Source organism: Coregonus clupeaformis, chromosome 37, assembly GCF_020615455.1.
Source record: "Coregonus clupeaformis isolate EN_2021a chromosome 37, ASM2061545v1, whole genome shotgun sequence".
Classification (NCBI taxonomy): Eukaryota; Metazoa; Chordata; class Actinopteri; order Salmoniformes; family Salmonidae; genus Coregonus; species Coregonus clupeaformis.
This window is the reverse complement of record NC_059228.1, coordinates 19946125-20018213: the sequence shown is the minus strand read 5'-3', so window position 1 is coordinate 20018213 and position 72089 is coordinate 19946125. Positions and strand designations below refer to the sequence as shown.

Below are 72089 nucleotides of genomic sequence, written 5' to 3'. Positions count from 1 at the left end.
TGAAGCGTGTAAAAATAATCTGTCCTCGGTTGCAACACTCACTACTGTGACGTCCCTCCCACTCTGTCTGCTGGGAGCTCCTGTTTGGTAGTCCGCTTGTTACAGGAGCCCAGTGGGCAGAGCTGGGAGGATCGTCAGCTGATGTGGCACACCTGGGCAGGCTTGGCCTGCAGGCTATAAATGGTGGCCACATCAGCCAACACTCTATCTTTTCCTTGATTGGTGTCCACCACCTTTTTTTTTCCCTCCTCCCATTCCCGTCGTACAACACCTGCTGCACACACTACTGGTCCTATAGCTGTATGTTACATTTTTATATTTAGTTTAATAAATGTATTCCTTTTTACATTTAAATCATGCGTGGTCTCCCTTTGTTGTTATGAACTGTGAGCCAGGTCGTAACACAGTGGGAGCTCGTCCAATTGGAGAGTTTGGTTATATGGTAGTTTTGGTATGCTATTTGTAAATTTGGCTGTTTTGTTTGGTTGGCATTTGGTTTGGACTCCCTGTTTTGTGCATGGTTAGCTTGGAGCACCGTGTAGGGGTAGTAATTGGTGCCAAATTGGGTTCAGTTGTGTTGCTACAGTTCTTAGAGTGCAATGTAGTATTATTTGTTTGGCAGTCTTTGTTAAAGCCAAAGTTTGGGAGTATTGCGCATTATTTTTTTCAGGGTTTTTCCTTAATTGTGTAAGCTTGAGGTTTTTTGGGGGGGTGGATTCTGGAAGGGAAGCAGCTTTTGTCTCCTGTGTGTTGGTCTACAAAGCCATTTGTTTGTGCCTATTTCCTAATCATTAGGGGTTTAGGTGCTGGTACATGTTACATTGATTTGGTAAGGATAGCCACTTCAGTTGGTAGGAACCACATATCCCCTTGTAGGTTTCAGTGACCAATTTGTTTTCTCTCTGGTGTGGTGGAGACCGAGGGTAGAGCCAATTTGTGATAAATTGCCTCGGGAGCACTTCCTTGGATTCAGATCAGTCACTGGATTTCCGGTTGCCTTTCTGTTTCTGATGGAACCACTGCATAAATACCCGCTGCCAGTATCTGCACAAAGACTAGGGTTGAGATTAGATAGGTGTATTAGTTAGAGTAGGGCTGAGGTTCCATTTTGAGTTGGTTGTCCTTCACATTATCAGTGTACACTATATACCAACACTTGTGTAGGCTTTTGTCTCAGTCTAAATTGGTAATGAGTGCCCGTCTGAAGCACTTTTGGAGCAGTGCGCTAAAGAGCAGATTGCACAGATTGCTGAGTACTACAATATTGAATTGGATCGTAAGCAATTGAAAGACATGAAGGCCAGTCTAAAGGCCGAACTAGTTGAGGGAATCCTAACTGTTTGAGAGCCACATTTTGTTACTCCAGTTGCGTCACTAGGTGTTGCTGGTTTGCGTTTTGCGCAACAGAGTTGTTAATGCTACAACTAGAAAAAGAGCAGATTAAACCAACTGAGTTGGCAAAATTACAGATGGAACAGTATAAATTAGACTAATCAGAGAGGGTAAGTTTAGACGAGTTTCACCAGTAACAACCTGTCCACCTGAGGACATTGATAGAAATCTGCGTTTACTTTCTAAGTTTAATGAAAAGGGACGAGAAATGTTTCTCTTTGTTTGACGAGTAGCAGAATCTGGTCTGATGCAGATAGTAATTTACTGCTACAGTGTGTTAACTGGTAATGCTGAATAAGCCTCTTGAGCTTAAGTTTAGCTGAGAGTCAGGTGTATGAAACAGTGAAAATGGCAGTGTTAAAAGCCTACAAATTGGGAAAAGGCTTATAGGCAGCGTTTAGTGTCTGTTTAATCATTGGTGCTCTGCCTCAGAGGTAGGTAGATTTGGAGGAATTGTCTGATCTGGTGGTACTTGAGCAATTTAAGTATTCAGTACCAGGGCGTGTTGCAACTTTTTTATATTAGTGAGCACAAGGTGAAAACTCCTAGTGAGGCAGCAGTTCTATCAGATGAGTATGTCCTGAGCCATAAACGCTTTGTTATGGATCTTGGTAGTCATACTGAAACTGCCGGTAAAGAGTACTTCTCCCCTCGCCAAAAGTTACGGTTGGGAACAGATCAATGTCTTCCTAAGGTTGATCGTGGCGTACTAGGTAGAAATAATCTGAACAGAGTTTGTAACTCCTGTCAAGGTAAGGGACACTGGAAAAGGAATGTCCTGTCCTTAAAGCAAAAGCAAAACATTCTGGTGACAACTCAAAAGTACAGTTTTCTGGCCTAGCTATGTCACTTAGTGTGTACTTTATTTAAGCTTGAGAAGAATGCAGAACCTTTTGAAAAAGCCAGTGCTTCTGACTATGCTGCGTACATTTGAGGGTTATATCTCCCTGGTAGGATGGGATGAGAAAGTGCCAGTCAAAATCTTGCGAGACACAGGCTCTGTGGAATAATTTGTTTGTGAATCTGTATTGCCTTTCTCTTCTGAGTCAGATACAGGTGATTCTATACTCATTTGTGGGATGGGGTTGTTCATTTTTCCTGTTCCTGTGCATACATTGCAACTTGACTCAGATCTTGTGAAAGGTTTGTTTTGTGGTGCGTCCTCATCTACCAGTTGAGGGTATTGATCTCATTCTGGGTAACCAGTTAGCCGGTGTACAGGGCTGGGGTGCCACCACCTTGTGGTTACACAGCAAACCCCTGTTCTCCCTGCTCCTGAGGAGTCAAACCCCTGTTCTCCCTGCTCCTGAGGAGTCATAACTCCCCAGATGGTCCAGTTATCTGTGCAGTGCCATGAGCCGGGAGGTGTCAGTAACTGAACAAAATTCTGTCTGTTACAGAACCACTTGACTCCTTTGCCTGAGCATCTGTCTGTTTCTCGTGATGACTTGGTGAAGGAACAGCAGGATGACCCCTCTTTTGAAGGAGCTGTTTGACAGCGTTGCCAGCTGATGGGATAGAAAGCTCTGCACAAGGTTACTCTCTTCAAAACAGTATGCTAGTTCGCAGGTGGGTGCCTCATGGGGAAAACTTTGCAGGTGATCCTATCATGCAGATTGTAGTGCCCTCTAAGTTTTGCCAGATAGTGCTTCAAACCGGCCATGATAATGTGACTGGTAAGCCAAATCAGTCAATTAAACCTGCTCCTCTGTATCCTATTCCTGCTGTTGGTCAGCCTTTTGAACATTTGATCATTGACTGTGTTGGTCCTTTTCCCAGCTCTAAGTCTGGCAGTAGCTATTTGCTTACAGTGATGTGCCAAGCAACCAGGTACCCTGCTGCTTATTTACATTTACATTTTAGTCATTTAGCAGATGCTCTTATCCAGAGCGACTTACAGTTAGTGAGTGCATACATTTTCATACAACCACTTCTCTACATTCATCATGTGATAATATCATAATTTAATACAATTATGAAACCATTCATATCTTTGTAACACTTTATACTAAACTCTGCTTCAAACTGTCTCAAAGAAAGTGGTATCTTAGTCAGTGGGTCAAGGAAGAAGTTAGCATTCACTGTTAGATGTGTAGTACATCTTTACAAATAAATGCAGCAACCAGAACCACTTCAGTCCATCTCCAAGTCCTTGAATCCATTGAGAGGTGTGCAATCTTCCAACTCTAAGCATCTCTGTCTCTAGATACAACTACTATGTTACGCAGTCCCACCAAGTCTTTGGGCACAAATGTCATACCCCACATCATACTGGACAGATAACTGTAGGTGAACAGTTCACAGGGAGTAAGCCAGTGTCAGAGTGGGGTCAGGTCAGAGGTTAGACTTAGGTCCACTGTTGACTGGGATGGCCCTGAGCTCAGTCTGCATGCACAGGTACTCTCCAATCACGGCCATCAGAGCCATGCAGGCCACGTTGACCAGCCACCAGGACAAGGCCGCCGGGAGGTGGGCGTTGTAGATCCAACAGCCTATCATGTGGAAGAAGTGCACAGTGATGGTGAAGTCCAGACACTGCTTCCCTCGACGGATGAAGAACCACAGGCCCAGGGCACTGGTAAGCGAGTTCAAGATGAATGCCATCATTGAGAGTCTGCCCTGCATTGTTGCAAAACCAAGAACCTCATAACTGAAGATCTGGTCCAGCGATCTGTTGGTTTGTACGAGACTGTCGACTCCAGCCAGCCACAGACCCAGAAAGCTGTAGTAAATGCATTGCATCAACACAATCTGGGACAAGATGAGGACCGGGTCCCAGATGTAGCTGCGGAAATGACTTCCCATTCCAAAGCTTAAGGTGGGGACACGGGGAACCCCGAACAGCTGAAAATGAGTGCAAGGCTACTCCTCTGATGTATAGGGAGTGTCAGTGATTCAAGACCTGCATCCAAAAGAAAATACAAAGTATGTTCTGCCAATCATCGCCTCTTTCTCGCATCAATAACTAAGTCTGTTGTGAAGGCTTTCTCAGTTCATCTCTGTATTTGGTCATTCAGAGTGACCAAGGCTCTAATTTTACCTCGCACAAGTGCTACAGCAGCTTCGTGTTAAGCATAACCAGTCCTCTGCCTATCATGCACAGTCTCAGGGTGAGTTAGAGCGCTTTCATCAAACCCAGAAGTCTCTCCTGCGTGCAAACTGTACAGAGCTAGATCGTGATTGGGAAGAAGATTTGCCATGGTTACTGTTGGTAGCTAGAGAAGTTGTCCAGGAGAGTGTAGAATTTAGTCCAAATGATCTGGTTTTTGGACATTCAGTGCGTGGACCTCTGGCTGTGTTGCCGGACAGCTGGGGAACAGTAGAGCCACCACTAAATGTACTTATGTCAATGGTTTTCGTAATAGACTGTTCTCAGCTGGTGAAATGGCAATCGAGAAACTGGAAAGTGCACAAGTAAAGATGAAGCGTATTTATGACCGTCAGACTGAACGTTGACAATTTAACCCTGGTGATCAGGTTTTAGCTCTGTTTATCAATTGTAGGTTCTCCTTTTCAGGCTAAGTTCACTGGTCCTTTCACGGTGGTGTGCAAAGTGTCTGAACAGAACTGATTGCAACTCCTAAGCGCAGGAATGCCACTCAATGTTTTCATGTGAATTTGTTGAAACCTTACTACTCTCGTTCATCAGCATCAACTCCTGTTAAATCAGGTGATAGTTCACTTAGTTAGTTCTGCCCTTTCTGCATTCTCAGTTGCCCTAGACTCCTTTTCTCCTCATACTTTGTATGATGGTGTTTTGCAAGGTCGTTTGAAAAATTCAGAAGTGTTGGGGATTCCTTTTCTCTTCCTCGTATGGAGGATTGTGTTGATCAAGTGGGTTCTTCAAAAATTGTGAGCAAGTTCGATCTTAAAGGGTATTGGCAGGTCTTTGTCTCCTAGAGCAAGGGAGATTTGTGCTTTCATCACAACTTCTGGACTGTATTCTTATACCATTATGACTTTTGGTTTGCGTAACGCACCTGCAACATTCCAGCGCCTCATGAACAGTGTTGTCTGGACGGATGTGCGGTGTACTTGGATGACGTGGTCATTTATAGTGACACCTGATCTCAGTATGTCCAACGTATACAAGCACTGTTTGATAGGTTGGCTTGGGTGCGTTTGACAGTTAATCTGGCCAAATGTGGGTTTGCTAGGGCAGTGGTCACTTATCTGGGCAAAGTGATCGGTCAGGGTGTGGTTCGCCCAGTGCATGCCAAAGTTGAAGCTGTTGCACAAAGTCCTTGTCCCGCGCCCCCATGTTTTTGTTATTGTTTTGGATAACTTGCTTGTCCTCTACTGTCTCCCTCTTGCTTACCCGGTTCTGTCGCTCTTTCTTTCCCTCTTCCCTCTAAGTGCTCCTAAGGATCCGTGGTTGCTGAGGTGGGAGAGTGAGGGGCAGCCTGGACGGCAGAGGTGGGAGAGTGAGGGGCAGCCTGGACGGCAGAGGTGGGTCAGGGGGTATAGGTGTTTTATTTTGTATTTATTTCTGTTTAGTAAAAAGTGGCGCAATAAGGCATTTGTTCTTTTGTGTTTTGGTTTCTGTTTTGTTTTTAATTTCAGGGTTGTGGTTGAAACCTGTTCTTAACCTCTACGGGATCGGTGTCCCGTATACAGGACAGTTGAGCTAATGTGATTAGCATGACTTGTAAGTAACAGAACTTCCAGGACATAGACATGTCTTATATGGGCAGAAAGCTTAAATGCTTGTTAATCTAACTGCACTGTCCAATTTACAGTAGCTATTACAGTGAAAACATACCATGCTATTGTTTGAGGAGAGTGCACACCAACAAATGTATCACAGCAACTGGTTTGATACATTCACCTCTGAAGTTAAATAATGTACTTACATTCAGTAATCTTGCTCTGATTTGTCATCCTAAGGGTCTCAGAGATAAAATGTAGCATAGTTTTGTTTGATAAAATCCATTTTTATATTCAAATGTAGGAACTGGGTTCTACAGTTTGAACCCCTGCTGTCTCTGGCTCCACACCCGCCCAGCCATCTAAATTAGATGTGAGAAAGTTAGTGTATAAGCTAATGATTCATCATGTATGACATTCCTGGGAGTGTGTAAACATACATTTTGCATTACCAAATCATATAGTTATGTACTTGAAAATGTATCAATTGACTAATTCGGCACATTTGGCCAGACTTGATACAAAATAGTCCAGTATTGCAATGCTTCACTGGATCAATCTGAAACTTTGCACACGAACTACTCCCATCTAGTGGCCAAAATCTAAATTGCAATATTATATTGTGGCCTTTCTCTTGCATTTCAAAGATTATGGAGAAAAAAGAAAATGCATTTTTTGTTTGTATTATCTCGTACCGGATCTAATGTGTTATTTTCTCCTACATTAATTTAACATTTCCACAAACTTCAAAGTGTTTCCTTTCAAATGGTATCAAGAATATGCATATCCTTGATTCAGGTCCTGAGCTACATGCAGTTAGATTTGGGTATGTCATTTTAGGTGAAAATTGAAAAAAAGGGTCTGATCCTTAAGAGGTTTTTAAGGGACCGGGGTGGGGGGAGGGGTGACGTCTCTCCCACTCTGTCTGCTGGGATCTCCTGTTTGGTACTGCTTGTTGCAGGAGGCCAGTGGGAAGAGCTGGGAGGATCGTCAGCTGATGTGGCGCACCTGGGCAGGCTATAAAGGGTGGCCACATCAGCAAACACTCTCGCTCTTCCCTGACTGGCAGGCTGGCTTCCCCCACCTTTTGTTTTTTGGGTTTGATTTCACCATACAACACCGTCTCCACTCAGCCACACACTGCATACACTACTGATCCTACAGACGTCTACAACTTATGTTACATTTTTGTTTTTATTATCATTTAGTTTAATAAATGTATTCCTTTATAAATTTAGATCATGCGTGGTCTTCCTTTGTTACGAACTATGAGCCAGGGTTCCAAACTGCCTCTGGAAGCAACATGGTCGGGAGCTTCATGAAATGGGTTTCCAGGGCCGAGCAGCCACACAAGCCTAAGATCACCATGCACAATGCCAAGTGTTGGCTGGAGTGGTGTAAAGCACTCCGCCATTGGACTCTGGAGCCAGGCCTAATCGCCCAACATCAGTGCCCGACCTCACTAATGCTCTTGTGGCTGAATGGAAGCAAGTCCCCGCAGCAATGTGCCAACATCTAGTGGAAAGCCTTCCCAGAGGAGTGGATGCTGTTATAGCAGTAAAGGGGGGGACCAACTCCATATTAATGGCCATGATTTTGGAATGAGATGTTCGATGAGCAGGTGTCCACACACTTTTGATCTAACTAACTCCCTTTTCTTCGCTCTCTCTTCAATCTCACTTTTCAGGACACACTTTTGGTTCAGGGCTCGCTCTGACATGTGGACTGTCCATATGGACCTCTTGGCACCCGGGGGCAGCAGGTAGCTTAGTGGTTAAGAGCGTTGTGCCAGTAACCGAAAGTTCGCTGGTTCTAATCCCCGAGCCGACTAGGTGAAAAATCTGTCTGTGCCCTTGAGCAAGGCACTTAACCCTAATTGCTCCTGTAAGTCGCTCTGGATAAGAGCGTCTGCTAAATGACTAAAATGTAAATGTGTTGCATAACTACAGATGTTAGGTCATGAGTTGTGCCTGTTGACTCTGCTGTGTGGGCATGGAGAGACGGGAGGGGCCGCCGGAAGGCGCTTCCAAAACCACTGTCCAAACGGATGAGTCTGTGGCAGGGTTCCTACTCCATCCTTCCTCGTTCCATCCCTCCCAAAACCACTGGGTCACTGTTTGCGGACCAGATGTGAAAACAGTGCAGGCATAGAACCAATCAACGGCAGCCCTGGCCATACCTACAAATGTGTCACAGTTTTTGAGCATTTTCTGTCATACCTTTTTTTTTACTCCTCATTCAGCAGTATCTGAACAAGAGAGATTATGAGTACAGTGTATGTTTGTCAAGTACATTTAGCATTGATTTATTTGACGTGAACTAAGTTGATCACTGATTGGCCCTCCCAACTCTCATACATGGAAGTCAAGTACATAATAAACATTAATAGGATATGTGGCTTGAAAATAGATTAACTTCTGTGGAAATACTATAGTTATCCCAAATGTGAGTCGTACAGTAGTTACATTGTGGAGGAGTCAATGGACATCCACCCACTGCAGATGGAAGAGGTCCTCTACCTAGTTTAAATTGATCGTAAATGCTATACTTTCACCTCTACTCCTATTGTTTCAGCACAAACTAAAATACATATATATATATTTTTTTCTCTTGAATACTTTCACTGACATCAAGCTGATTTGTAGCTTACATCATTAGACATTGTCAAAGCATGATAGTGGTAAAGATAAAAGCAAGGCACAGGAATGTAATAGGTTTAGTTTTGTGGAGGAAAGTATTAGCTCTGAAGTTAAATCCATCATACTGTTATGAGAGTTATACCCTAGTCTCTGCAGTATTTTATTGATGGTTAGGAGGTGCACTCCACTCCTGGGTGGGTTGGTTGTTAGGAGTAATATTTAGTTTGATTCATAGCAACCCAAAAAGCGTGGGAGCGTAGTCTGTTCACAGAGCCTCCCGTGACTGTTTCTTACAGCACACTTCGTTCATTGTGTAGGGCAGAAGTGCACACAGAAGCACAAGATTACTCCAGTTCATAGCCTGATTGTGTTTGAGTAAATTAGGCTGGCATATTATGTAATGGATGTGGTAGTTTTTATTCTCACAGCACAAAGAAGCTTGTTGCCAACATAGCTCAAGAAAATGTGATGCATTACAGCCACCGTCATAAAGAAAACTGAACAGTTGCTTTCAATATTGGACAAATCTAGAAAAAGACAACTATTCTAACAAACCTCAACAATTTTAGTGACATTTCTGGGGAAACATTAAAAAAAGCAGACATTATTTTTTTAAATGGCAGTTATGTATTACCTGTCTTTTCCATAGGAGAGCGCTTCTTACTTGGACTCGCCCCATGCAAATCTGGTCCATGGCTCTTAGGAACAGCGCCAGAGCTAAGAGCCCAAAGGAGAGCATGTGGTACCATTCCTTTGTCAGTCACTATGGTCAGCAGCTCTTGTGATTCCTGGTCAACATGCACCTGAAGGTCTGACATGAATATATCTTGCCAAATGAATCCATTCATTGGATCACATCTACTTGGAACACTATAGATCCTGAACCCGACTCATTCCAGTCCCATTCTGCTATGCATTGTCCTCAGTAAATCAAATTTAAGAAAACAGCTACACCTGCTGAATTATTGCTGGCATTACCGATATAATGTAGGCTTTTGCTGAGACTCAAGTCTCAAAAAGGCACTTACCAAAATGTTGAGTCAAATCATAAAGAGTGTGTGATGCCATAGGGTAGGCTAAATCCATTTGAATTCAATCACTTTTTGACAGCATCCCTTTTGATTGTAAAACTATTTTATAATTTCTTGAAGAAAAAAAAAACGTTTTAAATAGAAATTATGAAATGTTTTAACCTTTTAAGGTCAATTATCTAAAAACGTGTGAACTCCATATTTTTTTCATATTCGCTTAGGCTATGTAGCTTAGACCCTACTTTACATCATCTGAGGTTTTTGTGTTGTGTCCGCCATCAGTTGAGACACCACGCTATTGGGAGAGGTGCAGGGGGCACATCCACCTTGCTGGCTCTGGGATTCGAACCAGCGAACTTTTGGTTACTGGCCCAAGGCTTTTAACCCTTGATTACAGGGTGGGTATCATTTCAATAATATAAATATAATTCATAGAATGGATCTATCTATCCCTTCAGACCACTTCAATTCTGTTACACCATTACAATTTTAATTGAATTGAAATGTTTACTTCGAATTACTACCACAAAGATGGTCATGTCAGTTATTTATATTTCTAGGATTTCAATAGGTTTCCTATGGAGGTGTCAGAGAGTGTGCTGATGTGGATGCGGTGGTGAGTCAATCGCAGGACACAGAGGATCAGTAAAGCGTCTCAAACACAGGAGGCGAACAAAATACGCGCAGTGCGTAAAACACTAAACTAAGACAAGGCACCGAACCTACAACACACGACATGTGGAACAATAACACACAACTACAAAACATAACACAGGGAAACGTATAGGTGACATAATCAGGACAGAATACGAAACAGGTGCACTAAACTAGACATGACCAAACAAACATCGAAAACATCAAACGGTGGCAGCTAGTACTCCGGGGACGACGAACGCCGAAGCCTGCCCGAACAAGGAGGAGGAGCAGCCTCGGCGGTATTCGTGACAGGAGGATTGACAGTATCATTTAATTCAACAGATATTCCCATTCAAGTCAGCATTCTCCTTTGTATGGACCTCCAACCATCTTTGTGGTAGCCTACCATTTGAACGTTCCTATTTTATTCCCATGTTATTACATTTATCAGACAAAACATGACACCAACCCTGTATTCAAGAGCATGTTGCGTGTTAGTGATGCGGGGGTTGACTCATAACCTGTGTGCGGGGCGGCAGGTTTAGGGTCATGAAATATTGTGTGGAAGAAGGGCGGGTGGCTGGCGGGCGGTTTGAATAAAGACAAAACAATACCTTAAACACATAAAGGTATAAATTGCAAAACATGGTTTTTCATTCATTATTTGAGGCTATCTGGCATTAATGCATAAGCCTAAGCTTTAGAGCCTAACTATATGAGGGCCAAATAGCTTACATGCCAATCACCAAATGCTGTTGGGAACGGGCAGAAAAAATTGTATATTGATCCATAGAGGCAAAAAGGACAATGTCGGAGTTTAAATAAGAGAAAAGAGTTGAAAATGAAGAGAAGGGACAGAATAGTAGTGTTTGGGAAAGATTTGGTGAAGTGGTAAAAGAGGATGATATGTGTGAATGAGGTGCTATACAAATTCCACAGTCACAGGATGGGGACATCAAAAAGGCCTATGGCAGGTGAAGAGCACTGTAGCCTACTATTTAGATGGGTTATATGGAAACTGAAATCTGGATACTGACTGAAGGTCTATAACCTCTCACATAGCCATAATATTAATTCCTGCAGAATTAACAATTTATTGCAGTAAAATTATACACTAAAATGTAGGCAACATTTTAACTCAGGATCGAGAACAAGAGTGGAGAAATAGGATTTATTTATTTCAGCATCTTGAGAGAATGTGAATGTGCAGTTAGATAGGCACACCATCTGAAGACATGCTGTCTTTATCAGCATCATAAAATATGCATCCAAACCGAACTGAAATCTTATCAGAAACATTTTGGGTCGTTTTAACAGCTTTCTATTTCCTTACAACCGGTCAAACTGATGTCATTTGGAAATTTTGCACAGAAACCACCACCCCTTTTTTCTTTTTTTTGTTATTGCATTTTATCCCTGGTCCGTAAACATCTTTGCTCTGTGAAAGAAGCAGAGATGACAGAACTTTACAGATGTCAACTAGATTGAAGCATTAATTCTATAGATTTATGACATTATTATTTTGAACAAGGGTTTACGTTTATTTAGTCTTCTAGGGCAATATATAATGACAGAAGAGAAGCTGCATGTATCTAATTATAGACAAGTTGACTAACAAATAGCCTACCAAAATGTCGGAAATTATAAGCAGAAACATGTATAAATCAGGCATCAACAAAAAAATCCTGCACCCCCGTCAAAAAAATGGTTCTGCTGTCTCTGACTGTTGCTAGCCTACAGCACATTCCTATATTAGCTTTAAAGCCAATTTAAGCTTGATCTGTAAATGTGGTCGGAGACTCCATATGGAGGGTGTGACGCAATTGCGGAGCCTCCAGAGGCATGACCTCTGTAGCTCAGCTGGTAGAGCACGGCGCTTGTAACGCCAAGGTAGTGGGTTCGATCCCCGGGACCACCCATACACAAAAATGTATGCACGCATGACTGTAAGTCGCTTTGGATAAAAGCGTCTGTTAAATGGCATATTATATTATATTATTATGACAAGGCCAAATTGAGCTCTGTACCGCATCTCTGTGCCCCTCCCAAATTATGTAACAATGTTGAGGGCTCCATATAGTTCCACATTGACATGATTGGTTGATGGTACTTGGGGGCTGTATAAACACAAACGCACTTCCTTGGCAACTTCCTTCACAACAGCTCTGCGCTGCTCTACAAAGCACATGAAGTATGAATTCCATGACTTCTAGAGTGGCCTTATCACTGTAAATGCTGCTATATCACTGTAAATGCTGCATGGCCAATGCAGACAGCGGATTGACCATGCAGTGCCTTTTAGGGTCTGGTGCAGGCCTCAGATTTTCACTTTATCACACGGTCAGGCAGTTGCAGATGGGTTATTAGCAATTGCAGGCAGGTGCTGGTAAAAGGCACTGCATGGTCAATCCGAAGTCTGCATTTGTCATGCAGCATTTACAGTGATAAGGCCTCTGCAGAAGTCAGGGCATTCATACTTCTTGCTTCACTGAGCAGCGCAGAGCAGTTGTGAAGGAAGTGAGTTTGTGTTCATACATGACCTCCTGCCCTCACCTACCATCAACCAATCATGTCAATGTAGAGCTATATGGAGCCCTCCGCATTGTTACAAAATTTGGGAGGCGCATGGTGATGCGGTACAGGGCTCAATTTGTCCTCTGCGTGCCTCCACGATTGCATCACACCCTCCATACTGCGCCTCCGACCACATTTTCAGATCAAGCATAAATTGACTTTAAACAAAAAGCTGACCTGTGCACCACTAGCTGGCACAACATAACCTCAGATGATGTAAAATAGGGTCTAAGTTGCAACGTATGCGAATATAAAAAATATCGGAGTTTACGCGTTTTTAGATAGGCCTAATTGACATTTTAAAAAAAGTACAATTTTTATTTAACCATTTTGTTTTCAAGAAGTTATAAATAGTTTGGCAACCCTGTTTTGTAAGCTTTTAAATTATATAAATCTCAAGAGTTTTTATATTTTACACTGATGAAGACATGGATGTCTCATGGTAAGGTGGGCTATGGAAAATAGGTCAACTTTGAGCACCTTCGTTTCTTGAATGTTTTGGCATTCAGGTCGAAAAAAATGTCACGTTCTGAGCACTTCTACAATGGGCAAACATGTATGGAAGATTTCGTTCAAATCAAAAGGTGTGCTGCAAAAGGGGTGCTTTTTTTTTTTGCATTAGACTCTTGCAGTGTGTGTGTAGGCAGAAACTCAAACAGGAAGTACCCATGCTAAGGACTATTCAACGCTGGTCTGATAAATCGGAATCCACGCTTCAAGATTGTTTTGATCACGCGGACTGGGATATGTTCTGGGTAGCTTCAGAAAATAATTTAGACGAATACACTGAAACGGTGACTGAGTTTATCAGGAAGTGTATAGGTGAGGTTGTGCCCACTGTGACCATTAAAACGTACCCTAACCAGAAACCGTGGATAGATGGTAGCATTCACGCAAATCTGAAAGCGCGAACCACCGCATTCAACCATGGCAAGGTGACTGGGAATATGGCAGAATACAAACAGTGTAGCTACTCACTCCATAAGGCAATTAATCTGGCAAAACATCAGTATAGAGACAAAGTGGAGTCGCAATTCAACGGCTCAGACACGAGACGAATGTGGCAGTGTCTACAGACAATCACGGACTACGAAAGGAAAACCAGCCACGTCGCCGACACCGAAGTCTCGCTTCCAGACAAGCTAAACACCTTCTTCGCCCGTTTTAAGGATAACACAGTGCCACTGACAAGGCCCACTACCAAGGACTGTGGCCTCTCCTTCTCCATGGCCAACGTGATTAAGACATTTAAGCATGTTAACCCCCGCAAGGCTGCCGGCCCAGACGGCATCCCTAGCCGTGTCCTCAGAGCATGCGCAGACCAGCTGGCTGGTGTGTTTATAGATATATTCAATATCTCCCTTTCCCAGTGTGCTGTTCCCACATGCTTCAAGATGGCCACCATTGTTCCTGTACCCAAGAAAGCAAAGATAACTGAACTAAATGACTATCGCCCTGTCGCACTCACCTCTGTCATCATGAAGTGCTTTGAGAGACTAGTCAAGGATCATATCACCTCTACCTTACCTGTCATCCTAGACCCACTTCAATTTGCTTACCGCCTCAATAGATCCACAGACGATGCAATCGCCATCACACTGCACACTGCCCTATCCCATCTGGACAAGAGGAATAGCTATGTAAGAATGCTGTTCATTGACTATAGCTCAGCATTCAACACCATAGTACCCTCCAAGCTCATCATTAAGCTCAAGGCCCTGGGTCTGAACCCTGCCCTGTGCAACTGGGTCCTGGACTTCCTGACGCGCCGCCCCCAGGTGATGAAGGTAGGAAACAACATCTCCACTTCGCTGATCCTCAACACTGGGGCCCCACAAGGGTGCGTGCTCAGCCCCCTCCTGTACTCCCTGTTCACCCATGACTGCGTGGCCAAGCACGCCTCCAACTCAATCATCAAGTTTGCAGACGACACAACAGTAGTAGGCTTGATTACCAACAATGACGAGACCACCTACAGGGAGGAGGTGAGGGCTCTGGGAGTGTGGTGCCAGGAAAATAACCTCTCACTCAACATCAACAAAACAAAGGAGATGATCGTGGACTTCAGGAAACAGCAGAGGGTGCACCCCCCTATCCACATCGACGGGACCGCAGTGGAGAAGGTGGAAAGCTTCAAGTTCCTTGGTGTACACATCACTGACAAATTGAAATGGTCCACCCACGCAGACAGTGTGGTGAAGAAGGCGCAACAGAGCCTCTTCAACCTCAGGAGGCTGAAGAAATTCGGCTTAGCACCTAAAACCCTCACAAACTTTTACAGATGCACAATTGAGAGCATCCTGTTGGGCTGTATCACCGCCTGGTACGGCAACTGCACCGCCTGCAACCGCAGGGCTCTCCAGAGGGTGGTGCGGTCTGCCGAACGCATTACCGAGGGCAAACTACCCACCCTCCAAGAAACGTACAGCACCCGATGTCACAGGAAGACCAAAAAGATCATCAAGGACATCAACCACCCGAGCCACTGCCTGTTCACCCCGCTATCATCCAGAAGGCGGGGTCAGTACAGGTGCATCAAAGCTGGAACCGAGAGAATGAAAAACAGCTTCTATCTCCAGGCCATCAGACTGTTATAGCCATCACTAGCACATTAGAGGCTGCTGCTGCTTATTGAAATCACTGGCCACTTTAAGAAATGGAACACTAGTCACTTTAATAATGTTTACATATATTGCACTACTCATCTCATATGTATATACTGCATTCTATTCTATAATATTCTACTGTATCTTAGTCCATGCCCCTCTGTCATTGCTTGTCCACATGTACAGTGGGGAAAAAAAGTATTTAGTCAGCCACCAATTGTGCAAGTTCTCCCACTTAAAAAGATGAGAGAGGCCTGTAATTTTCATCATAGGTACACATCAACTATGACAGACAAAATGAGGAAAAAAAATCCAGAAAATCACATTGTAGGATTTTTAATGAATTTATTAGCAAATTATGGTGGAAAATAAGTATTTGGTCAATAACAAAGGTTTCTCAATACTTTGTTATATACCCTTTGTTGGCAATGACACAGGTCAAACGTTTTCTGTAAGTCTTCACAAGGTTTTCACACACTGTTGCTGGTATTTTGGCCCATTCCCCCATGCAGATCTCCTCTAGAGCAGTGATGTTTTGGGGCTGTCGCTGGGCAACACAGACTTTCAACTCCCTCCAAAGATTTTCTATGGGGTTGAGATCTGGAGACTGGCTAGGCCACTCCAGGACCTTGAAATGTTTCTTACGAAGCCACTCCTTTGTTGCCCGGGCGGTGTGTTTGGGATCATTGTCATGCTGAAAGACCAAGCCACGTTTCATGTTCAATGCCCTTGCTGATGGAAGGAGGTTTTCACTCAAAATCTCATGATACATGGCCCCATTCATTCTTTCCTTTACACGGATCAGTCGTCCTGGTCCCTTTGCAGAAAAACAGCCCCAAAGCATGATGTTTCCACCCCCATGCTTCACAGTAGGTATGGTGTTCTTTGGATGCAACTCAGCATTCATTGTCCTCCAAACACGACGAGTTGAGTTTTTACCAAAAAGTTATATTTTGGTTTTATCTGACCATATGACGTTCTCCCAATCCTCTTCTGGATCATCCAAATGCACTCTAGCAAACTTCAGACGGGCCTGGACATGTACTGACTTAAGCAGGGGGACACGTCTGGCACTGCAGGATTTGAGTCCCTTGCGGCGTAGTGTGTTACTGATGGTAGGCTTTGTTACTTTGGTCCCAGCTCTCTGCAGGTCATTCACTAGGTCCCCCCGTGTGGTTCTGGGATTTTTGCTCACCGTTCTTGTGATCATTTTGACCCCACGGGGTGAGATCTTGCGTGGAGCCCCAGATCGAGGGAGATTATCAGTGGTCTTGTATGTCTTCCATTTCCTAATAATTGCTCCCACAGTTGATTTCTTCAAACCAAGCTGCTTACCTATTGCAGATTCAGTCTTCCCAGCCTGGTGCAGGTCTACAATTTTGTTTCTGGTGTCCTTTGACAGCTCTTTGGTCTTGACCATAGTGGAGTTTTGAGTGTGACTGTTTGAGGTTGTGGACAGGTGTCTATCATACTGATAACAAGTTCAAACAGGTGCCATTAATACAGGTAACGAGTGGAGGACAGAGGAGCCTCTTAAAGAAGAAGTTACAGGTCTGTGAGAGCCAGATATCTTGCTTGTTTGTAGGTGACCAAATACTTATTTTCCACCATAATTTGCAAATAAATTCATTAAAAATCCTACAATGCGATTTTCTGGATTTTTTTTCCTCAATTTGTCTGTCATAGTTGACGTGTACCTATGATGAAAATTACAGGCCTCTATCATCTTTTTAAGTGGGAGAACTTGCACAATTGGTGGCTGACTAAATACTTTTTTTCCCCACTGTATATATTCTTCAATCCCATTCCTTACTAGTTTTGTGTGTATTGGGTATATGTTGTGAAATTGTTAGATATTACTGCACAGCTAGAAGCACATGCATTTCGCTACACCCGCTATAACATCTGCTAAACACGTGTATGTGACAAATAACATTTGATTTGTGTGTGTGTCATTTATTGATCAACAGATAAAATGCCATTTATTAACCATATTAATTGGTGATAGGGCTATCTTTGAGGATATTTTTATATTTCCATAAAGTTGAAGAGTTGTGTTTCAATAGATTACTCAATCAATTAACAATTCAAGTTCTAACTTCTAACTTTGTAACAATGACTAACAACATAAAAACAAACTACGTTTTGTTTTTATGTTAGTCATTGTTCCAAAGAAGTCTCCTGAGACTTTTATAGCAACTTCCGGTATGGCGTAGCACGCCACGGACAAATTGGGCGTGGCCTGCTGCCCTTAGGGAGAATAAAGTATCCAAAGAGTTTTCAAAACTCAGCCAAGCAACAAAGTGGTGAGTGTTGATCGCTAGCGACGAAGAAGTAAGTATGACCAATTTATTGAATGTAACGTACTTTTGTAACCAGTTTGCCGAATATTTGTTTTAAGTTATCTAGCTACCTGTAGTTATACGAACAGAATCTCTTCACCGCTAGTCAGCAACGAAGCTAACGTTCGCTAAGTCCTAGTCAATGGCTAGCTAATTTAACGTTATCTAGCTAAATTAACGAACGTTAGCGAGAGTGCATGGCATCTAGCTAGGTGACGTTAGATCCTTAGCTATCTGCACAATTATTGAATGGCATGTGTTTTAACGTTCGAATGAATCAGATAGTTATGTCCCGGGTAGCCACCATTGTTAGTAACCTTAGCTAGTAACTACCTAACTAGCTATGTTAGCTGTGTTTACATGTAGCTACCTACTGTAAAGTTACCACGTTATCTAGCGATAGTTAGTTAGCCACAGTATAAATTGTTTGTCTTGACCAACTAACGCGGTAGACGGGTAAGTAACGACTTGAGCTAGCTCGAAATTGGTAAACTATTAACGTTAACTAGTTAACTAGATGGCCAAAAAGGGTCAACGCTAACTTGCCAACAATCAGTTGTAGCTACCATTCAGTGTTTCAGTTGCGCTAACTAACTAGATATGTTGCTGAACTTTATGAAGATGCAGCTGGATTATACACTAGCTAACTAGGTAAACCTTTCACATCCTGTTATATCAGTGCCACCTAGCTAAATGTTATTGTCTCTCGTCATAGGGGAAAAGATGCACTACTATCGTTATGAAAATGCAGAGGTCAGCTGCTGCTACAAGTACCTCATGTTTAGCTACAACATAATATTTTGGGTAAGTAACACTACCAGAAGCCCTGTAAACCTTTAGTAACGTAGGCTAATGATTAGCCACTTTGAGAATTCGAGAGTGAAATACTTACACATCTCTAACATGTAGGCTCAGCATTCCCGAACAGTGCCATTACAAGTCAGAATGTTGAACAAACTTACTTGACATTTTGTCCCTATGTCGTCAGAGGAAATCTGAGACAAAATATCCACAGGGAAGCGTTATCAACCCGACCTTCAGTACGCTGGTTTGTATTTCTTGTTTTGTGTTTTCAATACTGAAGCAATTCGCATGCAACAAACACTTGCACACTATGGCCGAACAACATACCGAACTTTGTCCCACGCAATCAGCTGGCAAAACACTGCAAGTTGATTGCGAGGAAACGTGCTTTGGTCGACTACGTTTGGTTACATTCGGCTATCATTTACATAAAGTGCAATGCGTCAGGAGATTGAAAATACAAGCGACAGAACCTACTGGTGCTGCAAAAAGTTGGATAAACAACACTTTCCTGTGGATACCTTATCTCCACCTCCTACCGTCAAAAGGACTAACAGCACAGAACCTGTAAAGTAAGTGTAAATATAATTTTAGTCAACATTCTGGTTTGTAGACCCTTGCGTCTTTTATAGGCAGACTTTTTTCAGACTGAATATCATGGGGTAACCATGGTAACAGTCGGATTACGCAAGCAAATGCTATGACACCCCCTTGTCTCATTTTTTTATTTTTTTATTTAACCTTTATTTAACCAGGTAGGCCAGTTGAGAACAAGTTCGAAGCGGCAGGTAGCTTAGTGGTTAAGAGCGTTGTGCCAGTATCCGAAAGGTCGCTGGTTCTAATCCCCGAGCCGACTAGGTGAAAAAATCTGTCTGTGCCCTTAAGCAAGGCACTTAACCCTAATTGCTCCTGTAAGTCGCTCTGGATAAGAGCGTCTGCTAAATGACGTAAATGTTCTCATTTACAACTGCGACCTGTCCAAGATAAAGCAGTGCGATTTAAAAACAACAACACAGTTACACATGGGATAAACAAAACATACAGTCAATAACACAATAGAAAATCTAAATACAGTGTGTGCAAATGTAGTAAGTTATGGAGGTAAGGCAATAAATAGGCCATAGTGCAAAATAATTACAATTTAGTATTAACACTGGAGTGATATATGTGCAAATAGAGATACTGGGGTGCAAAATAAATAACAATATGGGGATGAGGTAGTTGGATGGGCTAATTAGATGGGCTATGTACAGGTGCAGTGATCGGTAAGCTGCTCTGACAAATTATGCTTAAAGTTAGTGAGGGAGATAAGTCTCCAGCTTCAGAGATTTTTGCAGCTCGTTCCAGTCATTAGCAGCAGAGAACTGGAAGGAGTGGCGGCCAAACGAGGTGTTGGCTTTGGGGACGACCAGTGAGATATACCTGCTGGAGCGCATACTACGGGTGGGTGTTGCTATGGTGACCAATGAGCTAAGATAAGGCAGGGATTTGCCTAGCAGTGATTTATAGATGACCTGGAGCTAGTGGGTTTGGCGACATATGTAGTGAGGACCAGCCAACAAGAGCTTACAGGTCACAATGGTGGGTAGTATATGGGGCTTTGGTGACAAAACGGATGGCACTGTGATAGACTACATCCAATTTGCTGAGTAGAGTGTTGGAGGCTATTTTGTAAATGACATCGCCGAAGTCAAGGATCGGTAGGATAGTCAGTTTTACGAGGGCATGTTTGGCAGCATGAGTGAAGGAGGCTTTGTTGCAAAATAGGAAGCCGATTCTAGATTTAACTTTGGATTGGAGATGGTTAATGTGAGTCTGGAAGGAGAGTTTGTCTAACCAGACACCTAGGTATTTGTAGTTGTCCACATATTCTAAGTCAGACCCGCCGAGAGTAGTGATTCTAGTCGGGTGGGTGCAAGCAGCGTTCGATTGAAGAGCATGCGTTTAAGAGCAGTTGGAGGCTACGGAAGGAGTGTTGTATGGCATTGAAGCTCGTTTGGAGGGTTGTTAACACAGTGTCCAATGAAGGGCCAGATGTATACAAAATGGTGTCGTCTGCATAGAGGTGGATCTGAGAGTCACCAGCAGCAAGAGCGACATCATTGATATACACAAATACACAGGGCATGGGCAAGTTGCAGAGCTGGTGGCCGGGGTATGGGTAGCCAGGTGGAAAGCATGGCCAGCCGTAGCAAAATGCTTATTAAATTCTCGAGTATAGTAGATTTATCGGTGGTGACAGTGTTTCCTAGCCTCAGTGCAGTGGGCAGCTGGGAGGAGGTGCTCTTATTCTCCATGGACTTTACAGTGTCCCAAAACTTTTTGGAGTAGTGCTACAGGATGCACATTTCTGTTTGAAAAAGCTAGCCTTTGCTTTCCTAACTGATTGTGTATATTGGTTCCTGACTTCCCTGAAAAGTTGCATATCGCGGGGCTGTTCGATGCTAATGCAGTACGCCACAGGATGTTTTTGTGCTGGTCAAGGGCAGTGTGGGGTGAACCAGGGGCTATATCTGTTCTTAGTTCTGAATTTTTTGAATGGGGCATGCTTATTTAAGATTGAGAGGAAAGCACTTTCAAAGAACAACCAGGCATCCTCTACTGACGGAATGAGGTCAATATCCATCCAGGATACCCGAGCCAGGTCAATTAGAAAGGCCTACTTGCTGAAGGGTTTTTAGGGAGCGTTTGACAGTGATGAGCGGTGTTCGTTTGACCAAGGACCCATTACGGACGCAGGCAATGAGGCAGTGATCGCTGAGATCCTGGTTGAAGACAGCGGAGGTGTATTTAGAGGGTGAATTAGTCAGGATGATATCTATAAGGGTGCCCATGTTTACCTGGTAGGTTCCTTGATAATTTGTGAGATTGAGGGCATCTAGTTTAGATTGTAGGACGGCCGGGGTGTTGAGCATATCCCAGTTTAGGTCACCAAGCAGTACGAACTCTGAGGATAGATGGGGGGCAATCAATTCACATATGGTGTCCAGGGCACAGCTGGGGGCTGAGGGGGGTCTGTAGCAAGCGGCAACAGTGAGAGACTTATTTCTGGAAAGGTGGATTTTTAGAAGTAGAAGCTCAAACTGTTTGGGCACAGACGTGGATAGTATGATAGAGCTCTGCAGGATATCTCTACAGTAGATTGCAACTCTGCCCCCTTTGGCAATTCTATCTAGACGGAAAATGTTATGCTTGGGGGTGGACATTTCAGAGTTTTTGGTGGCCTTCCTAAGCCAGGATTCAGACACTGCTAGAACATTACATTTACATCATTTAGCAGACGCTCTTATCCAGAGCGACTTACAAATTGGTGCGTTCACCTTATAGTCAGTGGGATAACCACTTTACAATGTTTTTTTTTCTTTCTTTGGGGTGGGGTAAGGGGGATAGAAGGATTACTTTATCCTATCCCAGGTATTCCTTAAAGAGGTGGGGTTTCAAGTGTCTCCGGAAGGTGGTGAGTGACTCCGCTGTTATGGCGTCGTGAGGGAGCTTGTTCCACCATTGGGGTGCCAGAGCAGCGAACAGTTTTGACTGGGCTGAGCGGGAACTGTGCTTCCGCAGAGGTAGGGGGGCCAGCAGGCCAGAGGTGGATGAACGCAATGCCCTCGTTTGGGTGTAGGGACTGATCAGAGCCTGAAGGTATGGAGGTGCCGTTCACCTCACAGCTCCGTAGGCAAGCACCATGGTCTTGTAGCAGATGCGAGCTTCAACTGGAAGCCAGTGGAGTGTGCGGAGGAGCGGGGTGACGTGAGAGAACTTGGGAAGGTTGAACACCAGGCGGGCTGCGGCATTCTGGATGAGTTGTAGGGGTTTAATGGCACAGGCAGGGAGCCCAGCCAACAGTGAGTTGCATTAATCCAGACGGGAGATGACAAGTGCCTGGATTAGGACCTGTGCCGCTTCCTGTGTAAGGCAGGGTCGTACTCTCCGAATGTTGTAGAGCGTGAACCTACAGGATCGGGTCACCGCCTTGATGTTAGTGGAGAACGACAAGGTGTTGTCCAGGGTCACGCCAAGGCTCTTCGCACTCTGTGAATAACTCAAACTTTGGGAGGAGGCTTCTGATGTTAACATGCAAGAAACCAAGGCTTTTACGGTTACAGAAGTCAACAAATGATAGCGCCTGGGGAGTAGGAGTGAAACTGGGGGCTACAGGGCCTGGGTTAACCTCTACATCACCAGTGGAGGAGTAGAATAAGGATACGGCTAAAGGCTTTAAGAACTGGTCTTCTGGTGCGTTGGGTACAGAGGGAAAAAAGGGGCAGATTTCCGGGCGTTGTAGAATAGATTCAGGGCATTATGTACAGACAAGGATATGGAAGGATACGAGTACAGTGGAGGTAAACCTAAGCATTGGGTAACGATGAAAGAGAGAGCATCACTGGAGGCACCGATTGAGCCGGTCTCCGCGTGTATGGGGGGTGGGACAAAGGAGCTATCTGAGGCAGGTTGAGCGGGACTGGGGGCTCTACAGTGAAATTGTATAATAAGAACTAACCAAAACAGCAATAGGCAAGGCATATTGACGTGGGAGAGAGGCATAAAGCAATCACAGGTGTTATTCGAGAGCGCAAAGATAACAACTGGTAATGGTGACGAAAGTTTGGGCTGAGCCTAAACAGATAAAACAGGACAGGGTACCGTGTAAAGGAACAGTCCAGCAGGCATCAGCTGTGTAGCTGAGGGATCATAAGGTCCAGTGAACAGCAATAGGTGAGTCAGGGAGCAGTTCGATGGCTGCTACGGCACAGGCGAGCAGGAGGCACGGCTCTTGATTACGTGTGCTAGCGGGCCGGGGCTAGCAGATGGATCTTCGTGGTCGTCGCAACGGGAAGCCTGTTGAAACCACATCAGACGACTACGTCGGCAGACCAGTCGTGATGGATCAGCGGGGCTCCATGTCGACACTAGGAGGTCCCGCCCGGTTGACAGAGAGGTAGATAGCTGGGAGATGGGCCTGGCTCGAGGCTAGCTCAAGGCTAACTGGCGCTTGCTTCGGTTCAGTGGTGATTAGCCAACAACAACATCCATTCGGTTGCAGCTAGCTAGTTGCAATTATCCGGTGTTAAGGTTCAGTGATTCCGGCAGAAAATCCGATATGTTCTGGGTCGATAGCGCGCAGTGCAGATAATTGTCCAGGCTGGCTGGTAGTTAGTGCAGGCCATGGACAATGGTGAAAACTGCTAACGGTGGTTAATAGCAAGTAGCTAGTTAGCTGGCTAGTTTCAGCCGGAGGTTCCAGATAAAAAGGTATAAGAAATAATAGAATCCGTTCCACATTGGGTGAGCCTGGTTGCAGGAAAGTATATTTAGTTGAAGGATGAAAGCAATGAATGTAGCTATGAAGATACTGTTGTTGGCCACGAGCTACGAGTCAGCCACGAGCACTACCTAAATCGGATACTAGAATATTGCAACAATAGGGTGGAACACATTGTTTTCTTTTTATGGAAGAATCTCTAGGAACCACATGTAGGAAACACATTGATTTACTTTAACCATTTTCCACCTCTGAGGCCAGATAACAGCCTCTGCAGGCTGATCTGGTGCCCCCTGCCACTGTCTTTCCACACAGAGTACTTTTTCGATAGCCTCTCCCTCTGATAAAATCCTCCACTGGTAATAGCGACGGCTTTGGTTTATTTGGTCAATTAAAGAATAATGTGGACCTTTTTTTGTGCTTTGTGCTGCCACTTTTCGCATTTCTATCAATGCCCTGCCAACACCCAGAGTTGAGAATGAACATTCAGAGCCCCTACTTCCTGCTTTAGAGTGAACAGGACTCAGTATGATAGGTGTCAACTTCCTCTCTTGGTGTCAACAGGAAATGTAGAAATGAGTCAGTTTGGATTCTGGTTAAGAGTGTTACTTCATCTCTTGATAGGGAAGGGGGTGTCGTCTTGAGTGCAAGGATCTGTGGTAACCACATGTGACCGCCCTTCCTGTTTTTAACAATGTATTTAATTATGTTGCTTCCCCTTTAATTAAAGGTGTCAGTGTTTTTGTTGTGAGAAGGCTTCCTCTTTTATATCTAATTATGCTTCAATGTTCTTTAGTGGCAGAGGTCTGCCTAATGCCTATGTTAAATACAAGTAAACACACCTGATGTAAACAAATGAACACCTCAGAAAAAATACTTTCTGTGCTTCTTCAGCTGGCTGGAGCAGCATTCATCGCCATTGGGTTCTGGGCCTGGAGTGAGAAGGTGAGTGAGCAGCTTCTCCCATGGCCTTGTGAATGTTTCACCACTGGACAGAGACAACTGAACTCTGCCCAATGACTGTGTTTGAGTTAGAGCTTAAACACACAGACTGATCGGCAGTAGAATACTTAAGCCAGGATTGTCCAGTCACTTCTCATCACTGCCATCACAGCTTATGAAAGATTCACAACTATCAAATTCAAATGTAATTTCCCCTCTTGTTACACATGGCTTAACCTTAGCTGATAAGACATTTTAATGTAAATGTCTGTTCTGTAGGGTCGAACCGTTCAACTACTAGAGGTTATTCTAATGCGTATTGGACCTATTCATGTTACTAGTTAACACGCCAGCTTTTAATCACAGGTACTCCAACGTGTGATTTATTCAGTGTATGAAATAATTGATTCTCATAATGACTGTCTGCCTGCATGTTGAAGGCTGTGCTTGAAATGATATCAGTCTCTGAGTCATCAGTGTCTAGTGCTGAGCGATTAGTGCTTTTTGAGGTTGGGTTCGATTATTAAAAATCACCTTTTGTAATCACTTTCAGTTTCTATTTATTTTTTTAAGTGAACATTAAATGCATTGTGTTGGATGCTGTCCCAGCACAGAATAGAACAATTTAATAAAAGTCCCATGATGGTAGTGACTGCCCATTACTGATTATCACTTATTAACAATTTATTCACAACACTTTAATACAATATTTCAGTTGTGTATATTACATTTGTTTTATTTGATGAATTTATTATTTCATTCCAAGTCTTCATCTAAACTCTACAGAGCTGCTGCCTATGCTGTTTGACAAAAGAACTATTGTAGTAGTTCTTCAAAGTAAATAAGGAATACTTTTATGACTGCTGAATACCAACTGTCAATCACTTAGATCATGTATTTTCATGTAGAGAGACCTCGTGAAGAAACTGCTCTCTATCCCTCTCGCACATTCTTCTCTCCGTGCCCCACACTAACCTAATTTAGCAGGCATAAACCAGGCACTGACCGGACAAGTAGATGAATTATGGTCATTGTTGTTAATTACCACATTTTCTGCGCAAAGCGATATAGAATATTAGCCTGTTGGAAACAACTCCCTACTACATCGCATAGTTCAGGCTTGATCTGATTTATATGTAGAGAGCTCACAGAAAAAAAATGAACAAAATAGTATTCAAATAATTGACCAGACGTCAATTAGTTCTTTAAAAAAACTAAATTTTGGGTAATAGTTCAGGTCATACAGTATTTAATTGAATTCACCCGCTGTCCTGTGTCGCCATGCACAGTAGCCTGGGGATCTGTTAGCTCAACGGTTAAAGGTCCAATGCAGCGGTTTTTTATCTCTAACAAATCATTTATGGCTACCAATTAAGTACCTTACTGTGATTGTTTTCAATTAAAATGGTCAAACATAAACAAAACTTGTTAGCAAAGAGCAATAATTTTGTCAGGACTGTTTTGGGAGTGGTCTGAGTGGGGAGGGGAAAACTAGCTGTTATTGGCAGAGGTTGGAACTCTTTCTTATTGGTCTAACTAAATTACCACCTGGTGATGTCACCGTTGAAGGCCATCCCACCAAAACGGGCAACAATTTCAGGCAGTCTTTTCAAACAGCTCTTAGACTAAAAAAGCATTATCATTTTCGCAATACCACAGTATTATTCCAACCTCATTGTGTGGCAATATATTTAAAACGCAGGGGAAATCGTGTTTTTGACTGCACTAGGCCTTTAACTCAACTGCTCTCACCTGTAGGGAGTGCTGTTGGACCTGACCCAGGTGACACGGCTGCATGGCTTTGATCCCGTGTGGCTGGTGCTGGCGGTGGGAGCGCTCACCTTCATCCTGGGCTTTGCAGGATGTGTAGGGGCACTCAGGGAGAACATATGCCTCCTCAAATTTGTGAGTACCGCACCACTTCAACAATCCTCTTTCTATTTCTCTCTCTGTCTCTTGGGTCTCTCATAGCATACCGATAGCTTAATTGTATACATATTTTAGCTGCCCTTACAAGCAAGCATCTCTGTTGGCCCAGCTTGTGCTCCATGAGTCAGACATGTTCCTCTGTTGATGCAACATCCAATATGATGACTAACAAGGTGTGTCCATCTTAATGAGTGGAAATCTATGAATAAGAGATTCCTTCATTCACAACATCCTGCATTGTAGTGTTGCACAGTAATATCACAGTACCAAAACACCATGATACTTATGATAGCAACATTCTAAGAAAACCGTAGTACCATTTCATGCGGTACTACCAAATTTTTCGGCCTACCCCAGCCAAACCCTCCTCTAACCCGGACGACGCTGGGCCAATTATGCTCCGCCCTACGTTAGTGAGCATTTCTCCTTTGCAAAGATAATTAATCCATCTGACAGGTGTGGCATATCAAAAAGCTGATTAAACAGCATGATCATTACACAGGTTCACTTTGTATTGGGGACATAAGGCCACTAGAATGTGCAGTTTTGTCACACAACACAATCTCAAGTTTTGAGGGAGCATGCAATTGGCATGCTGACTGCAGGCAATGTCCACCAGAGCTGTTGCCAGAGAATTTAACAGGTAGGCCTAGTATGTGTTGGGGAGATAGTGGTGTGGGAGGGAGGTGGAGAGTCTGTGTACTGAAGAGTAAAGAAGGTTTCGTGCAGTGTTTTCCCCTTACTGCCACAATGACATGCAGATCATTATGCATGTATATTCCTCCAGCCAAATCACAAATCAGCCATTCTATGCAGTATTCTATTATACAGTGTGAAGTTGAATACGATATGTGTTGTGTTGAGTAGAAGTGTGAATATCAGTGAAAGGTTGTTGGTGTAGCACATGCACATAAATTTAGAAAACGGGAACAAGTGTCGGAGGGAATGGACAGACAGGATGCTAGGCCACTCAGAATTGTTTTCCCCCGTGGTATCGCGATACTACTCGGTATCGTGATACTTGGCCTGGTATCTTATCATTAGTAAAATGTTGGTATTGTGAGAACACTACTCCATTGATAAGGGCATGCAATTGTTTTTTAGTTTTTTTACCCATGCAAAGCACTACCAAACATGCTACCAGGAACACTACTATCCTTTCTTTCTCTGTTCTGTGACTGATGCCCCTCTGTCTCACACCACTGGTAGATTACTTGTTTCTCTCCTTCAGTTTTCAGGGGTCATCGGGTTCATCTTCTTCCTGGAGCTGACGGCCGCTGTGCTGGCGTTCGTCTTCCAGGACAACGTCAGGGAGTGGATCAATGACTTCTTCCTGGCCAACGTCAAGGCCTACAGAGAGGACATCGACCTGCAGAACCTCATCGACTCCCTGCAAAAGATGGTAGGAGAGAGGGAGAGATATGCAGAGTCTGGTTGTGGGGGTGTGTAATGGGATATAGAGGCAGGGAGAAAGGGAATGTGAGACAAGGTGACGTTTTAACCAGTGCCTCTTTCCCCTCCCTGATAATGTCTTGCTGCTGTCTTGTTTCCTGCTGTCCCTCATATCCTTTGTCACATTGTTTCCTTTCCTCCTAAATGCTCAGATTGTTCATACAGTGCCTTCGGAATGTATTCAGACCCCTTGACTTTTTCCATTTTTTTCCCCCCTCATCAATCTACACACAATACCCCATAATGACAAATCAAAAACAGGTTTTTAGAAATTGTTGTTAATTTATAAAAAATTTAACTGAAATATTACATTTACATAAGTATTCAGACCCTTTACTCAGTACTTTGTTGAAGCACCTTTGGCAGCGATTACAGCATCGATTCTTCTTGGGTATGACACTACAAGCTTGGCACACCTGTATTTGGGGAGTTTCTCCCATTCTTCTCTGCAGCTATTTTCAGGTCTCTCCAGAGATGTTAGATCGGGTACAAGTCCGGTATCTGGCTGGGCCACTCAAGGACATTCAGAGACTTGTCCCGAAGCCACTCCTGCGTTGTCTTGGCTGTGTGCTTAGGGTCGTTGTCCTGTTGGAAGGTGAACCTTCGCCCCAGTCTGAGGACCTGAGTGCTCTGGAGCAGGTTTTCATCAAGGATCTCTCTGTACTTTGCTCCATTCATCTTTCCTTCAAACATGACTAGTCTCCCAGTACCTGCCACTGAAAAACATCCCTACATCAATGGAAACAGGATGCACCTGAGCTCAATTTCGAATGTCATAGCAAAGGGTCTGAATAGTTATGTAAATAAGGTATTTCAGTTTTTTTATTTGTAATACATTTGCAAAAAAATCTATAACCTGTTTTTGCTTTGTCATTATGGGTTATTGTGTGTAGAATGCTGAGGATTTTTATTTATTTAATCCAAGGCTGTAACGTAACAATGTGGAAAAAGTCAAGGGTTCTGAATACTTTCCGAAGGCACAGTACATCCTATTGATTGTGTGCTTGTTTTCACAAGCCTCGCTACACAATGGCTTGTTGTTCTCTGGGGACCTGATACGACCTGAACTGTTGTCCTCCCAGTGGATATGTACTGTATGCTCAGTCCTACACTGTCAGATGTGTGGTATGAAGACCCTTCAGTTAGTTAGAACCATCTCTGACTCACCTCTACTGTCTGTCCTAGAACCACTGCTGCGGAGCCAAGGAGCCTGATGACTGGAACCTGAACGTCTACTTCAACTGTACCAACAACAACCCCAGCAGAGAGAGGTGTGGCGTTCCCTTCTCCTGCTGCATCAGTGATCCTGCAGTGAGTACTCTGTCTGCCCGTATCTCCATGTGTCTCTTGTGCTGCTTTTCCACTGTAACGACAGTGTTACACTAGTGTATACACCCTTATGTTATACTAGGGAAATTGTGTTTCCATAGTTAGGGCTGACTGAGGACTTGTGAAGAGCATATTCGGCAACCTCTACATAATCAAAGCAGTTGCTTTGTGAGAAGGTGTTAAAGTTCAGTTAGCCATTGTTATGTAAATGCTAGCTGAAAAGTACCAGTGGACTGGCTTTGGCCCCAAGTGAAAAGCCTGATCATTTTGGGTAAATTCTGTATGGAAATACGTTGTTGGTGTCATTGCTCCTTCAGTATCCGTCTCCTCTGAATAAGTCACTCTGTTCTCGTGTTACAACTCCCACTGTCATATGCATTTTTAGGTATGCTTCTTGTTAGTCCTTGACACTGACAGGACTAAATCAAGCTGTTGCTTCCTCTCTCCTCAGGACTCAGTTTTGAACACCCAGTGTGGATATGATGTCCGTAAAGGTCCAAAGGTATGACCCTATCAGCGCACACATCACATACACATGTATACATAATATAATATGTGCTATTTAGCAGACGCTATTTCCCTTGATGATCGCCTACTGCATGTCTTTAAAGGGATAGTTCAGGATTTTGGCAATGAAGCCCTTTATCTACTTTCCCCAGAGTCAGATGAACTCGTGGATAAAATGTTTGTCTCTGCGTTCAGTTTAAGGACGTTGCCATCTAGCGTTACTGCAATTGCTAACTAGCGTTAAAAATCCCGAACTATCTCTGTGTTTTTATATCGCCTGTGTATGCATCCATGTCTACTGTTTGCGACAATCTACCTCTGTGCTAGCTGTAGTAAGACTATTGCTGTGAAAGGAAAACATTATATTGTGAGAGTAAAAGTTTTAGGGGCAATTTCAGTGCAGAAAGTAAACTTACATTTATTTTAAGGGTAGATGATACAGGATTTAGTGGCAAGTCGCTCTGGATAAGAGCGTCTGCTAAATAATGTAAATGTAATTTAAACTCCGTATCGACAGGGTCTTTTCTTCCTATTACCCAAATGGGAGAAACTCATGTTGTGGCAGGCTCCTTTCTGCCCCTGTGAATCTCTGTCACTACGAAGAGCGGCAGGCTGAATATAAATGATTATTTTATCTATATTTTGGCCTAGTGTTTCAGTGGTCACTCAAAGCTGGTTTAAATTGGTGTTTTTCACATTCACCCTGTTGACATTGGTTCTGATCCCCTGGCTCAGAATTAACTATTCATCTTCCTTGTTATTAGTTTGGGAGAAGGAAGAACCATACAGGGGTTTACAACAAGGTTTTAAGGCAAACTGATTTGTCTTTTTTTGTTGGTCAGGAAAAACGTCTCACACTGCAGATGCACCTAGATAAATGGGTGGTTTTTATGCTGAAAATAGAAGCGATGAATTTCACTATCATAGATGACTCGTCAATTAATTGCAGAAGAATCAAATATTTGCTAATGTTGACCTTTCCTTTGCCCCTTATGATGCTCAATATTAATTTAACTCACATGTTTTCATAGGCTGTCATGGATAATGGCTACACAATAGCGGATTGGAGCCTTTTTGAATTCGGGAAACTTCTTGACAACACACTTGGTGTTAAATCTTCTTTAGTATTTGAAAAAGCAATCCGTTGGATCTATCCCTATAAGATGCATTAAGTGCACCAAGATTTGTAGTTGGCGTAAGGTGATTTGAGTAAGCAGGTATATACGAAGGTATGGAAGATTATTCCGTATAGCTGTCATTTCCTGTTGCAGGGGGACTGGAGCTACAACATTTACGTCAAGGGCTGCATCCCAGCCTTAGAGGAGTGGCTGCCTCGGAATATCTACATAGTAGCTGGAGGATTCATCATTATATCTGTACTCCAGGTAAATATATGGATATTGAAATGAGACTACATGTGTATATGCTGATGTGATTCGTATATATTCTAAGCTAATGCTGTGAATTCTTCTCACTTCTCAGATGATGGGCATCTTCTTAGCTCGGACACTGATCGGTGACATTGAGAAGGTCAAGTTTAACTACTACTGAGTGGTGTGGTGGAATGCATAGGCCAACAGGGGACAGTACTGAGAATATCCACCATACATTCCTCCCTCTCTGAGGCATAGCAAGGGACAAGAATACTTCCATACCTGTGGCTCGTTATCTTTGGACTGTTCTGTCTCTGGAGATGGAAACCTCTGCAGAGCCTGCACAGTGGACATGAAGCTGCCTTATTCAACTCAAGACTCTTATGTGCCTTCTCTCACAGGATTGCAGTCTGACTTTAAAAATACACCCTGGGTTTCCCTTTGTTTTTGTAATTAGATACATTCTTGTATGAATTGCCCCAGACACACTGAATGTTTTCCTCTTTCCTGGGAACAGCGTCTTAACCAATAAACCCAGGTAGATTCCTGGGCGACTACATCATACCTCAATGATACAAAAACTACAATTAAGTCGTCGCACAGGTTTAAAAGGTGTGTTCTCTCTCTGTGGCCTGCAGCATTGTCCCTTACCTCTCAGCTAAACATGGAAAATGAAGCTCTATTTTAAAGGTAGACTCAGCAATGTGACATAGATGCAGAAAGTAACCGCGTAGTGGGTCAATTTCCACAACTAAGTGTGAGGCTCAATTTCTCTGTTTTGGTCCTGTACCTACAACGCTGTAACAGTGTGAAGCGACCCTGTGCACATGCGCAGATACTGTGTGAGGGCGAAGTCTTGCGTCTCACTCGTCTCAGTATCTGCCGTCCTGCTCGTGGCAGTCATTTAGCCCAGTCTACCTTTAAACCATTGGAATCAGTCTGCAGCTGGTCAAAACCAAAAGTGCACAGCTGTAACTCTGACCTATTGTCCATCATGCCTTGTCTTTTCTAGCAGTCATGTGTCTCACATAACTTGTCATTCCACAACGTGTAGTGCATCAAATGCTAACTAGCATAGAGTATCGATCATTTAGACACATACAACTTAAGGGAAACGACTGTCGATGCAATGTGTGTAGATAGTTGACATGTTTAATTTGATCAGTCTTAGATGACCCCTAAGTGAAATATTAGTTAGCTAGTTCACTCGGAGTAGCTGAGTTGGATTATTTTGCTGTTGTGTTGACTGCAGGCAAGGAAGCTTGACCAGGTGCAGCAGTGGAGACCTCCAGAGCCCATTTTCTCACAGACAGACAGGGAGACATCCAGAGCAGCATGGGCCTCTAGAGGTACAGGTGAGATCTGATCATAGCGCTCACATCCCTTCGAGCTATAGCCGGGATTTGTGTTGTGATCACATCACTAGACCTAGGCTTAGTTATCTGCCTGCATGGTGAAAGTTTTGATTGAGAGATTGTATTCACCTCTAACGTCTTGAATAATTTTTACTGTCTCAGCATCTTGGTAATAATCTGTTTTTCTAAACACATTCACAAATGCAAGCCCACAGTCAGCACCTTTTCATTTTAGCTTGAAATGTGCTGAGAGCTGTTCTACTCTGCTCTTGTTAGATATTGAATATAATGTCATCTGATCGGGCTGCCCAGTGGCACTTTTATGTAGAAAATATACAATTACAACTGTACGGGAGGTCTTGATGCCCAACCTGTCTCTCTCCTCTGCTCAGCCTGTACACCTCAACGAGACAGAATGAGCGCAGACTTCCTGAAACATTACTCAAAGCGTTCTGAAAGTGTTTTCAACAGAGGTGTTTGCTGCCAGCCAGATAACTGCCAGTGCCTACACACATTGAGCTTGCTTTACCTTCATCCTGTCCATTCCCTCTCCACTGCTGTCCTTGTACCAGAATGGGGAGCTTTACAGAGACATCTATGGCAGGTAGCCTAGCGGTTAAGAGCATTGGGCCAGTAATCGAAAGGTCGTTGGTTCGACTCCCCAAGCCGACTAGGTGAAAAATCTGTTGACATGCCCTTAAGCAAAAAAGTAACCCTTGTTGCTCTGTATAAGAGCGTCTGCCGATTGACAATGTAATTGTTGATGGAGGATATCTTTACAGCTGATGAATGCTATACTTGAGCTATATATCATACGTTACAAGATCAAATTAAAGGAATTACTTTCATTCAGGCCTTCAACTCCCATTTACACAACATCTGATGGTCAATGTACATTATGTAGTTTAACAGAATTTTGTGTGCTTGTTTGATTGCTTTCATGTGATCATGGGAGTGTTTTTAACAAAAGGGACCTTTTTGATATGTAGATGTTATCTCTGTTTTACCTAATGACATTTTGTAAATGTGAATTTTCTTAATTCTGGATAGGTTTTTATAAGCAATAAAGTATGTATGTCCATTTGTTAAACTTCCCAGTGATATTAATCATCATCACAGATTAAAATGGCTGCATTTACACAGGCAGCCTAATTCTAATACCCCCCCCCCCCCCACTAATTGGTCTTTTGACCGATCATATCAGCTCAGCTCTTTGGCAATAATTGGGCAAAATATCAGAATTGGGCTTCCTTTGTAAACACAGCCATATTAGCTTCGCCATGTATACACTCATAAGGTGGTCTTTTGATATTCTGAGAAGAACAAAGGCTACTTTAGTACTTCCTTGGTCAAAATAGTTGATCTATTCTAAACAGTCCTGATTTAGTGTTTTGGAGCCCTCTTGTGTTCATACTGGGAAATGTATAGACCTGAACAGCCTTCATGTAGGAGTCATTTAAATACATTTTTTTTTTCAAAATATTGCAACATTTTAGACAGTCTAGATATTACTACTATAATTTGATAGTCATAATTGTGATTTGTTTTGTTCAGGCCCTGGAATTAGCCAGTTATCTTTAGGGTGTTGGCAACTACTTAATTGTGGCCATTATGTGAAATGTGACTACCCTAATTTTGGTTATTGATTCCCTGCCGATTCAAGGCAGTATACTATTCACAAAGCAACGTTTATACAGTGTATATAGTCTATACTTTATCTCCAAGAAGACTGTAGTCATTTATCGCATGAAAGAACAGATCTGTGTAATTTGCTGGTGACCATGTGAGACAGGAATTACAGTCCAAACCATTGAAAACAGAGACTACCAGTAACTCCATATACAGCCATTGCCTGCCAGGAAAAGGTGTTGCCTGATAGGAAAACAAAATCCCGCTATATCAGACAAAGCGTTCTATTGTTTTTGGGCCAAAGTAGTAGGAACAACTAAATCCTTGATCCCTCCCTTTGATGCCCACGGGACCTTTTGTCTCTGTTTTCCTCAGGTTGATGAAGTTGATATTCAGAGTGATGCTTCAGTGTAGCTTTGTGTGGCTGACTACTGGCTGCTCTAAACAGATTGACCTCCTAGCTCACTGACTAAAACTGGACCTACTGCTGGGAAACTGACACCTAAAGCTGGACAAAGGCTGCCTGCCACACAACAATCTATCTTACTGCGTTACTACAGCAGCCCATCTCTACTAGCCAGGAAAATTCTCCATCCCAGTGTTGTGGAAACCTGAGCTTATAATTGACTGTTTGTGTTTGCGGGGTGGGTGGGAGTGTGTGTTGATTATGTTAACGGGGGGGTTGTGGCATTAGCATACTGCTGTTTACTATTGGCTGTTCTCTCTGCTGAATGATACTGGCCATTGGAAAAGAGGAGCTCTGGTTACCCACTCGGGACCAGTGAGGCTATCACTTGCATGGAAAAAGCTGTCAGTGCTGCGACAGCATTAGTCTTGTATCATGAACAGTAGGGCAGTTGCTCCATTCATTTTCAAGATGGGTGGACCTCAAGGTATTATGAATACTCTCTTTAACTGGGAGGAGGATGTGCATTAATTAGGTATACGTAATTTGTATGTCAGTGATTTCTATGCAAATTCTTTCAACTGCCGTCTGGCCCAAGAACAAAGCCCCATCAGGATAACAACAGATTCCCAATAGGGATGAGTGCACAAAAACAAGTTTTCTATGACTCCACTTTGAAGCTTTAGTACTCCCTAAAAGCATAACATCTGAGACAACCTTTGTTTAATCTGAATGTGTTTTGCGTCTCAGGTGGGGAAGTAGCTGTTTCTCTCTGTTATCATAAGTTTGCATAAGTACAAAGTGAGAATCTTTGTCTTCAACAAGAAATAGCGTCAATAGGAGTGTTTGACAGATGCGAGACACTTTTAACAATCCACCTCTGTTCCTTGTTGCCTCCGGTGTCTGTCCGCTTACCCGTGTTCCCTAAGAGCTTGATCTTGTCCTGAATCGCACTGTGGCTCAACATTTGTGTAACTCCCCAGGTAGAAACAATGTACAGTACCAGTCAAAAGTTTGGACACACCTACTCATTCAAGGGTTTTCCTTTATTTTTACTGTTTTCTACATTGTAGAATAATAGTGAAGACATCAAAACTATGAAATAACACATATGGAATCAAGTAGTAACCAAAAAAGTGTTAAACAAATCAAAATCTATTTTATATTTGAGATTCTTCAAAGTCCAACTCATCCCAAACCATCTCAACTGGGTTGAGGTCGGGTGATTGTGGAGGCCAAGTCATCTGATGCAACACTCCATCACTCTCCTTGGTCAAATAGCCCTTAAACAGCCTGGAGGTGTGTTGGGTCATTGTCCTGTTGAAAAACAAATGATAGTCCCACTAAGCGCAAACCAGATGGGATGGCATATCGCTGCAGAATGCTGTGGGAGCCATGCTGGTTAAGTGTGCCTTGAATTCTAAATAAATCACAGATAGTGTCACCAGCAAAGCGCCATCACACCACCTCCTCCATGCTTCACGGTGGGAACCACACATGCGGAGATCATCTGTTCACCTACTATGCGTCTCACAAAGACACGCCGGTTGGAACCAAAATTCTCAAATTTGGACTCAGACCAAAGGACAGATTTACACCGGTCTAATGTCCATTGCTCGTGTTTCTTGGCCCAAGCAAGTCTCTTCTTCTTATTGGTGTCCTTTAGTAGTGGTTTCTTTGCAGCAAAATCGACCATGAAGGCCTGATTCACACAGTCTCCTCTGAACAGTTGATGTTGAGATGTCTGTTACTTGAACTCTGTGAAGCATTTATTTGGGCTGCAATTTCTGAGGCCGGTAACTCTAATGAACTTATCCTCTGTAGCAGAGGTAACTTTGGGGCTTCCTTTCCTGTGGCGGTCCTCATGAGAGCCAGTTTCATCCTAGCACTTGATGGTTTTTGCGACTGTACTTGAAGAAACTTTCAAAGTTCTTGAAATTTTCCGGATTGACTGACCTTTTTCTTAAAGTAATGTTGGACTGTTTTTTCTCTTTGCTTATTTCAGCTGTTCTTGCCATAAATGGACTTGGTCTTTTACCAAATAAGGCTATCTTCTGTATACCACCCCTACCTTGTCACAAGACAACTGATTGGCTCAAGCGCATTAAGAAGGAAAGAAATTCCACAAATTAACTGTTAATTGAAATGCATTCCAGGTGACTACCTCATGAAGCTGGTTGAGAGAATGCCAAGAGTGTGCAAAGCTGTCATCAAGGGAAAGGGTGGCTACTTTGAAGAATCTCAAATATAAATATATTTTGATTTGTTTAACACTTCTTTGGTTACTACATGATTCCGTATGTGTTATTTCACAGTTTTGATGTCTTCACTATTATTCTACAACATAGAAAATAATACAAATAAAGAAAAACCCTGGAATGAGTAGGTGTGTCCAAACTTTTGACTGGTACTGTATATCTCAATGGCTCACTCCTCTCTCGTGTTAGACAGTTTACAGCTTCCAAACAGCTTGTAGCAGCACTTTGTTTACCAAGAAGTCCCCACTGCAACAGCTAGTGGCGAGGCGCATGCAAGATGCTACTGGGGGAATGGATGTCTACAGACAGTCCTGTGGAATGGTTAGAGTCTGAAGACATGGCTCCATGCCTGTAGAAAGACAGCTCACTGTGTGTGAATCCAGTGGGGTGAGTTCAAAGTTCAAAGTGACATCGTAGGGAGCAGAAAGGTGTTCACAGTGACCTGACAGGGTGTAGAGGGGGTCATTGGAAGAGCCCCCCATAGTCCGTGGCTGAGACTGTCCATTTACATGCCTCCTGAAGAAGCTCTCCTCCTGATGTGGTGATCACCTCCTCCTAGAGACAGACAGACCAACAGATCATCAGAACATACCCTATGACTGGTCTCATATGTCTGTGCTATACATTCTTATCAACAGCTGTCGAACTGTAGTCCCCTGTTACTCAGTTGGTAGAGCCTGGCACTTGCAACGCCAGGGTTGTGGGTTCGTTTCTCACGGGGGGCCAGTATTAAAAATGTATGCACTCACTAACTGTAAGTCGCTCTGGATAAGAGCGTCTGCTAAATGACTAAAATGTAATGTAAAATGTTTTGTCTGTTGGTGTATACTGCTTGCATATTATGTATCTATATAGTAATAGGATGGTTTTATGTTCCGATTTTCCAGAGTCAGTGTGGTGATCTGTGGTGAATCATATTCAAACTGTCAGTATTCCTCCCCCAGCAGTTTCCAGATGCTCTTTATCTGATCAGTACACAGTGACTCCTTATACTGTATGTGTGTGTAATGCCAAAGAGACATGCAAATTCCTGGAGACCAACGTTCACCCGTCTTTTCACATTAGCATATAACTCATGTCACAGATTCACAGTTCACACATTCAGTTCTGTCAGCCTCCGCTTCCGAGAAATATGTTTCCATGTTAAGTAAGGCAGTATTATTGAAGATAACGTAGTTCAGCCGTGCTTTTGATTGGTTGCTAAATCAGTTGTGATAAGAAAAGATCACGGATGTACATCATGGAGCATTAGATTAGACTTACTCCCAGATGTTTGCTGGCTGTCACTTTGATGTTGAGTTACTAAGTAACCATTTAATCTGATTTCCACATGGAGTCTCTATGCTGACTAACATCACTGCAGAACACTGACATTACTGATGTATATAGCATGCTAAGTGTCTGACCCAACCCCTGCAGTTCACTGTGTGAAACCCTGTACATACTGTAAACTGCCTGCCCACCTTGTGGAAGTCGATGAGGTCAGCCAGGGTGGCGTGGCGGTTCTGGTCCACACCCAGGAAGCTGTAGTAGTCTCCTGATGCGTCGATCAAGAAGTGTTTGAAGCCGTCGGCCGTGCGATAGGACAGCGTGTAGCCCCAGATCCTGTCACTCACCCTCACCAGGAAGGAGCCGTCCGCTGCATTCATCAGCAGGGTCTCTGACTCCTGTCTGGAAATCAGACCTGGGGAGGAGAGAGGGTCTCACAGTAGTTAAATCAGACCTGAGGTCAGGAGGGAGAGTCAGACGGTAGTTAAATCAGACCTGAGGTCAGGAGGGAGAGTCTGACGGTAGTTAAATCAGACCTGAGGTCAAGAGGGAGAGTCTGACGGTAGTTAAATCAGACCTGAGGTCAGGAAGAGGGAGAGTCTGACGGTAGTTAAGTCAGACCTGAGGTCAGGAAGAGGGAGAGTCTGACAGTAGTTAAATCAGACCTGAGGAGGAGGGAGAGTCTGATGGTGGTTAAATCAGACCTGAGGTCAGGAGGAGGGAGAGTCTGACAGTAGTTAAATCCAAAGCAAAGAGAAGCCCAAGGTCCTTGCACAATATTGTTGAATTTCCTCTCATTAGGACCAAAAAAAACTCATTGCCCTAAATGATTAAAGGAAAAATCTACCCGAAACCACAAATTCCTACAATTTTGTGTTAAATTACACTAATATGCGAGAACAATATTTTTTGTGAACAAATATTTCATTTTGTCTTTATAATAAGGTTGGTAGCAACATGTGAAAATCGTTGTGGAAATCTTTTGCAGCTCAAGTCGACTACAAAACCCACAATGCTATGCTCTCTCTATGGGCTGGTTGGCTAGCTACGCACAATAATACCAAAATCTGTAAAATCGCCTAAACAAACTGCAATATCAATTTAGGAGTCTACAATCTCACCATGTTCAACCTGCAGATCGTGTTCTTTGCAGTGGAGTCTGACGTTTGCAACAGCACCATGCAATGCACCCTGGACTGAAGTGGCAGAGAAATAGGAGAAATGTGGTGCACCCTCTGTTAAATTACAAATTTCTCAAGGTAGGAATATCGCAAATATATGATCAATGGCTCATTCGAGAGAAGACAACCTCCCGCATAATGACATCGGCCAGGATTGAAGTCTGACATGTATGATAGATGTTTTCACTATCTAAAATAATCTTCCTATTAACTTCCAGTGTAGTGAGAGCGACTTTATCACAATGCTACGTCATACCGGCTGTATGTCTGCCTGCGTGAATGGCAAGAGCTTAGATACACATGAAAACATAGTTGACCCTGGGAATCGATAGAACATTGCTCGGAGATGCACAAATACGATATAACATTTAAAATGGGTGAATATTTCCTTTTAATGTTGTGTAACGTTGTTATTGACTAAAGTAATCTCAGTGACAGAGAGAAATTATGACAGTTGCATAATTTGGAAAAACAGTATCAAACTGGCATCTTTTCAAGATAAAGAGTGGGTTTGGGTGTGCTCACATTGTTTAGATGCCTGATACCCTGTCTCTGCATGATAGCATGAAGTGCATGTTGCACCCCTCTTTCCAGTGGAGTGTGCCACTCATAGGCCCATTCATCTGTGCTTCTGTCACTTAACCAGGAGCTACACACTGTGACCTATTATGGAGAGGGTTAGGGCTCAGGGCCACTCGCCAGTAATTAGTCTAGGGTGGCCTATTTATTATTGAAGAGCCCCATCCCTCCAGCCACACACCCTACCGTGCACGAACAGACTGACACTTTCCTTCAATGCTCATTTCCTGAGGACTCAGGCAAGAATACGTTTGAGTTAGATAGTTTGGACGTGGCAGTGGTAGTGAAGAAAAGTAGATTGGTGCAAGAGGGGAAGCTTGGAGGGATCCACGATTGATCAACCCAGCACTGACCGTGGAACCAGGGGGCGATGGCGGTGCTGTTGCGCTCATAGCCAGCCTGTTTGGGCCTCTGCTCCTCTTTGAACCACAGCAGAACACATTCTCTGGAGCTGGGCCGGGGAGCTCTCACCCAGGCAGGACTGGAGAAGATAGGGAGGAGTGGAGCAAGACATAACCACATCATATATCATAATAATAAGAAATTAAACATTATAAACTGGGTGGTTCGAGTCCTGAATGCTGATTGGCTGAAAGCTGTGGTATATCAGACTGTATAGCATCGGTATGACAAAACATTTATTTTTACTGCTCTAATTACGTTGGTAACCAGTTTGTGATATATGGCCAATATACCACGGCTAAGGGCTGTGTCTTAGCACTCCGCGTTACGTCGTGCCTAAGAACAGCCCTTAGCTGTGTTATATTGGCCATATACCACACCCCCTCGGGCCTTATTGCTTAATTATAGCACAGATTGCCCTAAGCATTTTAATGCTTGCACCCCTTCTCAAAAAACCAACACTTGATCCCTCCGATGTCAACAACTACAGACCAGTATCCCTTCTTTCTTTTCTCTCCAAAACTCTTGAGCGTGCTGTCTTTAGCCAACTCTCTTGCTATCTCTCTCAGAATGACCTTCTTGATCCAAACCAGTCAGGTTTCAAGACTGGTCATTCAACTGAGACTGCTCTTCTCTGTGTCACGGAGGCTCTCCGCACTGCTAAAGCTAACTCTCTCTCCTCTGCTCTTGTCCTTCTAGACCTGTCTGCTGCCTTTGATACTGTGAACCATCAGATCCTCCTCTCCACCCTCTCCGAGTTGGGCATCTCCGGCGCGGCTCACTCTTGGATTGCGTCCTACCTGACCGGTCGCTCCTACCAAGTGGCGTGGCGAGAATCTGTCTCCGCACCACGTGCTCTCACCACTGGTATCCCCCAGGGCTCAGTTCTAGGCCCTCTCCTATTCTGGCTATACACCAAGTCACTTGGCTCTGTCATATCCTCACATGACCTCTCCTATCATTGCTACGCAGACGACACACAACTAATCTTCTCCTTTCCCCCTTCTGATAACCAGGTGGCGAATCGCATCTCTGCATGTCTGGCAGACATATCAGTGTGGATGACGGATCACCACCTCAAGCTGAACCTCGGCAAGACGGAGCTGCACTTCCTCCCAAGGAAGGACTGCCCGTTCCATGATCTCGCCATCACGGTTGACAACTCCGTTGTGTCCTCCTCCCAGAGTGCAAAGAGCCTTGGCGTGACCCTGGACAACACCCTGTCGTTCTCCGCTAACATCAAGGCGGTGACCCAATCCTGTAGGTTCATGCTCTACAACATTCGGAGAGTACGACCCTGCCTTACACAGGAAGCACAGGTCCTAATCCAGGCACTTGTCATCTCCCGTCTGGATTACTGCAACTCGCTGTTGGATGGGCTCCCTGCCTGTGCCATTAAACCCCTACAACACATCCAGAATGCCGCAGCCCGTCTGTTTTTTTTTTTTTTTTTTTGGTGTTCAACCTTCCTGTCACGCCCTGGCTCTGGGGACGCTTGTATGTTGAGCCAGGGTGTGAGTGTTCTTTGTGGTGTTCTAGTTTTGTGTTTCTAGGGTGTTCTAGTTATTGTGTTTCTATGTTGGCCAGAGTGGTTCTCAATCAGAGGCAACGAGTGTCAGCTGTTGCTGGTTGTCTCTGATTGGGAACCATATTTAAACAGTCTGTTTTTCCACAGTATTTGTGGGATCTTGTTCCTGTGTAGGTTTGTGTTTTGCACCTTTGGACGTCATGTTATCGTTTGTTGTTTTGTTCGTGTTATCATTCTAATTAATAAAATATGTTCACCTTCCACGCTGCGCCTTGGTCCTCTGTACCCGACGATCGTGACACTTCCCAAGTTCTCTCACGTCACCCCGCTCTTCCGCACACTCCACTGGCTTCCAGTTGAAGCTCGCATCTGCTACAAGACCATGGTGCTTGCCTACGGAGCTGTGAGGGGAACGGCACCTCCGTACCTTCAGGCTCTGATTAGTCCCTACACCCAAACGAGGGCATTGCGTTCATCCACCTCTGGCCTGCTGGCCCCCCTACCTCTGCGGAAGCACAGTTCTCAATACTTTGTTATATACCCTTTGTTGGCAATGACACAGGTCAAACATTTTCTGTAAGTCTTCACAAGGTTTTCACACACTGTTGCTGGTATTTTGGCCCATTCCTCCATGCAGATCTCCTCTAGAGCAGTGATGTTTTGGGGCTGTCGCTGGGCAACACAGACTTTCAACTCCCTCCAAAGATTTTCTATGGGGTTGAGATCTGGAGACTGGCTAGGCCACTCCAGGACCTTGAAATGCTTCTTACGAAGCCACTCCTTCGTTGCCCAGGCGGTGTGTTTGGGATCATTGTCATGCTGAAAGACCCAGCCACGTTTCATCTTCAATGCCCTTGCTGATGGAAGGAGGTTTTCACTCAAAATCTCACGATACATGGCCCCATTCATTCTTTCCTTTACACGGATCAGTCGTCCTGGTCCCTTTGCAGAAAAACAGCCCCAAAGCATGATGTTTCCACCTCCATGCTTCACAGTAGGTATGGTGTTCTTTGGATGCAACTCAGCATTCTTTGTCCTCCAAACACGACGAGTTGAGTTTTTACCAAAAAGTTATATTGGACCATATGACATTCTCCCAATCCTCTTCTGGATCATCCAAATGCACTCTAGCAAACTTCAGACGGGCCTGGACATGTACTGGCTTAAGCAGGGGGACACGTCTGGCACTGCAGGATTTGAGTCCCTGGCGGCGTAGTGTGTTACTGATGGTAGGCTTTGTTACTTTGGTCCCAGCTCTCTGCAGGTCATTCACTAGGTCCCCCCGTGTGGTTCTGGGATTTTTGCTCACCGTTCTTGTGATCATTTTGACCCCACGGGGTGAGATCTTGCGTGGAGCCCCAGATCGAGGGAGAGATTATCAGTGGTCTTGTATGTCTTCCATTTCCTAATAATTGCTCCCACAGTTGATTTCTTCAAACCAAGCTGCTTACCTATTGCAGATTCAGTCTTCCCAGCCTGGTGCAGGTCTACAATTTTGTTTCTGGTGTCCTTTGACAGCTCTTTGGTCTTGGCCATAGTGGAGTTTGGAGTGTGACTGTTTGAGGTTGTGGACAGGTGTCTTTTATACTGATAACAAGTTCAAACAGGTGCCATTAATACAGGTAACGAGTGGAGGACAGAGGAGCCTCTTAAAGAAGAAGTTACAGGTCTGTGAGAGCCAGAAATCTTGCTTGTTTGTAGGTGACCAAATACTTATTTTCCACCATAATTTGCTAATAAATTCATAAAAAATCCTACAATGTGATTTTCTGGATTTTTTCCCCTCAATTTGTCTGTCATAGTTGACGTGTACCTATGATGAAAATTAAAGGCCTCTCTCATATTTTTAAGTGGGAGAACTTGCACAATTGGTGGCTGACTAAATACTATTTCCCCCCACTGTATTCATGAGTAGTAGGCTAGTGCTATATCTGTACCTGTCCATCAGTGGCTGTGTAACAATGGTGCTGTGTCTTTGGCTCTGTCTGCGGCGGTACAGTGGAGGAGCAGCAGGATGGAGGCCGGGGCGTTGTGTGGTGGAGGAGGATGACTCTAGCACGGTGCTGTGTCTCCTGAGGGGGGCTGCTGTTGGTCCGTTCCCCACCACCGGGCCCTGCTGGAACAGCCCACTGAGCCCCGCCACACGGCCCTTCTCTATAGCCCGCAGGGACTGGCGCTTGTACTCATCCCGCGCCCGCCTCGCTTTTCTCTGCATCTCCTGGTCAGCCATCTTAGAGCGCCGCACTGGAGGGATGAGATGGAGGAGAGAGAGGATTTGATAAGGAAGTTACTTTGCATTGGACTTTCACTATCAGATGTGTCCTGTAGTTCCACGAGAGCGCTTAACTGTAAAAGTTTGAGGATAAACAACAGAAGTTTTGGAGTTGATATTTAGGGAGGGACAGAGATGATATAAGAGTATGGTGTAAATCGAGTAAAAATGAGGGGTGGAGAATAGAAGGAGGTGATCACTGGAAAGGAAAACAGTTGTAGAGAGAAAACGCAGGGAAGAGTTGATTTACGTTGCTCCTCCCATTCCTTGTCATTCTTCTCACTCCTTCTCTGTTCCTGCTCTAGGGAGATATACAGCTCCCTCGCTCTCTTCTCCTCTGCACGTTTTATCTCCTCCTCACCTTGCTGTCTCTCCTCCTCCTCTCGTTTCTGTCGGAGAAGAAATGTGTGAGGAATGGGAAACAAAGGACAGGCGGGTGCACAGACATGCACAGACAGACACGCAGACACACACACAGACATGCACAGACAGACACGCACACACACACAGAGACATGCACACGCACACACAGACACACACACACTGCAGAGGTATTTGCATATCATTTTGTAATAAGACACATCAGTAATAATTGTCCTTAAGACAAAGTTAATCGTAAGACCCTTCGTAGGAGAATCGTTAAATCTCTGAGCTGTTTCCCAAAACCATCGTTACCAAAGTTGCACTTGAAAACACTCGTTATTTACCGACTGCCTCAGACCACTCTTAGAACAGTAGGTGCGTCGTTTTTTAGATAGTTTTTGGCCCTTCCACGGCACTTGTTGTTAATCTGTCGCTCAGTGACCGCCGATAACTTCAGAATGAAGTTGACTACAAATACAAAGTTGGCAATGTATTTTTTATTTTTATTTTGTTTTTATTTTTAGGGGGTAGATCAGCTTTAATATTGCAGATAGATTGTATCTTCCAAATGTGTAATTGTCTGCATCCCTTCCAATCCCCCAACAGTGCAGAGGCGACTCTGGGATGCTGACCTTCTAGGCAGAGTTGCAAAGAAAAAGTCCAGTGTCTGTGTTCTTTTGCCCATCTTAATCTTTTATTTTTATTGGCCAGTCTGAGATATGGCTTTTTCTTTGCAACTCTGCCTAGGTCAGCATCCCGGAGTCGCCTCTTCACTGTTGACGTTGAGACTGGTGTTTTGCGGGTACTATTTCATGAAGCTGCCAGTTGAGGACCTGTGAGGCGTCTGTTTCTCAAACTAGACACTCTAATGTATTTGTCCTCTTGCTCAGTTGTACACCGGGGCCTCCCACTCCTCTTTCTATTCTGGTTAGAGCCAGTTTGCGCTGTTCTGTGAAGGGAGTAGTACACAGCGTTGTACGAGATCTTCAGTTTCTTGGCAATTTCTCGCATGGAATAGCCTTCATTTCTCAGAACAAGAATAGACTGATGAGTTTCAGAAGAATGTTCTTTGTTTCTGGCCATTTTGAGCCTGTAATCGAACTCACAATTGCTGATGCTCCAGATACTCAACTAGTCTCAAGAAGGCCAGTTTTATTGCTTCTTTAATCAGCACAACAGTTTTCAGCTGTGCTAACATAATTGCAAAAGGGTTTTCTAATGATCAATTAGCCTTTTAAAATGATCAAATTGGATTAGCAAACACAACGTGCCATTGGAACACAGGACTGATGGTTGCTGATAATGGGCCTCTGTACGCCTATGTAGATATTCCATAAAACATCAGCCGTTTCCAGCTACAATAGCCATTTACAACATTAACAATGTCTACACTGTATTTCTGATTAATTTGATGTTATTCTAATGGACAAAAAATTGCTTTTCTTTCGAAAACAAGGAGATTTCTAAGTGACCCCAAACTTTTGAACGGTAGTGTATACAGTCGTGGTCAAAATATTTGAGAATTACACAAATATTAATTTTCACAAAGTCTGCTGCCTCAGTTTTTATGATGGCAATTTGCATATACTCCAGAATGTTATGAAGAGTGATCAGATTAATTGCAATTCATTGCAAAGTCCCTCTTTGCCATGAAAATGAACTTAATCCCCCAAAAACATTTCCACTGCATTTCAGCCCTGCCACAAAAGGACCAGCTGACATCATGTCAGTGATTCTCTCGTTAACACAGATGAGATTGTTGACGAGGACAAGGCTGGAGATCACTCTGTCATGCTGATTGAGTTAGAATAACAGACTGGAAGCTTTAAAGGAGGGTGGTGCTTGAAATCATTGTTCTTCCTCTCTTAACCATGGTTACCTGCAAGGAAGCACGTGCCGTCATCATTGCTTTGCACAAAAAGGGCTTCACAGGCATGGATATTGCTGCTAGTAAGATTGCACCTAAATCAACCATTTATCGGATCATCAAGAACTTCAATTGTTGTGAAGAAGGCTTCAGGGCGCCCAAGAAAGTCCATCAAGCGCCAGGACCGTCTCTTAAAGTTGATTCAGCTGCGGGATCGGGGCACCACCAGTGCAGAGCTTGCTCAGGAATGGCAGCAGGCAGGTGTGAGTGCATCTGCACGCACAGTGAGGCGAAGACTTTTGGAGGATGGCCTGGTGTCAAGAAGGGCAGCGAGGAAGCCACTTCTCTCCAGGAAAAACATCAGGGACAGACTGATATTCTGCAAAAGGTACAGGGATTGGACTGCTGAGGACTGGGGTAAAGTCATTTTCTCTGATGAATCCCCTTTCCGATTGTTTGGGGCATCCGGAAAAAAGCTTGTCCGGAGAAGACAAGGTGAGCGCTACCATCAGTCCTGTATCATGCCAACAGTAAAGCATCCTGAGACCATTCATGTGTGGGGTTGCTTCTCAGCCAAGGGAGTGGGCTCACTCACAATTTTGCCTAAGAACACAGCCATGAATAAAATAAAGAATGGTACCAACACATCCTCCGAGAGCAACTTCTCCCAACCATCCAAGAACAGTTTGGTGACGACCAATGCCTTTTCCAGCATGATGGAGCACCTTGCCATAAGGCAAAAGTGATAACTAAGTGGCTTGGGGAACAAAACATCGAAATTTTTTGATGTGGTGAAGTTGTCCTGTCCCCTTAGCAGAAAAACACCCCCAAAGCATAATGTTTCCACCTCCATGTTTGACTGTGGGGATGGTATTATTGGGGTCATAGGCAGCATTCCTCCTCCTCCAAACACAGCGAGTTGAGTTGATGCCAAAGAGCTCAATTTTGGTCTCATCTGACCACAACACTTTCACCCAGTTCTCCTCTGAATCATTCAGATGTTCATTGGCAAACTTCAGACGGGCCTGTATATGTGCTTTCTTGAGCAGGGGGACCTTGCGGGCGCTGAAGGATTTCAGTCCTTCACGGCATAGTGTGTTTCCAATTGTTTTCTTGGTGACTATGGTCCCAGCTGCCTTGAGATCATTGACAAGATCCTGCCGTGTAGTTCTGGGCGGAATCCTTACCGTTCTCATGATCATTGCAACTCCACGAGGTGAGATCTTGCATGGAGCCCCAGGCCGAGGGAGATTGACAGTTCTTTTGTGTTTCTTCCATTTGCAAATAATCGCAACAACTGTTGTTGTCACTCTGTCCATAAGGTGTAGATAGTAAGTATAGACCGGAAGTAGAGGCCTGGGCATTGTTGTTCACTAATTTACTCCAAGTAGGGAAAGGATGGTGGGGTTGAAAAGTAATAAAGGGGAGTATATATATATATATAAAAACATGGGGGATTGGAAGTGATGCAGACAATTACATTGATAGAAGATACAATCTATCTGCAATATTAAGCTGATCCATTCCACCCCCCCCAAAAAAAACAACTGTTGTCACCTTCTCACCAAGCTGCTTGGCAATGGTCTTGTAGCCCATTCCAGCCTTGTGTAGGTCTACAATCTTGTCCCTGACATCCTTGGAGAGCTCTTTGGTCTTGGCCATGGTGGAGAGTTTGGAATCTGATTGATTGATTGCTTCTGTGCACAGGTGTCTTTTATACCGGTAACAAGCTGAGATTAGGAGCACGCCCTTTAAGAGTGTGCTCCTAATCTCAGCTCGTTACCTGTATAAAAGACACCTGGGAGCCAGAAATATTTCTGATTGAGAGGGGGTCAAATACTTATTTCCCTCATTAAAATGCAAATCAATTCATAACATTTTTTACATACATTTTTCTGGATTTTTTGGTTGTTATTCTGTCTCTCACTGTTCAAATAAACCTACCATTAAAATTATAGATTGATAATTTCTTTGTCAGGGGGCAAACGTACAAAATCAGCAGGGGATCAAATACTATTTTCCCTCACTGTATATGCCATATCTTTCTAACTGTGATCTTTCACAAAAGCTCTTAACCTATAACCTATATACAGTGGGGGAAAAAAGTATTTCGTCAGCGACCAATTGTACAAGTTCTCCCACTTGATGATGAGAGAGGCCTGTAATTTTCATCATAGGTACACGTCAACTATGACAGACAAATTGAGCGAAAAAAATCCAGAAAATCACATTGTAGGATTTTTAATGAATTTATTTGCAAATTATGGTGGAAAATAAGTATTTGGTCACCTACAAACAAGCAAGATTTCTGGCTCTCACAGGCCTGTAACTTCTTCTTTAAGAGGCTCCTCTGTCCTCCACTCGTTACCTGTATTAATAGCACCTGTTTGAACTTGTTATCAGTATAAAAGACACCTGTCCACAACCTCAAACAGTCACACTCCAAACTCCACTATGGCCAAGACCAAAGAGCTGTCAAAGGACACCAGAAACAAAAGTGTAGACCTGCACCAGGCTGGGAAGACTGAATCTGCAATAGGTAAGCAGCTTGGTTTGAAGAAATCAGCTGTGGGAGCAATTATTAGGAAATGGAAGACATACAAGACCACTGATAATCTCCCTCGATCTCCCACCGTGGGGTCAAAATGATCACAAGAACGGTGAGCAAAAATCCCAGAACCACACGGGGGGACCTAGTGAATGACCTGCAGAGAGCTGGGACCAAAGTAACAAAGCCTACCATCAGTAACACACTACGCCGCCAGGGACTCAAATCCTGCAGTGCCAGACGTGTCCCCCTGCTTAAGCCAGTACATGTCCAGGCCCGTCTGAAGTTTGCTAGAGTGCATTTGGATGATCCAGAAGAGGATTGGGATAATGTCATATGGTCAGATGAAACCAAAATAGAACTTTTTGGTAAAAACTCAACTCGTCGTGTTTGGAGGACAAAGAATGCTGAGTTGCATCCAAAGAACACCATACCTACTGTGAAGCATGGGGGTGGAAACATCATGGGGCTGTTTTTCTGCAAAGGGACCAGGACGACTGATCCGTGTAAAGGAAAGAAAGAATGGGGCCATGTATCGTGAGATTTTGAGTGAAAACCTCCTTCCATCAGCAAGGGCATTGAAGATGAAACGTGGCTGTGTCTTTCAGCATGACAATGATCCCAAACACACCGCCCGGGCAACGAAGGAGTGGCTTCGTCAGAAGCATTTCAAGGTCCTGGAGTGGCCTAGCCAGTCTCCAGATCTCAACCCCATAGAAAATCTTTGGAGGGAGTTGAAAGTCCGTGTTGCCCAGCGACAGCCCCAAAACATCACTGCTCTAGAGGAGATCTGCATGGAAGAATGGGCCAAAATACCAGCAACAGTGTGTGAAAACCTTGTGAAGACTTACAGAAAACGTTTGACCTGTGTCATTGCCAACAAAGGGTATATAACAAAGTATTGAGAAACTTTAGTTATTGACCAAATACTTATTTTCCACCATAATTTGCAAATAAATTCATTACAAATCCTACAATGTGATTTTATGGATTTCTTTTCTCATTTTGTCTGTCATAGTTGACGTGTAGCTATGATGAAAATTACATGCCTCTCTCATCTTTTAAGTGGGAGAACTTGCACAATTGGTGGCTGACTAAATACTTTTTTCCCCCACTGTACTTATTATGGACACAGTATGCTTTACATTAGTTATCTTGTTGTTATTAGTTGTTATTAGTCACACCCTTCAGCTCCATTCAACACTTCCCATCTATCTCTTAACACCATCCACATTGGATTTCTATTTGCCATATATTTTTCAACTGTACTGTGATGTTTCACAAAAGTTCTGAACCATTCTATTCTCATTGTGTCTACAGATTGTACATTGAAAATAAACATTTTTGCTAACAGTATTATTATATTATTGATCGATTGACTATGACTTTTCAAGCCACCCAGTAGTGCTATCTGCAGGGTTAGCTCCAGGTAAATATTGCAATCCTTCAGCCATTCCTGGACCTGTGACCAAAAACAAGCTACAAATGGACAGTACCAAAACAAATGATCTAATATTTCTGTCTCTTCGCAGCAAAATCTGCAGAGCTGGTAAATGAAACTGATATACTTTTTAATTTATTACAATTTTCTTTAACGAATGGTCTTTAATGCAGGGCCTACAGACAAGTTCCTTACTTTTCCCCCCTTCCACTTTCCTCTTCCATTTTTGCTGCAATTATTTGGTTGTAATTTTGGGTAGAGCAGACATTTCCATATGTTTTTGTTAGCTGCAGAGTGGCGCAGTGGTCTAAGGCCCTGCATCGCAGTGCTAGCTGTGCCACTAGAGATCCTGGTTCGAATCCAGGCTCTGTCATAGCCGGCCGCAACCGGGAGACCCATGGGGTGGCGCACAATTGGCCCAGGGTAGGGGAGGGAATGGGCGGCAGGGATGTAGCTCAGTTGGTAGAACATGGCGTTTGCAAGGCTAGGGTTGTGGGTTCGATTCCCACGGGGGGCCAGTATGATTTTTTTTTATGCACTCACTAACTGTAAGTTGCTCTGGATAAGAGCGTCTGCTAAATGACAAAAAAAAAAATACAAAAAAATAACTCCACCAGTCCTACCTATGATGTCATTTATGAAGACTATACCTTTTTTAAACATTTGTTCAAAAAAATGTTTTTTTTTAACAATTAGTATATTTGAGTTTAACCACAATATTTGATGCATTATTTGTTCTGTCGTTTTTTGGAGGATTAAATTGAAATTGCAACCAACTTTCTATGGCTTGTTTTAGAAATAGTGATATTTGGGAGATTATTTCCTTGATAGCATTTCTATGATGAAGATTAAAAAACAATTTGGTGCATTTTTCCCCATATTCCATCCAGTTTGCTTTATTTTTATAATATATTACACTAGATCTTTCTTGAATAAGTTTATTTTTGTTTTTCCTCTAATTTATTCTGAGCCTCTATGTTACAGTTTCTATTGCTATCTATCTGTTCTGTTAGACCTTCTATTTCCTTTGTTAGTATGGACTCTTCTGACCTAAATTGCATTTGTTTTTGAGATGAGTACTGAATTGCATGGCCTCTAAAGGCACATTTAAAAGTGTCCTATACAATAAGGGGATTTGCTGTACTTATGTTATGTAGGAAAAATTCAGTTATAAATTCCTCTGTCCTAGTTAAAAACAAGTTATCATCCAATTGGCTTTGATTACATTTCCAATATCCTCGCCCACGTGGAAATTCAGTAAGAGTAATTGCAAAAGTATTCATCCCCCTTGGCGTTTTTCCTTCAAAAAAATAAATAGCGGAAAAGTGGTGCGTGCGTATGTAGCTCCTTGGTCTTCATGGTGCCGCTTGCTTGGTGGTGCCCCTTGCTTAGTGGTGTTGCAGACACTGGGGCCTTTCAGAACAGGTGTATATATACTCAGATCATGTGACAGATCATGTGACACTTAGATTGCACACAGGTGGACTTTATTTATCTAATTATGTGACTTCTGAAGGTAATTGTTTGTACCAGATCTTATTTAGTGGCTTCATAGCAAAGGGGGTGAATACATATGCACGCACCACTTTTCCGTTATTTATTTTTTAGAATGTCTTGAAACATTTTGGACTATTTTGTGTATGTCCATAACATGAAAACCATATAAAAATCCATTTAAATTACAGGTTTTAATGCAACAAAATAGGAAAAACGCCAAGGGGCATGAATACTTTTGCAAGGCACTGTAAATGTGTGTGGATGTTATGTGTGTGTTGGAGTGTCAGTGTGCATGAGTGTGTAGAGCCCTGTGAGTGTGCATAGAGACAGTCATTTTTATCAACTCAGATAGTCTGTGTAGCCTTTTTGTTAGCTGTTTAGCCGTCTTATGGCTTAGAGATAGAAGCTGTTCAGGAGTCTGTTAGTGTCAGACTTGATGCATTGGTATTGCTTGCCGTCCGGAAGCAGTGAGAACTAAGTCTACGGCTTGGGGGAGTCTTTTCCGAGCCTTCCTTTCACAACGCCTGATATAGAGGTCCTGGATGGCAGGGCGCTCGGTCCCAGTGATGTACTGGGCTGTCCGCACCAACCTCTGTAGCGCCATGCGATCGAGGGTGGTGCTGTTGCCATACCAAGCAGTGATGCAGCCAGTCAAGATGCTCTCAATGGTGCAGCTGTAGAACTTCTGAGGATTTGAGGGCCTATGCCAAACCTTTTCAACCTCCTGAGGGGAAAGAGGCGCTGTCGTGCCTTCTTTATGACTGTGCGCATGTGAGTAGACCATTTTATGTCCTTATTGATTTGGGGACGAAAAACTTGAAGCTCTCGACCCGCTCCACTGCAGCCCCATTGATGTGGATGGGAGCGTGCTCGCCCTCCCGTTTCCTGTATTCTATTATCAGCTTGGTCTTACTGACGTTGAGGGAGGTTGTTGTTCTGGCCCCACACTGCCAGGTCACTGACCTCCTCCCTGTAGGCTGTCTCATCATCGCCGGTGATCAGGCCTACCACCGTCATGTCATTAGCAAACTTGATGATGGTGTTGGAGTCGTGCACGTCCACACAGTCATGGTGAACAGGGAGTACAGGAGGGGACTAAGCACACACCTCTGTGTTGAGGATCAGTGTGGCGGAGGTGATGTTGCCTACCTTCACCACCTGGGGGCGGCCTGTCAAGAAGTCCAGGATCCAGTTGCTGAGGGAGGTGTTCAGTCCCATGGTCCTAAACTTGGTGATGAGCTTGGAGGGGACAATGGTGTTAAACAGTATTCTCACATAGGTATTCCTCTTATAGGTGGGTGAGGGCAGTGAGGAGTGCAATTGAGATTGCATCATCTATGGATCTCTTGGGGCGGTATGCAAATTGGAGTGGTTCTAGGGTGTCTGGGATGATGGAGTTGATGTGTGCCATAATTAGCCTTTCAAAGCACTTAATGATTACAGATGTGAGCGCTACAGGGTGGTAGTCATTGTGGCATGAAACCTTAGAGTTCTTGGGAACAGGAATGATGGTAGTCATTTTAAGATATGTGGGGATTACAGACTGGGACAAGGAGAGGTTGAAAATTTCCGTGAATATGCCTGCCAGCTGATCTGCGCATGCTCTGAGAACACGCCCTGGAATACCGTCCGGCCCCTCGGCCTTGCGAGTGTTGTCCTAATTAAAGACCTTACTCACGTCGGCCTCGAAGAGTGAGATCACCCTGTCCTCTGGGTTGGTGGGGGCCCTCGTGCACGGTACGGTGTTGTTATTGTAGAAACGTGCATAAAATGCATTGAGTTCGTCTGGAAGAGAGGCATCATTGGGCAGATCATGGCTGGGTCTTCCTGTGTAATATGATCCCACCTTATTCCTACATAGTCCTTGTAGCGGGACTTCTTGTACTTGTTCCTGTCCTCAGCCGTAGCCTCAGGGTTGTCTGCGATAGCCCTGTGTGCGGTAGCCCTGTCCTTTAGTTTAGCGCCAACCTCAGTGTTAATCCAGGGCTTTTGATTGGGGAAGCAGCAATTCTTCACTGTGGGGACAACGCCGCCGATGCATTTCCTTACCAAGCCGGTGACGGAGGTGGTTAGCTCGTCGATGTTATCGTTGATGTTATCGGATGTTATCAGAGTCTCTGAACATATTCCAATCAGCAAATTAGTCCTGAAGCATAATCTCTGATTCTGATATTTACAGCCATAAAGATAATAATATATCGCTAGGAGATAATCTGTCATCAGTATTGTATTGATGAAACCGAACCCTTATTCTAATGCTTACACAATAATACTCTAGTCTTGCTAACACCAGCCTCTCTACGTCCTTGACGTCACGTGGGTCGCGCGTCAGCTAGGCTAATAATAATGCACTAAAATCACAGATTGCGCACATGTTGTTACACATCATGAAATACACTACATGACCAAAAGTATGTGGACACGTGCTCCTCGAACATCTCATTCCAAAATCATGGGCATTAATATGGAGTTTGTCCCCCCTTTCGCTGCTATAACAGCCTCAACTCTTCTGGGAAGGCTTTCCACAGCCACAAGCGCATTAGTGAGGTCGGGCACTGATGTTGGGCGATCATGCCTGGCTCGCAGTCGGCGTTCCAATTCATCCCAAAGGTGTTCGATGGGGTTGGGGTCAGGGCTCTGTGCAGGCCAGTCAAGTTCTTCCACATCGATCTCGACAAACCATTTCTGTATGGACCTCGCTTTGTGCACGGGGGCATTGTCATGCTGAAACAGAAAAGGGCCTTCCCCAAACTGTTGCCACAAAGTTGGAAGCACAGAATTGTCTAGAATGTCATTGTATGCTGTAGTGTTAAGATTTCCCTTCACTGGAACTAAGGGGCCTAGCCCAAACCATGAAAACGGCCCCAGACCATTCATCCTCCTCCACCAAACTTTACAGTTGGCACTATAAATTGGGACAGGTCGTGTTCTCCTGGCATCCGCCAAATCCAGATTCCTCCGTCGGACTGCCAGATGGTGAAGCGTGATTTATCACCCCAGAGAACGTATTTCCACTGCTCCAGAGTCCAATGGCGGCGAGCTTTACACCACTCCAGCCGACGCTTGGCATTGCACATGGTGATCTTAGGCTTGTGTGCGGTTGCTCGGTTAGGGAAACCCATTTCATGAAGCTCCTGACCAACAGTTCTTGTGCTGACGTTGCTTCCATAGGTAGTGAGTGTTGCAACCGAGGACAGACTATTTTTACGCGCTACGCACTTAAGCACCTGGCGGTCCTGTTCTGTGAGCTTGTGTGGCCTACCACTTCGCGGCTGAGCTGTTGTTGCCCCTAGACGTTTCAACTTCACAATAACAGCACTTACAGTTGACCGAGGCAGCTCTAGCAGGGCAGAAATTTGATGAACTGACTTGTTGGAAAGGTGGCATCCTATGTCAGTGCCACGTTGAAAGTCACTGAGGTCTTCAGTAAGGCCATTCCAATGCCAATATTTGTCTATGGAGATTGCATGGCTGTGTGCTCGATTTTATACACTGAAATAGCTGAATCCACTAACTTGAAGGGGTGTCCACATACTTTTGAGGCAAAAATTTCAGTCAGTAGGCTAACCTACAATTATCAAAATAGATCTCAATTGACTGAAAAATAAGTTGATTTAAATATTATTTAAATATATACGCCTATGTAAACTGTACTAATCTTTTAGTCATCTCGGTTTTCATTTGAAGCATATTTTTATCCTATGCTTGTTTGTAAAAATTGCAAAGACATTGGCAACTTTGTTCTGAAGTTATCTGCAGTCACAGAGAGACCGACAAGCATTTTGATTCTATGTTAAGCACAGATCTTTTTTGTATAAAGTGATGCAGAAGGGCAAAAAAGCACCTTACAATGCTGTTTTATGAATGGTCTGAGGCAGTCGGTAAATAACAAGTGTTTCCAAGTGCAACTTTAGTAACGATGGTTTCGGTAGACTCTGAGATTAAACGATGCTCCTACGGAGGTTCTTACGATGATCTTGGGCTTAATATGCTTTTGGAAAATCGGGCCCAGTATGATATTCCATACACAAGCATTCAGCTCATCATCTGTACTGATGTGGTAATAATTTACTGAATAATTTATTCCCAGGGACAAACACATGGCATTGTGGTAATTTGAACCACGTAAGCCTTGTAATTAGTTGGATGGAGTAATTGCCATTGAGTTATGGATTGAAAACAGGCAGCTTTTGACCGTGACCATTGTTAGCTGTTGTGTTTTGTTCTAGCTAAAAGGCTTTTTCCCCCTGCTGGAGAGTGGTGAGCGATGTTTCTGACAGTTGTGATGGGGAGTTAATTGGTGTTGTTTGATTCTGTGGAAAGAACATACAGTGTATAGAACCTCAGTGAACATATTCATAGATTCAGACCACACAGGGTTCTGCTTCAATGGCAAGGCAAGCGTTTAACATGATTGGGTTTCTCTAAGAGGTCAAAGGCTACTCTGCTGTGAATGTAACCAACAGGGGTTCATACCAGGGTTGTCAGCACAATGAACCCATCAAACAGGACAGTTAGATAGTATTTTTAGACTTTGTTGTGGAAGCCAGGGTTGTGAATTGACTGAATTGAAAACTGAATTGGTGGAAGAATAATGACCTAACTCTGCTATACATAGTCTAGAGATACGACTTTAGCCTCTTCTATATTTTATATTTTTGTCCCAGTTTGTCCCAGAGTTTCAGACAGGAAAATGTTTAATGACTCAGTGCTTTTCCTTCAGGCGAGCTCAACAGAGGGAAATGATAAACAAGCTCTTTAATATTTGACGAGTTTCTTAAGAAGGTCTCAATTGTCCGGGTTCTACATCACCCAGGACTGCTGATGCTCCAACAGGGCTCTATGGTACAGCAGTGATCGAATATGCAGGTGTGGTACTGCCATCCCCCACAGATTCCCATCCAGCTCCCCTCAGACTCCCAGCCCCCCTATTTCATATTCTTCTCCTTTGAAGGTATAAAGATGATTAAGTTTGATAGAGACCAAACCCTTTACCATGATCCATCCTCATATACATATACGGTATCTCTACACCAATGCACGCACACGCAAACACACATACACACACACACACAGTGTTGTTCTGTGCAGTGCACTCCCTGGAAAATACTTCACCCCTGCCCCACAGATCCCTCTAATAAGGCTGATTCTCCCTCTGCTAGTGTGTTTCCCAGATTGAGTATCGATCGTCCGATCCCCCTCTCTCATATTTCTCCCTCTCCTGTAGAGCAGGGGAGCTGGGATGCAGACTGAGGGGATGTCCTCTCTCTCTAACAGCAGTGTGGCGTTGCACCATACAACTTAAAGGCTTAAATGTTTAATGGGACTGATCTGGCAAGCTAGTCCGGCAAAAAAAATTATGCCCTCAAGGTGGGCATCAACACAATCCCTGTAGATGACATTGATCACTTGGATTGTATAGGAAAAGTAATCCGACTCGCATTTCCAAATTGCAACCAAAGATCCCCATCACTCGCATACAACCAACACACACACACACACACACACACACACACACACACACACACACACACACACAGCCTTTGCCCTACCTTGAGAGCCTCCTGGATGTGTTCCTCTTCCTGCTTGGCAGCCTTCCTGTCCTCCGTTTCTTCCTTCCACTTCCCTGCCACAAAACGGGCCTTCTCCTTCGCCATAGCACCCCGGAACTTCTCCTCAATCTCAGCCTCTTTGGTTCGCCTGGGCAAGAGGGTTGTTGAAAAACACTTTGTTGTGAAAGGAAGGGGTGGGAAACCTACCTAAAGCCCAATTTGACAAGGGTTGCATCAAAGACATCTTTGGAGAGATTCATTCTAGTTTTGTCTCTATAACACACATCTCCCTATCTACCCATCTCATCCCTCATACAGTATAATCTCTCTGGCACATTTTCCCTTGCTTCAATATAATTTACAATGGGGTTATCCCTCCCCACTCACCAGAGCTCCTTGGCCTCCTGCTGAGCCTGCCGTCTGGCTTTTTCCCCCATCAACTCCTTGATGATGTCCTCATAAGGCTTATCCCCAGGAGCGTCGCCCATCACCCACACCCACACATCCCCATCGCTGCCCTGCAGCCACTGGATACTTCTCCTGCTGCCTGAGTGGGCACAGTGGGGTTAGCATGTTAGCATCACCTTTGACTGTCTGTGTCTGTGACTAATAAAACCAAACACAACCTCTACAGTCTCCAGTTTATTTGGGAATATTCTATTTAACCATACTTACCAGTACCAATACCAAACATCCCTATGAAGTCATAATTTAGACACAGCTAAAAGCATGTCTAAATCTACACTCCGCTTGTCAAAAAAACACTCAGTACAGTACACCCAGACTCACCCTTCTTCCCCTGGTCCTGGTCCTGGTTCTCCTGGTTCTCTTGGTTCTCCCTCTCATCCCAGCGCCTCACCTGCTCCTGGCGGATCTTATAGAATAGGATGTGCTTCTGCTCCTCGTTGAGCTCCGCCAGCAGGTCCGGATCGATGTACATGTCCCTCAAAATCTGTTGCATCATCTTGGCAACACACAGCTTCCAAACACCCAAGAGATCTGTTAACCACAGTGGGGTCAGGGGGCCATGAACCCCTTTTATCAGTTCACTTCATGTTCAGGAGAAGTGTCATTCCCTCCGTCTATGTTTTCATTCGGTCCTCAGAGACACTACTGGGCTGTAGAGTTCAGATCCTTGTGCCTCTTCTCTGTTCTCTTACCATCGAACTGGATCCAGCACCAGAACAAAAACGCAGGTGCCATCTTCTTTCCCTCTGCTCCATGTGCTTTGAAGCGAGGGGTTTTAACCTGATCGCTGGTGCGTGTGTGTGTGTGTGTGTGTGTAAGCACAGATCCCTTTACCTGATGTGCAACATGATAGTCTTTTGTGCAGGAGTGGGAAAGAATGAAACTCATGCCCATCTTCCATGTACAACCTATGGAAATGTTAACACATGCTATTAGTATCAGATTAGTGTTGTTTTCTTTCTATCCTTCCTGCTATCTTATAATTAAGTGTGTATGTTTTATTCAGAGCTAGACAACAGGTAATTCAGTGTTATAATGAAATTAATTAATACATCCAGACAAATGCCTAATTCATGGAAGTCATTATACCATCCATGTCCACTGTAATATGCCTTTAGATTTACAACAATCTCTTTGATAGGACTTAGTTACAACATCTCGTCTCCCTTCCACCAGCTAAATGAACCATCCACAGTACAGTAAATAGGGCAGACATAAAGTTGACCTCTCCCCTAGCTCGGCTCTGTTTCACAATGATGTCATTGGGAGAATGACTTCCTCTACTTCCATTCCCTGTGCTGTAGGTTGTCTGCCTACCTGTCCCTGTTCAGGGGCAGACAGGGTGGTTTTACCTTCACAGGCCAACACTGAAAATGGATACTACAGCAAACACCAGGTTGCCATGGCTGTCAGCTGTGTGTGTGTGTGTGCCTCTCTGTCTGTCTCAGGGTCTTAGTATTCAGTAAGCATACAGCCCAACATGATATGCTTTGCTGGGGACCGTCATCCACAAACTGCTATGAGGCACATTTTCCCTCTCCACTCTCTCTCTTTCTCTCTCTCCTGCTCTCTTTATCAACATCTCTCTCTCTTTCAACCAAACAGTAATTTGTCTTCTTTGTCTCAAAGACCATTAAAACGTTTTTCTATTGTTGATCACTTTGGCCTTAAGCATAGTTTTAGGATAGATATTTAGGGATAAAACACTCTAATTGGGTGTTCTTACTAGTGACGGGGAAAAAATGGATACAGTTACATATGGGGATATTATTTTTGACGATATATTCTATTGTATCATTTTGACAATATCGCAATATTATTTTTGAGCTAGTTGGCTGTACCTGCACTAAAATTCCAGTATTCTTCCTTCATAGCTTGTTCTCCATCTTCTTTTTAAATAGGAAGCCAATTTATTTTCAGCTATTTTATTTCCATGACTGATCAAAACTAGTTTTCTCATGGCTTTCTCTTGTCCCTCTGCAGCAGACATATGGTGAGCAATATGTTTGGAACATCGAATCACAATACAATCACAGTATCAAATTTCAGTACACACCGTATAGAGTTGTGAAAATCGTGAGAATCGCAATGCATATCGTATCGGCACCTAAGTATCGTGATAACATCGTATTGTGAAGTCCCTGGTAATTCCCAGCCCTAGTTCTTCCTGTGAAAGCCTCTCAACAGCATACCAATAATGGAAATGAAAGGATAAACCTCTTCATAACGAAGTAGGAAACCATTCATTCAGAAATGTAATTGATCATTGTTATATGAATAGCTATAATGAAAACTAACCAGGGTTGAGCTGCTGAAATACATACTTTATCACAAGATGGGCTCCCGAGTGGCGCAGTGGTCTAAGGCAACTGCATCTCAGTGCTTGAGGCGTCACTACAAACCCCCTGGTTCGATTCCAGGCTGTATCACAACCGGCCATGATTGGGAGTCCCATAGGGCGGCACACAATTGGCCCAGCGTCGTCCGGGTTTGGCCGGTGTAGGCCGTCATTGTAAATAAGAATTTGTTCTTAACTGACTTGCTTAGTTAAATAAAGGTAAAATTAAAATCTACTTTAGAAAGCAATCAGAGTGAACGGAAATAGTATCATCCTCTATTGAGAGTTAATTACAGTCTTAGTGTCTGCTAATAAACGTCTCTGATGTAGTTGATTTTTGTTCGCGTCTCTCGACTTGACATCAGTAGAGAGGTAGTTGTATACTCACAATAAATACAGGCTTTCAGGAGTCTAAGCCTGTCTGACAGTCAAGTAAGCGGCCATCAACTGGGCTGTACAAGTCTATTCAAAGTCTATTTGGTACATTTCAGCTCCATCTGCAAGCCTACCACAACACCAGACATCACTTCCTCTCTCTCTGCTTAGCGTTAATGAGACTTGAGATATAGACTGCTGTGTGTGTTTGTGTGCATGTCCAACTGTCCGTGTGTGTGTGTGTGTGTGTTTCTGTCCCCCCAAAGCCTTACACTCTCCACACAGCGTTGATTGATGGAACATTATTGGTCTTGTGGGCCGCGACGGTCCGTATCAACCCGGGTTCTTAACACAAAGAACTACGAGTTGAAATCCCTGCTTCTCAGGAATCTTTATTTCTCCCTTTCATCCTCTGCCTGAAGCACATGACACACAGAACATTAGGCAGCTTGATTTATGAAGGCATCAGGGGCTGTGAATATGGAGCCATCTCCCCAAGTGGCAGGCATCTGCAGCATAATTCCACTGCAGCATAATGAATCAAACTTTGGATTTCGCCATTTTAGTGGGGAAGAAGCTACTGGTGTGTATCCATAAACACTTGAATATGTGAAAACACACTGAGATGTGGCTCACAATACAAGCATACATACACACCATGGGTGGTGAAGCATGCACACACACACACACACACACACACACAAACACACACAAATACACAAGTTATTGTAAAACCTTTCACTCAAATTTTTATTCACAGACAGACAATACAGCTTCCTCGCCACTTGTTTCCATAAAGTTTTGCCTGTTATCGTTAACGTAGGTTGACGTTTATTGTCTTAGGCCAGCTGCAAAGTAAAAATAGGCTATATTGTAAATATTCATTAAATTATTTGTAGCTTTTTGGTCTTAATTTAAGGTTAGGCATTAGCGTTAGCAGGATGGTTAGGGATAGGCTTAAAATCAGATTGTATGACTGTGGCTGTGCCAGCTAGTGACCACTCTGTAGAGCTGCCTACAGAACAAGATTCATGATGAAAAACTCTAACCTGCATTGTTAACTGTATGGACAGAGTGGAAGATAAGTCTGAAGTGTCTGTGTGTTGATGTACCATTGCTGTAAAGCACTTATCTCAGTGACGGATCTGCCAGACAGGGGGCATTGTTGAGCTGGGATTTTGAAGCCGTGGTGAGCCAATCATGACCAAGGTTTTCACATGACTAGAACCAATCAGGGCCAATGCTGCAACGGCCTGGTGGCACTACCTGCTGGTCACAGTCTGGTGCCAGGGTTTGAGTAATGATGTCAGTCTGGCTCTACTTGCTTCTCTCTCTCTCTCTCTCTCTCTCTGCTGTGTCCTATTCCCCTCCTCCTCTGCCAGCTTGGATTCACACGCTTTTCCATTCTTCATCTGGCTTAACCATTTAAATCTAGAATCCTTAGTTGCTAAATCAATTTTTGGACTTATAAATTACTGATATATACCCATTAGTTCTTGAAGAATATAACTTGCCTCATGAGCTTAGTTCAACTGTCATACCCCATCAGAACCCAAAATATACGCTTACTCCAATGTTTGTTATAACGTAAATGTAAACAATCACTGTATAGCCTCAAAACATGGTTAAAACTATACATTTGTCAGTCCTTGCATCCATAGCTATGAATTTGAGAGTGGTTACATTTCTCCAGACCCCATCCCTTAGCTTTTTAGCGAAACAGGGGTGGGGAAAATGCTTTGGTATTCTTTCAATTAAGGATTATAGCTTAATAAATTATAGTGCAGGCTATATATAATAAATGTAGAGATGTGCTGGCGTGGAGGTGCCCCCTCAACAGTATTGCCTTATTATGGTAGAGAGAGAGAGATATTATGGAGGTGCTCCCTCTCAACATTATTGCCTTATCATGGTGGCTTAAGTGAGGAGGCGGGATGTATGGATCACCTCTCCCACAGGAACACACTCTGTCGCCACCCAAGCCCAGATTTGTGTGTGTGTCAAAAAGATCCATGGCCCTCAGCGGAGAAGCACTAACACAAAAATGTACACACACAAACACCCATAAACACACACACATGCATCCACACGCACTCAGAACTAACTAACTAACACACACAGTCAACACTGCTGTTCTGTTACATACAATGTATTCCACTGCGTGACCAAGTCACTACCCACATTATATTGTAAAATACAGTGTAGTCCATTATTACTATGCATGCTACCTCTTCTATTACTTGTACTACTTGTTATTTTTGACTTGATTCTTGTTATTGTTATTATTGTTGTTGATTCATGTAGCACATAAGCATTTCACTGCACCTTTAATACCTGCTGTAAACTGTGTACGTGACAAATAACATTTGACTTGACTAAACCATGATTTCTGCCTGCATATGAACACATGCGTACACACACTCTCACATGCACACAGTCTTTTCTAAAGTTTTAATGCTCTACCACCTGTTCATCATATTCCTGTAAACACCATGGTTTACAGTAACATTTCAATGATTCAACCTCTCTTGCAGTCAGATAGAAGACCCATATAATTATATCTAAGACCTGTCTGTGGGAAGACCACTCAGTGAGCTTACATAGCAACAAACATACCCACAATGCTCCAACGCTCTAGGAGGCTAGAGGGTTATGTTGTGATATATATTCATGATTATTCCCCTCCTGCACAAACGTCAGTCTGTAACAGCAGGTTCAGTCATCTACAGTCCCAACGTCTATGATTCTCATATATTATATTATACAGTATGATTCTCATATATTATAGTTTATGATTGCTGCCTATGTAAACCAGCAGCGCTTAGTCAGCACTTTGATCCAGCTCCCCCTCCCCTCTCCTCTCTCCCCCCGTGGCACACAAACAGAATGAACAGATCGACATAAAGGAGGGGACTAATGAGAAGAACAGATCACCACCACCACCTTCCCAATGTCTGCAGGAAATCAGAACACTTCATTGCATATCAAATCTCTTCCATAAAGGAGTGTTTTATGTAACAATAATTTGTTTTTAACCGACTGGGAGCTTCTTATGCAAGTGAGGAAGCATTTAAAAAATAATAATAATTTAAACAGGGAAATCCCATTGAGACCAAAGCCTCTTTTACAAGGGAGCCCTGCACATAATCATACAAATCACAATATTTACAATTCCAACGCAATAAAAACATGCAATATTTGCAGCATGTTTAGTTCATGTTCTGGTGCAGTGAGCCACTGAACAGAGCCAGGACTCTGTTTGCACAGGGACGCTTTGCTAGGAAAAGCAAACTCCTGTGGACGGGGGAACTACACTGATATAATTTGCTCTGGGTGAGCGAAGAACATGATGTCAAATTACCACCTGGCCGAAGACCTTTTGCTCATTGATATGGCATTTGAAATGGCTGAGGTGTCTTGGATGAAGGAAAGAAGGGGAGCTGAACACGGACTGAAAGGCCAACTATAATTGATCTAGTATGAATTGAGTAACGGTCTAGACTCAGTAGACTCTCCTTCAGCTACAGTATCTACCTTTGCAGATAGATGAGTATATGGATGCCCTGTACAGCAGATCACATGCATGTACAGTATATACGTGACGCAGTGCCATAGTACATCACGCACGATAATGTTACTCTATAATGACTCAAATCAAATCAAATTGTATTTGTCACATGTACCGAATACAACAGGTGTGTAGACCTTACCGTGAAATGCTTACTTACAAGCCCTTAACCAACAATGCAGTTCAAGAAATAGAGTTAAGAAAATATAAACTAAAGTAATTTAAAAAGTAAATCAAAAAGTAACACAAGAAAATTACATAACAATAACGAGGCTACATACAGGGGGTACCGGTACCGAGTCAATGTGCGTGGGTACAGGTTTAGTCGAGGTCATTTGTAAAGTGACTATGCATAGATAATAAACAACGAGTAGCAGCAGTGTAAAAACAAAGGGGGGGTCAATGTAAATAGTCTGTGTGGCCATTTGATAAATTGTTCAGCAGTCTTACGGCTTGGGGTAGAAGCTGTTAAGGAGCCTTTTGGTCCTAGACTTGGAACTCCGGTACCGCTTGCCGTGCGGTAGCAGAGAGAACAGTCTATGACTAGGGTGACTGGAGTCTTTGACAATTTTTTGGGCCTTCCTCTGACACGCTTAGTATATAGGTCCTGGACTCACACAATGAAACAGAAGACTACTGGAGGCTACATCATGTACTTTGTCTGTCAATGTTTTAAGTCTCATACGGGAAGCTGATGTAAGTATAATTTCATCCTGAACTACAGTGGCTTGCGAAAGTATTCACCCCCCTTGGCATTTTTCCTATTTTGTTGCCTTACAACCTGGAATTAAAATTGATTTTTGGGTGGGTTTGGATCATTTTATTTACACAACATGCCTACCACTTTGAAGATGCACAAATATTTTTTGGGGGTGTAACAAACAACAAATAAGACAAAAAAACTGAAAACTTGAGCGTGCATAACTATTCACTCCCCCAGGGTCAATACTTTGTAGAGCCACCTTTTGCAGCAATTACAGCTGCAAGTCTCTTGGGGTATGTCTCTATAAGCTTGGTAGACCTAGCCACTGAGATTTTTGCCCACTCTTCAAGGCAAAACCTGCTCCAGCTCCTTCAAGTTGGATGGGTTCTGCTGGTGTACAGCAATCTTTAAGTCATACCACAGATTCTCAATTGGATTGAGGTCTGGGCTTTGACTAGGCCATTCCAAGACATTTAAATGTTTCCCCTTAAACCACTCAAGTGTTGATTTAGCTGTATGCTTAGGGTCATTGTCCTGCTGGAAGGTGAACCGCCGTCCCAGTCTCAAATCTCTGGAAGACTGAAACAGGTTTCCCTCAAGAATTTCCTTGTATTTAGCGCCATCCATCATTCCTTCAATTCTGACCAGTTTCCCAGTCCCTGCCGATGAAAAACATCCCAACAGCATGATGCTACCACCACCATGCTTCACTGTGGGGATGGTGTTCTCTGGGTGATGAGAGGTGTTGGGTTTGCGCCAGACATAGCGTTTTCCTTGATGGCCAAAAAGCTCAATTTTAGTCTTATCTGACCAGAGTACCTTCTTCCATATGTTTGAGGAGTCTCCCACATGCCTTTTGGCGAAAACCAAACGTGTTTGCTTATTTTTCTCTTTAAGCAATGGCTTTTTTCTGGCCACTCTTCCATAAAGCCCAGCTCTGTGGAGTGTACGGCTTAAAGTGGTCCCATGGACAGATACTCCAATCTCCACTGTGGAGCTTTGCAGCTCCTTCAGGGTTATCTTTGGTCTCTTTGTTGCCTCTCTGATTAATGCCCACCTTGCCTGGTCCGTGAGTTTTGGTGGGCGGCCCTCTCTTGGCAGGTTTGTTGTGGTGCCATATTCTTTCCATTTTTTATAATGGATTTAATGGTGCTCCGTGTTCAAAGTTTCAGATATTTTTTTATAACCCAACCCTGATCTGTCCTTCTCCATAACTTTGTCCCTGACCTGTTTGGAGAGCTCCTTGATCTTCATGGTGCCGCTTGCTTGATGGTGCCCCTTGCTTAGGGGTGTTGCAGACTCTGGGGCCTTTCAGAACAGGTGTATATATACTGAGATCATGTGACACTTAGATTGCACACAGGTGGACTTTATTTAACTAATCATGTGACTTCTGAAGGTAATTGGTTGCACCAGATCTTATTTAGGGGCGTCATAGCAAAGGGGGTGAATACATATGCACACACCACTTTTCTGTTATTTATTTTGTAGAATTTTTTGAAACAAGTTATTTTTTTATTTAACTTCACCAATTTGGACTATTTTGTGTATGTCCATTACATGAAATCCAAATAAAAATATATTTAAATTACAGGTTGTAATGCAACAAAATAGGAAAAACGCCAAGTGGGATGAAGACTTTTGCAATGCACCGTACAGTACTGTATATGCCTTGGGCCACAATATAATGTTTTATAAGTCTATTCAATAGGGAAACATCAAAGCAGCTCTCTGTGTAAACCCAATGAATGAAGATTTAGAAACCCATGCCATCACTTTGATTGGATGTAGTAATGGGGAGGCCTGCCTGAGGAAAGTGGCACACCAGCAAAAATGTCACCCTTGTAATTCCAAAGGCCATGGCTGCATTGGTAATCTCTTGTTGCCCAGGCATCCGTTTTCTTTTATATTACAACAAAGTGGTTGATGTGACACAAGCCAGTACGGCAGCAGGGGATGTCTTTTGATTTGTTTGTTTTTAATTGGAGTGCTCACTCTGTGGTTTAATTGTGGCTTAAAGTAGTTGTGGAAAGTAATGAAATGTGGAATAAAATAAAGAAGGAAAGATTGAACATGCTGGGCTGGTCATACTGTGCAAAATGGATGATAAAATAAGAGTTGGTTAGATTTCATCCCTATTTGTTAGACTGACCAGGCCAATGAAACATGGACATACATACATTATTTCAAAGCACACTACATTACATTACACATAATTTAAAATCCCATTTCATAGAGAGCGTTTCAAACTGGTCTATATTTAGTAACTTACTTTGAAGAGATGGTGATTGGGTCTAAATAGGTGTTTGGTATTTGGTAGTCTAAATTCAATGTACTTGTCTTTTAACTGCCATTTCCCAAAAGTCAGACCCCAACTCATTTTTCGCAGCTTCAAAAGCATCTGCGTTCACCAAATGTTGTGTGGTTATCCTTAGATATATTTTCCAGACTTGCCCAGAGGGAATTGTTGATATGTTGTCAATTTTTTATTCTAAATAACATTTTCTTTTGAAAAATGCTTTTTAAAAAACAGAATTTTATGTACGTCTTCAGTATTTTACAGATAGAAAGATGGAAAAAGCCACAATCTGCTCTGGACAAGTCTGGTCCTGGAGCGTCTTAACTAAATGAAACCCAAATATTCAGACTGACGATATGAAAATATGCACAGATTGCGTTTGCATATCTTAATAAAGTATTTCAGAAACATTTTAATCCACAAAAGTATTATATTTGTGTCTACATTCAACTGGTAAAAATTGATTTGTGATATGATTAAGGGAAAAAAAATACCCTATGAGAGTGTGGTGCTTGGCCTTAACATTTTTACATTTTAGTCATTTAGCAGACGCTCTTATCCAGAGCGACTTACAGTTAGTGAGTGCATACATTTTCATACTGGCCCCCCGTGGGAAACAACCCTGGCGTTGCAAGCACCATGCTCTACCAACTGAGCTACAGGGGACTTAGCTATTTCTATAGTACTTCATTGAAAATATGGCATTGTTTTTGCCGTTGGAAATATGGCCCTGCAGTGTGTCCCCTGAAGTCCTCATGGATCATGGAGCCAGCTAAACGAATGGTAATGCTGAGGAGACAGATTCATCTGGTAGATGACACCACCCTGCCAACCCAGGATTAGGAGGAGACATGGCGTAAGCCTCAAGAGCCTGATATACTGAGGAAAGAAATAGTGCCATCGAAAAGAGAAAGAATGAGGGAGAGAGAACAGAGAACTAAGGAGATAGAGAAAACAACGGAGAATGTGCAGGAAGAGAGAAAGAGAGAGATGCAACTGGTGGCTAGAGGAGAAAGACAGAAACACAAAGGAAGACAAGATTGAAGGATGAAGACAAGGGAAGAAATGGAGTGGCAAGGTGGCAGAGATGAAAAATGACTTATGGAGAGAGCTAAAGGAGTGAAGAGAAGGAACAGATGGCAGGACAGACTCTTTCATTTAGTGAGAGGCTCCCTCCACCTTCAGGACCTCTCTGTCTTTCTCTGGCATGGATTAAAAAGAGCCTTTGTTGTGCTACCACGTCCCTTACCCTGGCTGATTTTGGCCCATGTACAGGAAGAGGGGACATTAAGGCTGAGGGGAATTAACGTCCATGACACCTGTTTCAAAGATGATCCAATCTTTGAAATAAAAGGCCTTTGGATTAAGAAATGTTCAGAGGTGAAAGGTTTCTGTCACGATCGTCGTATGGAGTAGACCAAGGCGCAGCGTGATGAACGAACATATTGAATCTTTATTATCTATAGTGATAATATACACAACAAAACTAAACGTGCAGTCCTACGGTTTATCATAACCAACAAGGAACAAACCAAAACGGAAACAAGATCCCACAAACACAAAGGGAAAACAGACAGTTTAAATATGGCTCCCAATCAGAGACAACCAACAACAGCTGACACTCGTTGCCTCTGATTGGGAGCCACTCAGGCCAACATAGAAATAGCACAACTAGAACTCCCGACATAGAAACACAACACATAGAATGAACACACCCTGGCTCAACATATAGAGTCCCAGAGCCAGGGTGTGACAGTACCCCCCCCTAAAGGCGCGGACTGCGACCGCGCCTCAACTAGAACCAAACAGGGGAGGGCTGGGTGGGCATTCCTCCTCGGCGGCGGTTCTGGCTCCGGGCTTGCCCACCACCCTCCAATAATCCCCCCATAGCGCCCCTGGTCCGATCTGGCCCCGCTGGCTGGAGCTGAACTGGACATAGTAGGAGCGGATAGCTTCAGCTCCGGTGTGGAGCAGCCGACCGGTACCTGATCAGGCACCGGTGACCCAGGCACGGGTTGTGCCGGACTGACGACGCGCACCCCTGGCTTGGTGCGTCGAGCAGGAACGGACCGGACCGGGCTGACGATGCGCACCCCTGGCTTGGTGCGTGGAGCAGCAACTGGCCGGACCGGGCTGACGATACGCACCCCTGGCTTGGTGCGTGGAGCAGGAATGGGCCTTACCAGGCTGACGACGCGCACCCCTGGCTTGGTGCGTGGAGCAGGAACGGACCTTACCAGGCTGACGTCTCGCACCCCTGGCTTGGTGCGAGTGGCAGGAACAGGCCTTACCAGGCTGACGTCTCGCACCCCTGGCTTGGTGCGAGTGGCAGGAACAGGCCTTACCAGGCTGTTGTCTCGCACCCCTGGCTTGGTGCGAGTGGCAGGAACAGGCCGGGCCGGGCTGGCGACGCGCACCGTAGGCTTGGTGCGAGTGGCAGGAACAGGCCGGGCCGGGCTGGCGACGCGCACCGTAGGCTTGGTGCGAGTGGCAGGAACAGGCCGGGCCGGGCTGGCGACGCGCACCGTAGGCTTGGTGCGAGTGGCAGGAACAGGCCGGGCCGGGCTGGCGACGCGCACCGTAGGCTTGGTGCGAGTAGCAGGAACAGGCCGGGCCGGGCTGGCAACGCGCACCGTAGACTTGGTGCGAGTAGCAGGAACAGGCCGGGCCGGGCTGGCGACGCGCACCGTAGGCTTGGTGCGAGGGGCAGGAACAGGCCGGGCCGGGCTGGCGACGCACACCGTAGGCTTGGTGCGAGGGGCAGGAACAGGCCGGGCCGGGCTGGCGACGCACACCGTAGGCTTGGTGCGAGGGGCAGGAACAGGCCGGGCCGGGCTGGAGACGTGCACCGTACACTTGGTGCGAGGGGCAGGAACAGGCCGGGCCGGGCTGGCGACGCGCACCGTACACTTGGTGCGAGGGGCAGGAACAGGCCGGACCGTACTGGGGACACACAGCACTGGCTCTACACCGGGATCTGGAACGGGCCGGACCGGACTGGTAACACACCCCAGTACCTCTCGCCGTGCCTCTACACCTTCCTTCCCTTCCTTGACCAGTGACCCCCGTAACCTGGTGGCCTTCTGAATTCGCCCCTTGTCTGCCTCCGTCAGCCCTGTCGTCCATGCCCTGTGCCCCCCCCTAAAAAATTTTGGGGGTTGCCTCTCGTCCGTCCGACGACGACACTGATTACGCCGTTGCTCCTCTCTCCGTCGCGCCTCTACCGTCTCACTCCATGGCCGGCGATCCATCCCGGCCAGGATTTCCTCCCAGGTCCAGGACCTCTGCCCGTCCAAGATCTGCTCCCACGTCCAGGCTGCCTGCTCCTGGACACGCTGCTTGGTCCTGGTATGGTGGGATCTTCTGTCACGATCGTCGTGGAGAGTAGACCAATGCGCAGCGTTAGTTGCGAACATACTTAACTTTATTATCTTAAGTGATAATATAACAACAAAACAATAAACGAAACGTGCAGTCCTACGGTTAACACAGAAACAACCAAACGGAAACAAGATCCCACAAACACTAAGGGAAACAGACTGTTTAAATATGGCTCCCAATCAGAGACAACCAGCAACAGCTGACACTCGTTGCCTCTGATTGGGAGCCACTCTGGCCAACATAGAAATACCACAACTAGAACTCCCACACAGAACATAAACACATAGAATTTACACACCCTGGCTCAACATATAGAGTCCCCAGAGCCAGGGTGTGACAGTTTCCAAAGTCTAACTTTATTATCTAGTTTCCATTATAATTTCCCTTGGTCGCCTCTAGCTAACCAAGGGGAACCCAACTGTTCCACAGAGGTTACCTGGTGGTGGCCCACCTGCAGTCAGACTAATAGATGTAGATGTGGTTGCAAAGCATGTAATGATATTGAAGTTAACGTTGTGAAATAAAATACAAATGACTAAAAGGGCATATCGTCATTGCTGGGTTGACAAAATATATGGTAAGCCAGGTGAGAGTTGAGATTCAGGAGTCAGTGCTGGGGAGTTTTTCCATCAAGCTGTTAAATTACTTTATCCTGTTTTAGTTTCACGCTAGAGTGATAGACCACAGAGTTGGTGCCAAGTTTGTAGTCTGAGTGTGTGTGTGCATTGGAGGTGGGGGGCGTGGGGCATATAGGGGAGTGTTTAAAACACAGCGGCACCAACGAGTGCAATGCTAACCAGGGTCACTACCCACCACCTCCCTTCTCCTCAGGAACACACTGATGGAAATAATGGGCCATGTGCTCGGCAGAGGGATGGTTGACAGTATTATGTTTGTGTCCATGTGAATGTAGCAGAGATAATGTTGTTTTTATTTCATTCTGCTGTGACTGGCATCTATGGGGTTAATGTGTCTAATTTGGTCGTTAGATTGTGCTCCTGCATGTTGCTTGGCAACAATTCTTAAGCAAAACATGGGAGGGCAGGTAATAAGTGGTTCATCTCGATGTTCATTACATCCAGGCCAGACTTTTGCCTTTTCACCCTGTCCAATCTCTCAGCAGCCCATATTTCCCAGAGGCCTTTAATAATAATATGCCATTTAGCAGACGCTTTTATCCAAAGCGACTTACAGTCATGCGTGCATACATTATTGTGTATGGGTGGTCCCGGGGATCAAACCCACTACCTTGGCGTTACAAGCGCCGTGCTCTACCAGTTGAGCTACAGAGGACCTTTGCAGGACTTATCAGAGTGCAGCCCAAACAGACGATACACAACAACA

At 44.0% G+C, this 72089-nt stretch overlaps 3 protein-coding genes across 3 annotated transcripts; 1 reads left to right on the top strand and 2 right to left on the bottom strand.

The window, feature by feature from the left end:
• Positions 1 to 3726: 3726 nt before the first annotated feature.
• Positions 3727 to 4197, bottom strand: LOC121553686 (protein SYS1 homolog). Its single transcript, XM_041866989.1, has one exon. It carries the CDS (start codon positions 4195 to 4197, stop codon positions 3727 to 3729), a length of 471 nt encoding a protein of 156 aa, XP_041722923.1.
• A 13561-nt stretch (positions 4198 to 17758) lies between these two features.
• On the top strand, positions 17759 to 33905 carry LOC121553775 (tetraspanin-14). The gene is made up of 9 exons (XM_041867156.1): positions 17759 to 17859; positions 18583 to 18671; positions 24829 to 24879; positions 26635 to 26781; positions 28037 to 28207; positions 29443 to 29568; positions 30038 to 30088; positions 31365 to 31478; positions 31576 to 33905. The coding sequence occupies exons 2-9, from the start codon at positions 18591 to 18593 to the stop codon at positions 31642 to 31644; spliced, it is 810 nt and encodes a 269-aa protein (XP_041723090.1). The 5' UTR covers positions 17759 to 17859; positions 18583 to 18590; the 3' UTR covers positions 31645 to 33905.
• Positions 33906 to 37264: 3359 nt separating this feature from the next.
• Positions 37265 to 58656, bottom strand: sh2d4ba (SH2 domain containing 4Ba). Its single transcript, XM_041866276.1, has 8 exons — positions 58403 to 58656; positions 58001 to 58160; positions 57614 to 57761; positions 44596 to 44734; positions 44011 to 44317; positions 40497 to 40624; positions 38578 to 38798; positions 37265 to 37669 (listed from the first exon to the last, which is right to left on the bottom strand). Exons 1-8 carry the CDS (start codon positions 58575 to 58577, stop codon positions 37577 to 37579), a joined length of 1371 nt encoding a protein of 456 aa, XP_041722210.1. The 5' UTR covers positions 58578 to 58656; the 3' UTR covers positions 37265 to 37576.
• Between the last annotated feature and the right edge of the window lie 13433 nt (positions 58657 to 72089).

Bases quoted from the DNA above. Each gene is read 5' to 3' on its own strand.
- sh2d4ba (XM_041866276.1), bottom strand. From the start codon at position 58,577: ATGATGCAACAGATTTTGAGGGACATGTACATCGATCCGGACCTGCTG. The intron at 58,161-58,402 runs GTGAGTCTGGGT...GTGCCCACTCAG, and splicing joins CCAGGACCAGGGGAAGAAGG to GCAGCAGGAGAAGTATCCAG. The intron at 38,799-40,496 runs GTCAGTGCTGGG...TCTCCTCCCCAG, and splicing joins CATCGCCCCCTGGTTCCACG to GTCTGATTTCCAGACAGGAG.
- LOC121553775 (XM_041867156.1), top strand. From the start codon at position 18,591: ATGCACTACTATCGTTATGAAAATGCAGAGGTCAGCTGCTGCTACAAG. The intron at 18,672-24,828 runs GTAAGTAACACT...GTGCTTCTTCAG, and splicing joins GCTACAACATAATATTTTGG to CTGGCTGGAGCAGCATTCAT. The intron at 28,208-29,442 runs GTAGGAGAGAGG...TGTCTGTCCTAG, and splicing joins TCGACTCCCTGCAAAAGATG to AACCACTGCTGCGGAGCCAA.
- LOC121553686 (XM_041866989.1), bottom strand. From the start codon at position 4,197: ATGGGAAGTCATTTCCGCAGCTACATCTGGGACCCGGTCCTCATCTTG.